Raw genomic sequence first — 65,506 nt, forward strand, 5'->3', positions numbered from 1 at the left:
GGGAGACGTTTGGCGATAGGATGGACTGGAGAAGGCCAATCACGTGGAAGTTCTGGGTGTAGATGAAGCAGGTGAAACAAACTTCCTGGGGTAGAAGACCCACCTGTGAATTTCCACTTGAGGATGCTTTAAGGTGAGTTTTTCAATCTCAGCACTACTGACACTTTGGGTGGGAAAATTCTCGGTGGCTGTCAGTGCATGTAGAACGTTTAGCAGCATTCCTGGCCTCTGCGCAGTAGCAGCGACCAGTCATGACAATTAAAAATGTCTCCAGATGTTGCCAAATGTCCCCTGGTGGGGGGCACAAAATCACTCACCGAGTTGACAACCATTGCTGTAAAGATTTGAAAAAGCAGCTTGATCCTTGCGCAAGGAGTGGTTTCACACAGCAGTAAGAAATTGTCCTATACACATTTTTTGACCATGTGGTCAACCAGAAGGAAGACTTGCTTTTGGTAAACGGACTGCTCTACGCTTCCTTCTAATGCTAAGTGTCTAGCAAGGTCAGAACACTGATACGTTAACCGCGGCTCATTTTGATCACTAGACCATCAGAAATAACAAGGTCTCATTCTCTTCCAAGGCTTTAAATCTCAGTCAAAATTATTAGTAGACAATGAACCTGTTCTTGTGGAAAGGGGATGAAGGAAGTCAGGCCACAAGTTGAGGCTCCAAAGGCCCATTCTAAGGTTGTGAGAGTTGGATGTTAAGAGGATGTGAGCTTGAGTCCCTATTTCTAAATTAGTGTAACTCCTGAATACAACTAGGGGAACTCTAGCCTGAGGTGTATTTGAGCTAGCCCCATGCCAGTCTCTGTCAGGATCCTCAAGTCCATTCCAGCATCTGTACAGTCTTTCCTGGGAGTCCCCTTCCAAATGAACACACTGAAGAAAAAGAGAGGGAGAAGGGAGTGGAAAGGGAGGTGGGCAAGTGGGGAGGGAGAGAGCTTTTCTTGCTTTACTGAAGCCCAGGCAGGCACGCATGCTGGCTGTGTATCTCCCTGGGGGAGCCTACATCCTGGGATTGAGGGAGTGGCCAAGGTGCCTTGTTTCCTCTCAGACTGGACCACACTGGAGCCATCAAGGAGGTGAGGTGCTCAAGGCCCTCCCTCTCACCATCAATAATAGTGCTGGAAAATGGGCTCTGTGATCCTTCATTCTGTCCCTGAAAACTCTTTCCCAAGGATATTAGGGCCCATGAAAGAGGGGAAAATGAGCCCCATGTGGTTCTTTCCAGTGCGAGTAATCTAGAAAGAAATAGAATTTTTAGTGGTTTGTTAAGATTATAACATGGATTGATCTCCCCTCTGTGAGACCCTGAAAGTGGTCCAGCAGCCAAAACTTGGACTTCCCTTCAGTTACTACTTCTTCATTTATAGAGGTTTTCCTTCCTTTTTCCCCTTATTAACTATTTTGTCTTAAGGTCCGTTGCTATTACTTGTGACTTGAAAGAGAAAAAACATTACCTGTGTGGTTTATACAAAGTTTAGGGCTATATTGTGTGTGGGAAGGCAATTAATACATCTCCATCTAGGTGATTCTGTTAGATCAAAGTTTGATCCTAGAGTCACTGAAGGTTTGCAGCCCAGCTTCACCTATGAGCAGTGTGACCTTGGGTCAGTCAGGACTTCTTTCATGTCTTATCTGAACAATGGGGACAAGAGTACCCACTTCTTGGAGTTGTTAAAATTAAATGTGATAACATCCGCAAAGCATTTAGCATGGTGCCTGGCACTGTTATTAATACATATGCAAATGCAAAGCGTCATAGGAACACGATACTCAAACTATTCTAAGGGTCAGCATAATCTTCAGCCCCAAGAGCCGCCAGTGGAATTTCAGATAGGCCATGAGGGTCGCTGGGTACCATTGGCAGACCTAAGGAGAAGGGTTAAAAGTGAAGGCAGGAATGAGAAATGATTGCAAGATGGAGAGAAGAGAGACAAGAAAGAAAAAAACAAAAAAAACAGAGGCACAGACAGGTGGACCTTTTAGAACACTGCTTACTCCCAAAATATTGAGCCAGGCACTGTCCATTCTATGAGGAATAGACTGTCTGTGCTATCAAGAGACACAGACAGTTTCACAATCTTTTGAGAGAGACAGTCGCGTGAATAGAGCAAGGTGGACCATCACAGAGAGGGTAGAGGTGAGTGGAAGCACAGAAGGGCAGCCAACCCCGGTAGCAGTGGGGTTCAGGGTTACAGAGTAACATGTACAAGAGTGGAGACCTTAGGAACATCTGAGAGAAGAGTATAGTGTTTTCCAAGACATGGAGGGAAGAGCATGTGTGCAGGAATTGCAATTCTGTACAGCTGAAGGTGAAGTGTGGGGTCAGGCGTGAAATGTCTCTGTTATCCAGTCACGCTTTAGGTATTTGTTATGGACCATCTGCATGTCAGACACACGGAGGATACTGTAGAGGAAAAAAAGCAAATTCCCTCTTCTCAGAAATATTATTATTATTATTATTGGCCACACCACACGGCTTGGAGGATCTTAGTTCCCCGACCAGGGATTGAACCCAGGGACATGGCAGTGAAAGTGCCCGAAGTCCTAACCACTGGACTGCCAGGGAACTCCCAGAATATTATTTTCTAGAGAGGACAGATGACAAACAAATACAAAACCAAGTAAACACAAATAATCAAGGAAAGTTCTATGAATGAAAGGAAACACTGGTAAAGTGATAGAGGATGGGTGGGTGGGAACCCAATTTAGATAGGGTAGTCAGGAGGACTTCTCCGAGGAGGTGGATTTCAGTTGGGTCTAAAGAATAAGGTGGAGCTGGCAGTGCAGAGAGGGGCAGACAGACAGGCAGAGCAATCAAGATGGTGGGAAGCCCCAGTTCAAATGCTGGAGACTGGGGGCAGCTGGGGGCGGTGGAGAGTGAGGTGGGTAAAGCAGAGACTGGCACTGATATTTGCTCCAGTAACCTTTTGATGGAGAAATCTGAAGGGGGGGGGGGGAGACTGCCTCCGCAGGAGAGGCCACAAGTTTGTAGAGACCAACTGTAGTGTGGATCCACGTATTTTTCTTTCTTTCTTTTTTTTTTTTTAGAGATTGGAGTTTATTTATGTATGTATGTATGTATGTATGTATTTATTTATTTATTATTTTTTTAAAAAACATACTTCTAATCACCTTGTTTCTACTGCTATTGTCTTTTTTTAAAAATTTATTTTATTTATTTTTGGCTGTGTTGGGTCTTCGTTTTCTGTGCGAGGGCTTTCTCTAGTTGTGGCAAGCGGGGGCCACTCTTCATCGCGGTGCGCGGGCCTCTCACTGTCGCGGCCTCTCTTGTTGCGGAGCACAGGCTCCAGACACGCAGGCTCAGTAGTTGTGGCTCACGGGCCGAGTTGCTCCGTGGCATGTGGGATCTTCCCAGACCAGGGCTCGAACCCGTGTCCCCAGCATTGGCAGGCAGATTCTCAACCACTGTGCCACCAGGGAAGCCCCACGTATTTTTCTTTTTTCCTGCATCTTAGCCAGAACTTTGCGCTAATTTCCAAATTCTGCCTAAAACGTAGGATTCAAGTATCACCTCAAATAACTTTTCCTCCTGCAGGCCAAGGTGGAGGTGATTGAACTATTGGTGGGCGATTGTAGTGGGATCAGTATCGAGGCTGTCAAGCAGAAAGAGCTTTATTTGGGGTCTTAAGAATTGCAATTCGGGAGACACAGATTCAGGTAAAACTCAAGAGTGTTCTCAGGAAGAGAAAGAGCCAGGAGCTTATACGGACAAAACCACAAGGTTATTAGAGTTGTCTAGTAAGAATTGTAATTGACTCTGAATGCAGGTAAGAAAATATTTGTCCTGAAAGAATAGGCTGTCACGAGTTATTTTAGGGTAAGGGTCCCAATAAGTAGATAGGCTGTCTGGAGTTATTTTAGGGTAAGGGTCTGATAAGTATCCTGAGCTTCTGGCAGATGTTCTGATGCCTGCTTTAAGACAGAAAGTGGTCAGCTTAGATGTGCATAAATCACACTTCCCCAACGGCCTCCTGACTCCATTTTAGAGAACTCTCTTACTGACTCCATTTTGATTTTCCTTTCAGAAGGTCCAGGGGCTGACAGCCTCAGGGGTCATGGCAAAGAGAATCCAGGTGACCAGGGCGATAACACAACTTTTACCGGTGCCTTGCACACAGAATAGGGAGAAGACCTGAAGTGACTTTGAAGGAGATGAATTCATGGCAGACAGAATGGATTCCACAAACATGGAAGGGTAGCACAAAGGCTAGTGCTTTTAAAAGACCTCTAAGTAGTTTATATGGCTGGTGTTAGCAATAGCTTTCTCACCTGTAAAATGGGGACAATAAGAATACTCTGACCCTCCCTATTCCCTCTGTAAACAAACAAACAAAAGGACAAAGAGTCTCACTCATCATCCAGTTACACGAAGGGCTAAGTCTCAATCCTGCAGTTGCCCCACCAACAGTGCACCCTGAGGGGAATTCAGGATGAAGAAAAACAGTATGAAGCATTTTGTGTTTTGGATACATGGCCCCTAGATAGTTAAGATGCATATCTAAGGAAGAATTTCAATGAGCCTAGATTCTTGGATCTTCCCATATTTGGGAAAGCACTAAAATCATTAACTTGAGATATATTCAATATATATATTTTTAATGATTAGCAGTCATCTTTTACCAAGATGTATGCTTAACTACATTTCCTAGATCAAAAATTCATATGTATACATATACATATATATGTATACATATGTATATATATACTGGCCCCTCCCCTATCTCTTCGTAATAGTTCCACATAGCAGAGAGGTTATCTCCCAGGCTACAGTCCCTAGTAAGGTCCCAAAATAAAACTGAAAGTCACTGCTCTTACATCGTGCGTTTTTTTCCGTCCACACCTACAGCAAGACACTTTACAGGTAGAGAAGAAAAGAGAAAGCTGTTAGGTTCAGTGAAAGCCCTTTTTAAGTCAACAAGTATTGCAGGGTTTCTGCAGGTCACATGTATGTTCCCAGCCAGGTTCCATCTGGAGGGAAACCGTGCCATCCAACGCTGCCCAGTGCAGAACAACATCTAAGGCTGGGCGTTCTAATTTGTAGCCTTGGGCCTGCGGTGGGGGGCGGTGGGGGGGCCTAAGGATGGACTAAAGTGGGAGCCGGAGCCCCCAGGTGCGTTTCCCTGTGGCGTCAGTCTAGAGAAGTCACTCCCAAAAGGACATCTCCAGAAGAGCGGCTGCCCTCAGAATTCGTCCACCGCCACGTTCTTACTTCTAGAAAAAACAACAGGGTCAGAGCTAACACTCCCTTCTCAGATGCTGGGGCAAAGAGAAAAACCTCCAGGATTAACCCCACCGGGGCTACTTGGGCGGTACAAGCCGTTGCGCCAATTCCTGTCGCCGAGATTTGCGGACCCGGTCGCGGAGCATTGTGGGGCTGGTAGTCCAGGCTGGGGCACGGCTTCAGGCCACTGAAGCCATAGAACTACATTTCCCAGGAAGGCCCGCGCTGCAGCGGACGCGGACCTAGTACGTCAGCAACCAAACTTCCGGCAGAGCCGGGGGCGGGACCGTGGTGGAGGCTGGAGCGGGGCGGCGGGATGCAGCGACCCGGGCCCTTCAGCACCCTCTACGGGCGGGTCCTGGCCCCGCTGCCCGGGCGGGCCGGGGGCGCGGCCTCTGGCGGAGGCGGGAACAGCTGGGGCGTTCCGGGTTCCCACGTGCAGTTGCCGGGACGCGCGCAGTTCGGCGCTGGCAGCGCAAGTACAGCTGGCGGGGACGCTAACAGCGTCTGCCCGGCCCCCTCCACGATGTCCAAGGCCGAGGAGGCCAAGAAGCTGGCGGGCCGCGCGGCCGTGGAGAACCACGTGAGGGTGAGCAGCTCAGGACGTGGGGCGCCCGTGCTCGGCCTGATGGGCTCGTGCTCTGGGCACTGCCGGGTGCGCCTAGTTCCTGGCAGGGAGGGGGCTGCGTGAGAGGGGAGGGGGTACGCATTTTACCCGCCTTGAGACCTGCTCCTTCAAGGCCTTTTAGATGTGGAATCGGTTGGGGTCGCGTCCCCTAAAGTTGTGCTATCTAAAGACTTCTTGTCAGGCCAGCTAAGTTTGCAAAGTGGAGCCTGGTGGTGTGCGTCTGATGTTTGGAGTGGGGTTAGTAGGGACTTAGCGTGTGGCTTCCTTTTCAACAAATAAGAGACTGGGACTGCGAGAGGTCTTCACTCGCTTCACTGCCCTGGGAAGTCGGTGGGGAGCCGATTTTAAAAGTGTTTTGAAATTTTACTCCAAGAAAGTGCTTAGCTGGGCGCGCACCCGCTCCTGAGTGTACTCGCTGGAGGGAAGAGGAGACTGAGCCAAAGGAGAAACCCAGGCTTTAAGCCTCCTTTTGACAGGGCTCGGGTGGACGCTTGAAGTCTGGAGGACTCTCTTCTTTAAGGTCGGGATGTGGAGATGTTTAGCTCTTAACTTGGCGAGGTCGTGGCCCTACTTGTTTGCTGTGTTGCGGGTGTGGTCCTCTTGGGTGGAGTCTTTTAACCCGAGGGCATTTGCTGTCAGCAGTTAGTTATCTTAATTGTAATACCGACAGCCAAGTGGAGTATCTCTGCCCTTAGGTGGAGTTTCCTTGACTAATTATTGGCTTTTAATCTTTCTTTTCTGATTCCTGGAAAGTGGTATCAGATTCCCTTTTCTCTAGTGATGATTCTTTATTCTTTCCTTTTGGTAATGCTTTCGTGTACAAAGTTACTTTGCCTAGATAGATGGTTGATGCTCCTACCGCCTGACTAAGTGGGAGGGGCGAGTGTGGTAACCTTTGGCTCTGCGTGTTCTGTAGGAGGAATGACCAAGGATCCTCCAGGACCCAAACCGAGTGACTTCCGTTCCAGGGCCCTTCCACCAGTTACACAGCTGCTCTGTTCTGGTTTAATAGTGTGGTTAGCAATAGGATTTTCTATGGGGATTCACAGAGATAATGTAAAATGTGTAATCTGGCTCTCCTTTTGGGATTCACATGCCTCAGCTGCAAAATTGGGACGGTAAGCTGAAATTTCAAAATGCCTGGATAAAGTGAATCGTAATGGGTAAATGTAATGGATAAATGAGATCTATACAATTAGAAAAGACCCATATATTAGATTTCCTATTAACCTATTTACATTACTGTTTGGTGGCATGCATCTCCCTGACCATTGTTTTATTATTATGTATTTGGTTAAATTACAATTTGCAAGCTCCCACCTTAGGCCAGAGCTGCAAAACACTGGATTCTGGCCACATTATTGCATGAAGTTACCAGGCAATCCTGGGGAGATCTCCATAGGCCTTTTGGGGGCACCTCACCCCCATCTCAGTTACACCCACTTTCCTTTGCAAACTTCTTTTCTGAGATGCCAACACTACTTGAATTTTGTATTTTCTGCTTTGTAACTTCAATTCATTCATTGCAGGTATTTGTTGAGTGCCTACTATGTGTAGGTAGTTGGTGTGGTGGTCAGAAATGTGGCTAAAGGGAGGAGGAGAGGCTGGTCCTGGATACTTTGCAGGCAAGATAACTTAATTCAAAGCCACAGGTTTATTGAACTTAATTCAAAGCCACAAGTTTATTGAGCATAGTCCGGGTACCTAACTGTCAAGGCTTAGCTGCTCTCTCCAGGGGGTATCGTTTTTTCCACCTAAGGCCAAGTTTTCCTTTAGCACTTTGTGTCTTGAAGTTGTTTACTTGTTACACAACTCAGGTTTGGCTGCTCACCCCTCCAAAGACAAGTGTTGGTTGGAAAGAAAAGGTTACTTTATTCTGGAGGCCGGCAACCTGGGGAGAAGGCAGACTCCAAGAATCAACTCCAGGGGAGAAAGGGGAAGTTAATCGCAGTTAATCATTTGGGGAGGGGCGGGGGTTCAGAGTCTTATCTTCCACTGAGTGCAGACTTTCTTCTGATTGGTGGATGGTGAGGTAACTGAGTGATGTTTAGCCCGAAGTCTTGCACCCAGCCTGAATTTACCGTCTTCCACCTGGGTGGGGCCTTAGTTCCTGTAGAAGAACTCAGAGTTGTATTGTTTTGTATATTCCTTGCGGGGGAACCAGGACCTTGCCTGTCGCAGCACCTTTGTTTCTTGACTGCTCCTGCCTTGTCTCTGCAGTCCCTTCCTCCCCTGATTAGCAACTGTTTGAATCTGCCCTTTGGAACTCAGGGGAGGTCAAGGAGGCTGAAAGAAGCCTATTTCATACAAGCAAGAAACAAAGGACACGGAAAGGATTTGTACGGGAGGACCCCATAGGGTCCTGCTCTGTTTCATACTCACTTGTGTAAGTTTATCAAGCTAGGCTGTGTGCGAGGTCCTGTTGGTTCCACCTTTGGAATGTTCTTAGAACTGACCCATCCTGTTGACCTGCCAACTTTCCCGGTTTAGGCTCTCCTCGTGGCTGGCCAGAAGATTGCAGTTGCCCTTATCTTGTCCCCTCTGTCGACCACCCAAGTGGTGCATTATCCTCTTCTGAAGCTTTAATCTACTCTTGTCACTGTGCCCCTCAGGTGGCCTCATCCTAACCTCCATATGACACATCAGGAGCATCTACTGTAAACCAGTACTGAGGCAGGTGGAGGGGATACACAGATAAGAGGCTCTGGTTCTTGTCCTTACGCCCACAGTCTTGTTTCCTTCTCTGCTCCCTTCTCTCCCAGGTACCAGAACATTGGAAAGGACAGACTACTGGCATAGAGTGTGTGTTTTAATATCACAACCCTTGACCAAGAGTGCTTTTTCTTGTCCGCTGCTTTTGCCTATTAAAATCATATATGTCCTTCAGGGTTTGGTTCAAAGGCCATTCTTCCTTTCAGTTTTTCCTTAGCCTTGTAGGGGAAGCAGTTCTCCCCTTTAATTCTGTAGCACTCCATACCTCTTAGGTGCCTTATACGTCTTTATGACCTAGTTATGTGTATGTGTGTCTCCCAGTTCCCTGAAGGGTAAGCTTCTGGAGGGTAGTTAACCTTATTTTCATTCAGTGTTGGTCACAGTGGGGCCTTCCTAGTAAATGCTTGATGAGTTGTGTGGAGTGTGGACACAAACATGGAGGTTGTGGGGTGAATCTCCCTAGTCCATTGGTGACTACTTGCATTTCTGGGTGGGAGGAAAACTTGGAGAGTTCTCAGCTGAAGCCTCTGGGTAGCCACCCGGGACTCAGGTGTGCCTGTTGCAGGCTGGGTCACCATGCAGGGCCATGCTCTCCTGAAGGTCCCTAGCCTCCTTTGTTTGCTTTGGAGCCTGGGCTTAGCTTTTTGGCTGGCTTAGCTTGAAGAAGTTGGTGGGCAGTGGTTCCAGTTGGTCAACAGAAGAGGTTACCCTAGTGGACAAGGTGACCCGAGTTGTGATGTTGCACGTACGGCCTGTTGTCAAGTATTGCCGTCAGGAGAAGCCTGCTCCTCCAGCAGAGCCTGCCGGGCAGCCTTCTGCTGTTGGGGCACCTCTGTTTGGCTTTGGCTGGTACACTGATTCTTGGCCAGTCATTTGATTGCAGGGTAGCAGGACCACAGGGTTGAAGAGCTTTGGGCCTGGCAGGCCTGTGCAATTCCTGGCCTCTTGCAAAAGCCGAGGGAGGAGCCTTGCACAGAGCTTGTGTGACTCACCCAAGTTCATCTGTGTGCCACCTGCCTGCTGGGTGACATGAGTATATGGCAGAGTATGGTAATGAGGAATCTGACAGTTGAATTACTGTATAGCTAGAGCTCTCAGCTTCAGGTTGGGTGGGAAGGTCAGGTTGAGCCTACCTAGTCAAGACATTTCCTCGTTACTTGAAGGTTTGTACATTTTCTGATATTCAGCTATTTTGTGTTGTGATGTAGCATTTACTGGTCTTGAGGACCTTGCTATTGAGGTTTCCCAAGTAGCTAAACGGCTGTTGGATGCATTGCCTTCTTGAGGGCGTCATCACAGGTGAAATCCTGACCTAGCACAAGCTCTGTTTTAAGGCCCCTTGGTGTTATTTGGTGACTTTGAAACCTTGAGCAAAGGCACACACCCCTGTAGGATCAGATACTACCTGCAGATTCCAGCATTTCATTGAAAGTATGTCTAATAATCTCTTGCTCATTTCTAAGTCTTAAATTTTTCCTTAGGGTGTTGAATTCATCTCTAAAGTGGGGCTAAGGGCCTTGAGGTCACAAGGGGTTATTGTGAGATTTGACTTATATTAACATTTATGAATCTTTTTAGTAGCTGCTTAACAGATGATGTTAAGCTTTGGCTTGTAGCTGTTTTGCCCTAAACAGGCAGGAGATTACTCCCAGGAAGTTGCTTAGGAACCAAGCTTCACATTAGTTCCTGTTTGTACTCTGACCTTGTTTTGCTGTTTGTGGTCTAACTGACCTTGGCTGGGCCCCTACTCTGCCCCTGGTCTACTCTGAGGTACCTTCCCCCTTTTCTTAAGATGATAGGCTCAGTAGTATGATGCCTGTTTCTTCTCCGTTGTACTCAAGGAGTGGCTTCCTATATGGCAGATGAAGACTATTTATGTTCCCACCTGAGCCTTCACCCTCTCCCCATTTTCTCTGAAGCAGGCTTGTGCAAAATGAGGACCCCTTGGGATCAGTCGGACAGAGTTGATGTGATTTGCTATTCAAGGTTGCTTCAGACTCTCTTCTGTTGACTTTGGTTGGTGCTCTGGATGGTAGGCTTGATGTGTCTCTGAGGTTCGCTGTGATGCCACCAACTTGATGGGGACTGTGGTCAGTCCCTTCTTTTAGATGTTATACTTTTGTGAAAAGTCGCTGAAGCCAGAAACCTCTGTTTTCTGCTCTTAACGTTCAGCTGGGCTCTGTTTTTCTCCTAGGGTCTTTCCTTTCTGGTCGTGCTCCTGGGGATGGCCAAAAATCGTTCAGTGTTCCTCTGCAGGCCATTTCTGTGAGGCTGACTTAAGTTGCTCTACGTTGTAAAGAAGCCAAATCTCTTGTGTTGATAGGAGGTAGGGAGTGTTAAAAATGAGACAACAGACCCAAAATGGAGTCGCTTATGCCAAGCCCCGCATCACCAAACAATACCTAATTACACTTTTGGCTCTCCCAGAAATGGAATCTTAGTATGGAATCTTAGCTCAGTCAATCAGGAATCACCTGATCAGCACTATTGAGGTCATCTGCCTGGTAGACCCCTGCCGTCCCCTAAAGGGAAGTAACCTTACAATAACCAGCTTGCTTTTTTGCCCAGTATAACTTCCTTGTCCCCGCTTGCTTCTTGCTATAAAAGTCTTAATTTTGTACAGCTTCTCAGAGCTCCCTTCTGCCTGCTAGATTGAGTGCTGCCCAATTCAAATTGATTTTTGCTGAAATAAATGCTTAAAATTTTTAATAGGCTTCAGTTTATCTTTTCACAGGAGGAAATGGTGATGTCATTGTCAGGGATGAAAGGAGGAGGGCTCTGCTGATAAATTGCCACTGGGCACCAGGACAAAGTACAGCTTTGAGGTTCAGTGATTATGTTTCTGTGGGCACAGTACCTTGCACCCAAGTTGGTGAATTGCTGTTCCTAATAATTTTATAGCTCTAGGAAGTGGGCTGGAGAAGGGAGTAAAGCATGGTATTAATAAGTTTTGAATTTCCCTCCTCCTTTTTTTTTGCAGAATAACCAAGTGCTGGGAATTGGGAGTGGTTCTACAATTGTCCACGCGGTGCAGCGAATAGGTACGTTTTCAGGCTGACTCCTGGATGTTTGTGTGGGGTGATGGGGGTGGGGACATAGAGGAGAGGGAGGAAGCAGGGCACAGCTTGGCACCAGCATTGTGGAGCCTGTGGTCAGGTGAGTGTTTCTGCTCTTCTCTGAGTGGGATTCTTGGGGTTTTGGGGTTGGCAAATTTGGGGTTGCCCTGGCTTTGTTTACTCTGCTGAGCTGGGTGAGGAGCTGACTTAGGGTGAGGTCTCTGCAGAATCTTAATTGTCATCAGGGGTGTGTGTGTGTGTGGCCTCATGGATCCTGAGGCAGGCAAACCCTCTAAAGCCGGCGGTTTCTCAAGCAAACAAATCGAGGTCGGCCAGGCCAGCGCAGGCTTGGCCTGTCCGTGACCCTGCAGTTGGTGGCTGGCTCTGCAGATGCTGACTTCATTCTGATGTGGGTGTCTCTGGGCTCAGGAAAGGCTCAAGAATTATCAACCCCGGTGGCTGCTGGACAGGTTTGACCGCCCTGCTCTTGTTTGTGAGAACAGAGCCCAGAGGAGAGGCTTGCCTGAATGTGGATCTCCTCTGGTAGGTGCCAAGGGGCTGTGCTCAGGGCACAAAGCCCAGGAATGCTTTGTCTTTAAGGAATGACTGTGGTGCAGGTGTGATGGCTTCTGAAAGCCTCAGTGTTGCACACCCTTCTGCCTCATCACTGAGTATGTGAAGGATTTTAGGGCACAGGGATTACTGTGGATTTCATAATAGTGGCATCTGAATCTCCCAAGGTGTACACCCAGTGATTAAGGAGACTTGAAATTTTTAATAAGGCAGTTTTTCCCTGTCGACTGAAAAAAAATGCACAACCTCAAAGTTGAGAATTATGTTTTGTGTGTGTGTGTGTGTTTTTTTTTTTTTTTTTTTTGGCCATGCTGTGTTGCTTGTGGGATCTTAGTTCCCCGACCAGGGATCAAACCTGCACCCCCTGCAGTGGAAGCGCGGAGTCCTAAACCATTGGACCGCCAGAGAATTCCCCAAGAATTATGTTTTATTTGGGGGTGTTACTGAGGACTTAAGCCTGGGATACCGCCTCCCAGATAGCTCTGAGGGACTGTTGAGGAGCCAGGATATATAGGAGTTTTTGCCAAAAAACCCCGAGCAGTCGAACATCAAAAGATTACCGTTAATTAAAGAAAAACCAGACATCTCAAGTTAATGAATGTAGTGCTTTCCTATGTATGGGAAGATGCAAGGGTCTGGGCTTAATGAAATTATTCCTTTGATGTGCACCTTAATCTAGAGCCAGTATCCTGTTTTTTCCGTCCTGAATCCTCTCGGGTGCACCGCCTGGGGGCAGCTGCAGTGGCTGAGGGCTTGATGGCTGCGGCATCCTTTGTTCACTGAAATGACAGGAGACGTTCTTTGTCTGCATCCCTTAAGACTTTCCTTTTTGGTTTTTGGTTTTTTTTGGCCGCACCATGCGGCTTGTGGGATCTTAGTTCCCCGACCAGGGGGTTGAACCCATGCCCCGGTAGTGAAAGCGCCGAGTCCTAACCACTGGACCGCCAGGGAATTCCCAAGACTTTTCTTTTTGTTTAAATCAAGTTTTCCCGAAAGGTACAAATCCAAAGTGAATAAATAAACCCTCTTTAACCACCCTCTGGGGTCTATAAATGATTATATTTTTTTACTAACTGTAAAAGTCAAATTCTAGCTTTTCTCTGTAAAAGCCTATATAGGGAAGTAGTTAAGACTGGCACTAGACTCCCTGGGATCAGATCCCAGTTCTGCCATTTGTTAACTGTGTACCAGTTACTTTGCCTCTCTGTGCCTCAGTTTCCTCATCTGTAAAGTGGGGATAGTAATTGTAAGTTATGTTTGGGTTACTGGATTAAAAGAGTTCATGTGTACAAAATTCTTTGAATATTGCCACGCACATACTAGCAAACCCTGACGTTGCTCTTTCTGTGGTTAATACTTACCTCCTTAGGCTATTTTGTCCCTGTCTAGTGACATGTGAAGGCTGTTTACCAACTTTTCAGCAAGGGTGGGGACATAGAATGAAAGGGACATTTCAGTGGGGGGAGGGGTTGGACCTTTTCTGTTGGATTTGAGCAAATGTGAGTACGACAAGGAAAATAAGGTGAGGAGAGAGAAAAACCACCAACGCGGCTTTTGTCTCCACAGCTGAAAGAGTGAAACAAGAGAATCTGAACCTCGTCTGTATTCCCACTTCCTTCCAGGTATGTCCTGCTTTCCATTCTGCATCTTGGCAGTTGCCGCTGAATCTTCTGGGTCCCTGAGGATATAGGGGTGTGGCTCTGGGTTGTGTACCAGGGTTGTTCTGGATGAGAAAGCCAGGAGCAGGAGAGCAGTTGATTGACTGGAGATTGCTCCTCGGAAGCATGGTTTTTTTTTAAATGTAAAGCATTTTTCCCTTTACTTTTTTTTTTTTTGGGGCTTTATTTATTTATTTTTGGCTGAGTTGGGTCTTTGTTGCTCTGCGTGGGCTTTCCGTAGTTGCAGCAAGCGGGGGTTACTCTTCGCTGCAGTACACAGGCTTCTCATTGCGGTGGCTTCTCTTCTTTCGTAGCATGGGCTCCAGGCGTGCGAGCTTCAGTAGTTGTGGCACGTGGACTCAGTAGTTGTGGCTCGCGGGCTCTAGAGCGCAGGCTCAGCAGCTGTGGCACATGGGCCCAGCTGCTCTGCGGCATGTGGGATCTTCCTGGACCAGGGATCGAACCCGTGTCCCCTGCACTGGCAGGCGGATTCTTAACCACTGCGCCACCAGGGAAGCCCGGAAGCATGGTTTTAGACGTGAATATTTTAGTATATCTTGTATTAGGCACTATGGAGTTTGTAGAGATAACCACATGGTCTCCGTCCTCAAGGAATATTATCTCCATTTATAGATGAAAAAACTGAGGTTAAAGGGCATTAAGTGATGCGTTAGAAATGCAAGTGCAGTAGTTTGAGTCCGTGTCTCATGCTGTTTCACCATAAAATAGTAGGGGCTGATGAAGGAAAGCAATGGAGCCAGTTAAATACAGGGAGAGATAAGGGAAGAGTAGACTTCAGGAAAGGAGGGAAGAGAGGTGCCTAGATAGAGCCCCATCCCTCACCTGGCTGTCGTGGGGAGGGTAGGTGTGTCGCCTCTCTTTGGCTTCGTCGCGGGGATCCTGTGAATTGGGATTAAAGGTTGGCATTGCTGGTGATTTGTGCTCCTGTGATGTTGTGGACACGGTTTTGGACAGCTAGGTCTTCAGAAACTCTCAGTCCTGGAGGCAGGATGTGTCAGGTGTGTGCCCCAACCTGTCAGAGTAGGGAGTGGAGGAGGGATTCCAGGTAGGCAGGATGGGAAGTTAGGATAGTGCACGCTGTCAGAGCTGTTTTGAAGTTAAATCTCTTGGAGGCTCTGACAAGCTGCCCGGACACCCAGGGAACTGAAGACAATACCATAATTCCTGCTTCAGGCTAGAAAAGGAGTGGTTTCACCTGGACTTTCTTGCTTTTGAAATCCTCATGTTCTGAGGAGATGCTCTTAAAGTTAGAGGGGCTGTGATGGGTTGCCTTGCCCTTGAAAAAGCTAAGTGTCTGATTTTTCCAAGTGACTTGATCATCTAGTATTTTTATTTCTTGTTTAATAAAATTATTTGATATTGGTGCTTATTTTTTTTTTTGCTTATTTTTAATTAAAGTTATCCATACACATAGATTGAAGAATCAAATAATTCAAGTCATTTTATTAAAAAATAAGACACTCCCTTCACACCCTCCCCCACTCCTGACCACCACCATTTCTTGCTCTTTAGATGGACATACCTTTAAAACTCTTTTAGCTGATTGGGTATCTGCTCCAAAGTCTGGAGACTACATGCTTTTCTTGCCATTTAAATTTTTTTTTTTTCAACTTGAGGTAATAATTCCATGCTGAATGGATGCAGGGAAGATGAGCATTCGGTTATCTCTTCCCTCCTTTCTCTCGCAGGTCAGATACCCTTCTCCTAGTCTTCAGTACAGTTACGTTTTGGTGAGGCCTCACTCAGTGTTTACAGAATTGTGGTGTCCAAGCTACAGCTGAACTGTGCAGTCAGCTATGATTACGCTTCCTTACCTGCTCATTATTTTGTTTTCCTGAAAGTTAAGTAAATGATGCCTTTGTTTTTTCCACTTCCTTGGTTGTCTGCATACTCCTTACTAATTCAACCCCAAACTCTTACCTGGATGGAAAATCTCACCTCGTTCTGGCCCAGTGGATATTCTACTCCCGTCAGCTTCATCTTCTTGGTACTCTGGTTGGTAGCAGCTGCCCTCGGCTGTTATCTTGGGATCTCCCTTTGCGGTCAGGAACTTTCCTTTTCTGTCTCCTCTTTTGGATCATCCTGTTCCTCCTCACTACTCCCCCATACCCTTTGGTTTCGTTTCCTTCAGTTTCGGTGAATCACGTCCTTTAGGTAGCTATCCAAGTGCACGGGATGCAAACTTGTTGGCACTTTGGATGTCTGAAAATGTCTTTAGCCCCTCTGGAAGTCAGTTATTTGGATAAAGAATTATTTTTTTTAAAAAATATTTATTATTTATTTATTTGGTTGCTCCGGGTCTTAGTTGTGGTGGCAGGCGGGCTCCTTAGTTGTGGCTCGCCCGCTCCTTAGTTGTGGCATGCGAACTCTTAGTTGCGGCACACATGTGGGATCTAGTTCCCTGAGCAGGGATTGAACCTGGGCCCCCTGAATTGGGAGCGTGGAGTCTTAACCACTGCGCCACCAGGGAAGTGCCCTGGGTAGAGAATTCTGTGCTAAATCACTTCTTAGTACTCTGTTGTATCTTCTGGCTTTTTTTTTTTTTTTTTGGCTGTACTGCACAGCCTGCGGGATCTTAGTTCCCCGACCAGGGATGGAACCCGTGCCCCCTGCAGTGGAAGCGCAGAGCCCTAACCACTGGACTGCCAGGGAATTCCCTCTTCTGGCTTTCAATTTGCTGTTGAGGAGCTTGTTGCCATTCTGATTCTTGATCCTTTGTATAAAACCTATTTTTCATTCTCTCTGAACTCCTACACCCTTATATTATCTTTTCTTTGTCTCCAGTGTTCTGAAATTTCACCATGCTGTGTCTTGGTGTGGGTTTATTTTTGTCCACTATGCTGGGCGCTTGCTGGGACATGTCATTCTACAAATTCACACTCTTCAATTTGGGGGATTTTTTCCCCCTATTATTCCTTTAATTTTCTTTTCTCTGTTTTCTCTGGTCTTTCCTTTTAGGGTACTTGTTAATGTCCTTGGTGCTTGTGGCCTGTTTTGTCCTTTTGTCTTTTCAGCTTTACCTTTTTCTAACCCTTCTATTGAGCTTTCTTTGCTCTCATGTATTTAATTTCAAATAACTCTTTTTTTTATTGTTCTCTGAAAAGTTTTTTTGTTTTTGTTTTATGGGTGCAGTTTTTTTCAGTTGCTTCTCTTAGCTCCCTGAGGATGTTAATACTTTTGTTTTTGTTTTAGGATTTCTTCTCCTATATCTCTTTTCTCAAAGTTTTTTTCTTTTTTTACAGTTTGTTGGAGGTATAATTTACATAGAAAATTTACTCTTTTTTTAATATCTATAAAAATTTATTTATTTATTTATTTATGTATGGCTGAGTTGGGTTTTTGTTGCTGTGTGCGGGCTTTCTCTAGTTGCTGTGAGCAGGAGCTACTCTTCATTGTGGTGCGCAGGCTTCTCATTGCGGTGACTTCTCTTGTTGCGGAGCGCGGGCTCTAGGCGCACAGGCTTCAGTAGTTGTGGCACGTGGGCTTCAGTAGTTGTGGCTCGTGGGCTCTAGAGCGCAGGCTCAGTAGTTGTGGCACACGGGCTTAGTTGCTCCGTGGCATGTGGGATCTTCCCGGACCAGGGCTCGAACCTGTGTCCCCTGCATTGGCAGGCGGATTCTTAACCACTGCGCCACTAGGGAAGCCCCCAAATTTACTCTTTTTAGCATATAGTTCTGAGTTTTGACATAGTCATGTAACAACCAACACAGTCAAATATTGTTAGAATGCTTTGTTCTTTTTTTTTTTTAATTCCAGCTCATTTTGAAGACTAGTGGACTAAGAAGCTGACCGGAAACCAGCTCTCAGGGTGAGGGTGGTCCTTGCTCTCTGCCAAGAGCTTGTCTGCCAGGAGCCCTCCTGGCAGACAGATCATTGGGGAACTCCTAGTGTCAGATCATTTTTTTTTTTCCTCTGGCTGGTCAGGTTTCCCAGAGAAGACTGCCCAGTGCCCTTTTAGGAGGGGTATGCATGGCTGCCTGGGAGCCAAGTAAGAGAAGAGGGCTAGAAGATGTCTGTCATTATTTGGGACATAAGCCCTGTTTTCACTGTAGTGCCTGTGGTAGATGGGGAAGAAGTGCCTGCTACATTTTGCAGTATTTCTTTGACTCTGGGCCTGATGGTGTGACTTGTTTTGCCAACGGGATGTGACCAAATGGCAGGCCATCAGTGGCTTGAACAGTGAGTGCTTTTGCTTTGTGGCTTGGCCCTTTTGCTGCTGAGACCATTCTGCTGCCATGTGAACAGGCCTTGACTACTCTTCTGGAGGATGAGAGGCTCTTTTAAGCCTCTGAGTCTTGGGGTAGCTGCTACACAGCAAAAGCTTGCTGATGGAGTACCCCCATCTTCAGCTGTGCCTGGCAGTTCAGTCCTGAGACCTGCTGTTTGACCTTCAGAGAATAAACATGCTGCTTTGGGAGTAGTGGAGAAAGATGAGGAGCTATAACAGGTTCTCAAATAGGCTTTCAACCAGTCTTCCCTTTTTCACTCCCACCGTTGTGTCTGTTTTCTGAAGTTCACAGGGCCGCTGAGTCCTTGAACCTTTTGGGAGGTTCTGTGCCGTTTATTTGGTCGCTTCTTAGCTTTTTCCAGTACTGGTTTAGGATACTGGCTTAGGATTTCTCTTTCTCATTTCTGCCATTTACCATTGCCCATCAGTGATCTAGCTTTTAGAAGTTGGTTGCTGTTTTTTCCTCTTTTTGGTTTTTCCTCTTTTTGCCATTGAGAAAAATTCCTTTATTGTATTATAGATGTAGAGAGGTTTAGGGAAGGAGCTGAGCTAAATACAGGTGTTCAATTGCTATCTTTAATTGGAAGTTTGATCTGTGTTTTTAAGGTAGCATCCTCCCAGCCCACCTATATGTTGTGGTGGTTAGTAATAACAGTGTACCCAGACTGGAAAATGCTGGCCAATTCCAGCTGATCAGGTAGAGGAGTCATTCACAGTTCACAGGACTTTAAAAAATTCACTTGTTCAGAGTTACTGTTTTGTCCCTGCCTCCGCCCCCCCCCCCACCCCCGTCAAACCCAAACTTATTTTGTGTTAAGTTTAGCCAGCTGCAATCTTCCTGAAATGATTGAAAGGAAATCAAAATATTTCATGTTCTGCCTTTTAAACAAGTAAACCCTTAGGTGTTTAAAGGATTTTTATAAATTTTCCCTTTAAAGTTAAAAGCTTTTGGGGGAGAAAATTTAAAAAAAGGATTTAAAAGCCAGATCTGGTCTAGGCAAAAAAACAATGTTTGTCCATGCTGGCTTTCAGTCTACCTCTGTTAGTTGATGGAAGGGGAAATGCAGCGTTTTCAGGTATTATTGTGAAATTGATGAAAAACAGGACTGCTAGCCTGCCACATGCCACTGTCCTTGATCACATGAGGCATTTGGGGCACCAGCTGTGGGATTGCAATGAGAAGGCGTTGCTTCCTGTCTTTTTTTCAAAAGTACAAGCTAATCATTAGCTTTCCTGCTCCCTGCACTTTTTTTTTTTTTTTTTCCCTGCACTTTTAAGAGCTGAAAGAGACAGCTGTTGCTCTACACCCTCAGGAGCCCCTTAGCTTGTGAGCCTGGAGTGTCTGGTGTCTAGCAGGTACTGATCTCAGTTGAGCACCTGTGTCTGCATTACTACTGGCTGAGCCAGTGATGGGTCCATATCTCCACAGTAGGGCTGTAGTGTTGAAGTCAGTGGATTCGTTTCCCAGGGCTGCCATAACAAGGAACCACAAATTGAGCGCTTAAAAAACAGAAATTTATTGCCTCTCATTTCTGGAGGCTAGATGTTGATTGCTTTAGAGGCTATGAAGGAGAATCTGTTTTGTCTTTCTCCTAGCTTCTGGTGGTTTGCTGGCAATCTTTGGCATTGCTTGGCTTGTAGGCACATATCCTTGCTCTCTGCCTTCATGTTCGCGTGGCGTTCTCCCAGTGTGCCTCTGTCTGTGTGTACAAATTGCCCTTCTAAGGACACCAGTCCTATTGGATTAGGGCTCACCCTCATGACATTCTGACTTGATTACCTCTGTAAAGGTCCAATCTCAAAATAAGGTCACAGTCAGAGTTACTAGGAGTTAGGACTCCCACATACCTTTTTTTTTAGGGGAGCACAGTATAACCCGTAACACTCAGGGAGGGTGACGCTCCTGCCACCTGTGATGGTGACTCCTCTCCGTGTGCAGGACCATTCGCAGGGGTCTTGTGGGGAGTCCGGTCAAAGATGGGGAGAAGGGAGGGTTGGAGGACCTGCTGATGGAAGCAGGACTTAAGGGTCCCACCCCAGTGGGCTCTTTGAGGTCATTGTACAGGGTCCTCCACGTCGTGAAGGGGGATACAGACGATCTAAAGGGAGAACAGATCCTGTCCTTACGTTACTGCTTATTGTCTGGGAGGACACGGGGCTTGTGGAGGAGGTTGGGGCGACCTCCCAGCCACATAACATAGACAGACGTATCTGCTGGGCTCCTTTCGTGTGCGGACTCTGGACAGGTATTGAGACAGGCAGCTGGTGGTGGTGGTGAAGAGGCAGATTTCAGTCAGCATGGTGATCACCGAGGGGTTACCTTTTCAAAGGGGCGCGAGGCTCCTTGTGCACAGCGGGTGTTACTCAGCGTTGCTCGTGCCCAGTGTGGTGCCTGGCTCTTAGCAGGCACTCTGCCTGGTGGATGAATAAATGCTACATTTATGTGTGCCATTTTTCACAAATATATGGTAGAGAAGAAGTAGAGGTAACGTGCCTTTTGGAGGAAGGAGAGCCCACTCCTCGCACAGGGGATTGGGGGCCTCCTGGAAAGCCGGGCGTGAGGAGCTGGAGTTTGGGAGGAGGCAGGGCATTTCAGGTAGAAGAGGGAATGCCAAAGAACTCCTTTTAAAATTGTCATTGTTAAAAACGTTATTAATAGCATAGTATCATTATGTAAGATGACTTCAATTCCATTTATAAGCAGAGGCTTATAAATTGTCATTGTTAAACATGCTGCTTTGGGAGTAATGTCATTGTTAAAAACGTTATTGTTAAAAACGTTGTTATTGTTAAAATTGTCATTGTTAAAAACGTTATTAATAGCATAGTATTATTATGTAAGATGACTTCAATTCCATTTATAAGCAGAGGCCGTCCTCTCCTTTCCTTTTTCTTCTACGTTCCCTTTGTTTGCCTTATCTTCTGATTTCCTTCCTAGTCCCTAGACAGGGCAGGAGAGCAGGAGACTGTATTTCTGGTCCTCGCCCTGTCCCTAACTTAGCACTGGGACCTCTCTGGGCATCCAGTTCTTTCTTAAAACAGGAGTTTGCACTAGGTAACTTGACTGAACTCAAAATAATTATTCACTCAACTATTGGCTTAACTGACCCTAACTGCTATAGGGTGAAAAGTGTATGTGAAATGTGCTCTCTGATTACAATCTAGATGGACAAACAGGACATCCTCATGAAAGAGTAACGCTGGCAAGTGGTGCAGGCAGTCTTTAAACTTAAATGTTAAATTAAAATGATATATTTATACAGGATTTTTCCCTATAGGCATCATGATAGAACAGTTTCCTGACACCCAGTTTTCATGTAATACGTTTGAATGCAGTTTAGTATTGTTTGTAAAGTAGTACATAAAATTAACAGGAACCGTAGTATATAACACAGTTTTATTTGCATGATAGAATATCACACTGAACTTTATGCAGTTCATATTATTCCAACACCATCTGTATTAGATATCTTTGCTGGAACAAATTACCCCCAAACTTAGCAGTTTAAAACGAACATTTATTAGCTCCTAGTTTCCAAGGGTCAGGAATCTGGAGCGTTACCTGGGTGGCTCTGGCCTTGGGTCTCCGGGGAGGTTGCAGTTAAGCTCTTGGCCAGGGCTATAGGCCTCTCAGCTGTGCTTGGAGGATCTGCTTCCAACTCCATCTTGTGGGTATTGTGGGCCTTAATTCTTCACAGCCTGTGGGGTAGGGGCCTGCCCCCAGGGCTGTCTCCATGTCTTCAGGACTTGGCAGCTGGTTTCCCCCAGTGTGTGTGATAAGAGAGCGAGGGTGAGGGGGAAGGGGGGAGGGAGGGAAGGATCTTGTGGAAGCTCGCCCCCCCCTGCTTTATAAACTAATCTCAGAAGTGTCTTGTTATCGCCTCTGCTCTGTGCCACTGGTAACACAGAACAGCCTTGGGACGTTGTGGGCAGGGATTCCCCAAAGGCATGAATACCAAGAGGCGTGGGGGACTTTGAGGGTTCATCTTCCAGACGTTCCAAATGTTTTTATAGCCTTAGGGTCTGGAATTAGTATGGTTTCTCCAATGTTACGTTTGGAGAAACCTAGGAACTGAGAAATAATCCAGAAATACCATTTTTATTGTTGTTTTCTCCCTTCATTATATATTTCTCTTTAATAGGAGCAAAATCATGGGTTTTTTTCTTTTGAACTTTTTTCAGTCAGCATTTTATTTTAGCTTTTTATTGTGGAAAATTTCAAACTTCAAAAAGGATAAAGAATAATGTAGTGAACTTCCACCTACCCATCACCCAGTTTCCACAATTATCAATTCATGGCCAATTTTGTTTCATCTGTATCTCATTCTCCTTCACCTTTGTTATTTTGAAACAAATCCCAGGCAGAGTATGATTTCATTGTATGTATTTTATTATGTCTCTCTGAAAAGTAGGGAGACTTTTAAACATCTCAACAATACTAAAAAAAATTAAACAATAACCTTTAATAGGATCAAATAAAAATCCAGGATTCAAATTTCCCCTATTGTCTTATCCTTTAAACATATTTTTTACAGTTTGTTTGAATCAGGATCCAAATAGGTCCCATATATTGCAAACCCCAGGGTCTTTGTATTTTATTGTTAGAGTCTTAGGATTTTGGATTTGAAGATTGACATTGGTCATTATCCATCTGCATTTTTTATAGATGAGAAAACTTGCCAGGGGTCATGTGGCTGGTTCATTTAAGATTAGAACCAAGACCTTCGGATCCTACATCTCAGGTGCTTTTGACTTTAAGCAGAAAATATTTTCAAGACATGGCTTTTGAAAAAAAGTTTTCCATCCTTTAGTTCCTCTGCGTATTGTAAACAGTGGCATGAACACAGATCCTTATCACTTGAACTTGAGTGGTCAGACTGAAAGGTTCATGGTACATTTATTCCAGCATCAAGTTCTGCTCTGGGCCCTGTGGTGGTGGTAACCCTCCCCTTCAGTCAGCCTGTGTGAAAGGCATGTCCGTAGAGTCGGTGGTGCTGACTTTTCCCACAAACATCCTAAATCTTTCCCAGTCTGGTGCTCTCAGGTGCTCTCACCCAGCCATTCCGGAGGTCCTGCCTTTACGTATTCTTCTGAGTGTATGTATTCTTTTGCTTATTTTTATTCAACAGTGTAGCCTGGAAATCACTATGTATCAATTTGTAGTGATCTTCCTCAGTCTTTTTTCATACTGTTAGATTTTTTTTAGAGACGTTTCTAATATTTTGTAGATTTGGCTCTCAGTTTAGGAAATTTTAAAAAATGTTTGTTCCCCCTTATCCACGGGGAATATGTTCCAAGACCCCCAGTGGATGCCTGAAACCACAGATAGCACTGAACCCTGTATACACTGTGTTTTTTCCTGTACAGCCATACCTATGATAAAGTTTAGTTGAAAATTAGGCACAGTGAGAGATTTAACAACAACTAATAATAACATAGGACAATTATAACAATACACCGTAATAAAAGTTACATGAAGATGGTTTTTCTTTCTCTCAAAATATCCTACTGTACAAATTTAATGCCTTTTCCATCTTAACTAGGCACTTATGCACTGTAGTCTTGTAACTTTTGCAGTTTGAGATGTGACAGCAAAATTAGCACAAATTTCTTTTTCCTTCTTTAACTTCATGGATGGAAAATTCATTCTTACCATAGATCTTAGCAGCCTCAGCATATAACTTTTTTTTCTTAATTCACTAAACTGAGAACTTTCACTTTTTCACTTAAAGAAAGCACTTTATATCTTGTCTTTGACATATCTGAATTGCCAGCATCGCTATTGCGCTTTGGGACCATTACCTTGGAGATATGGCAGGTTTGGTTCCATTCCACCGTAATAAAGTGAGTATGATATAAAGCGAGTCACATGAATTTTTTGGTTTCCCAGTGCATATAGAGGTTATGTTTATACTGCATCGTAGTCTAGTAAATGTGCAATAGTATTATGTCTAAAAAAGCAATGTACATACCTTAATTAAAAAATACTTTATTGCTAGGGACTTCCCTGGTGGCGCAGTGGTTAGGAATCCGCCTGCCAATGCAGGGGACAAAAGTGCGAGCCCTGGTCCGGGAGGATCCCACATGCCGTGGAGCAGCTGGGCCCGTGCGCCACAACTACTGAGCCTGCGTGCCACAACTACTGAAGCCTGCGCGCCTAGAGCCTGTGCTTCGCAACAAGAGGAGCCACCGCAATGAGAAGCCCGCGCACCACAACGAAGAGTAGCCCCCGTTCTCTGCAACTAGAGAAAGCCCACACGCAGCAACGGAGACCCAACGCAGCCATAAATAAATAAATAAATGAATAAATAAATAAATAAATAGACTTTATTGCTAAAAAATGCCAAAACAATTACAGTAGTAACATCAAAGATCATTGATCACAGATCACAGTAACAAATATAATAACAATAATGAAAAAGTTTGAAGTATTGCGAGAATCACCAAAATGTGGCACAGAGACACAAAGTGGGCAAATGCTATTGGAGAAATTGTACCCCTAGACTCCTTGGAGTCAAGGTTGCCACAGCCTTCAACTTGTAACAAATGCAGTACCTGCAAAGCGCAGTAAAGTGAAGCACAATAAAACGAGGTATGCCTGTATTAGGTAAAGTAAGGGTTACTTGATACACAAGCACTGTGGTACTGTGACGGTCAATCTGATAACTGAGATGGCTTTTAAATGACAAATAGGCAGGGTACGCTGGACAAAGGGATGAGGGCTGGACGGAGTAGATGACGAGAATTTCATCATGCTACTCAGAATGGCGTGCAGTTTAAAAGTTGTGAATTGTTTGTTTCTGGAATGTTCCATTTAATGTTTTTGGATCAAGGTTGCCCCTGGGTAACTGAAACCGCGGAAAGTGAAACCTTGAATGGCCCGTTGGCGGGGAGGGTGGTGGAGGGAGAGGGAACTACTGGTACTGTATTACCAGAGGCTTTAGGAGGCCATGATGCTACCTTTATTGATTTATTTACTTACTTACTTATTTATTTTTGGCTGCGTTGGGTCTTCGTTGCTGCGTGTGGGCTTTCTCTAGTTGTGGCGAGCGGGGGCTACTCTTCGTTGCGGTGCGCGGGCTTATTGCAGTGGCTTCTCTTGTTGAGGAGCACGGGCTCTAGGCAGGAGGGCTTCAGTAGTTGTGGCACGCAGGCTCAGTAGTTGTGGCTCGCGGGCTCTAGAGCGCAGGCTCAGTAGTTGTGGCGCACGGGCTTAGTTGCTCCGCGGCATGTGGGATCTTCCCGGACCAGGGATCTAACCCTTGTCCCCTGCATTGGCAGGTGGATTCTTAACCACTGCACTACCAGGGAAGTCCCCCATGACATTATCTTAAGTAACAGGTCACTGAGGAGGAACTCTTAGCCTAGCACTGGAGCAGTGTTCACTATGTGCTGTTTACCTTCTTCCAGCTTCTGGAATGAATTAACTTTTGCTGTTCATGAGGCTAGATCTCCTACCTCGTGGTGGACCAGGTTGGATTTGAGAGGGGGCCTTGGTGGGACTCAGTGTCTGACACTTGAATCCAAGAGGATTCTGAGGGTCCTCGCCGTCACTAAGAGTTAATGATTATGGGTGCTTTTCCCTGTCCTCCACAGGCCCGTCAGCTCATCCTGCAGTATGGCTTAACTCTCAGTGACCTGGACCGACACCCGGAGGTAAGTAGAGAGAGGCTGCTGGGTTTTTTGGTCTCCTTTCTTTTTTTTTTCAATAGCTGTCACTTGTTCGTGGGCTCTGGATATCTTGTTGAGTCTAGGAGAAAAGTCAGTTAGTCCATACTAGCTTTTCTCCTAGGACTTTGAATATTAATCCTGGCTGAGGTCAGAAGAGAAGAGCTTGTTAATTTCTAGGACATTCCCTGTGGTTTAACCGAGAGGGCTCAGGGACCCAGGGCTTCCTGCAGCCCTCACACAGACGTATACGAGCAGGGCGGCCCTCAGAACTTATCACTAAGTGGAGATAAGAAGCATCATCTGAGGCAGCCATGGGTCTTTGAAGACAGATTAAAATGAAGTTTTATGGTGAAGATGATTAAACACACAGGCAATCTAGAGGAGACTGAAGTTGATGAGAGTGAGGCGCACGCTCACAGCTGGCATTTACTGAGCCCGGACTGTGTGCCAGTTACTATGCTAAGTGCTGGGCCTGTATTAAACCACAGTCATCCCTGGGTATCTGCGGGGGAACGGCTCCAGGACCCACTGCGAATACCAGAATCCGCAGATGCTCGACTCCCGTAGTTGGCCCTCTGTATCTGCGGTTCAGCATCTGTGGATTCAACCAACCGTGGGTCATGTAGTACTGTAGTACGTATTTAGTGGAAAAAAATCTGTATAAGTGGACCTGTGTAGTTCCAACCCATGTTGTTCAAGGGTCAACTGTATTTAAGCTCCAGTAGTCTTGAGGGTGGGTACCATTATTATCTCATTTTACAGATATGAGAAAGGCACAGAGAGGGCAAGGCATTTGCGTAAGGCCATGCTGTTTGCAAGTGGCAGAGCCTGAAGGTGAATCCAGGTGCTTCTGGCTCTAGAGGATGCTGCTTAGAAGGGTTTTGTGGGAAGAGGTAAAGTTTGAGCAGAGCTGTGAAGGCTTGGTGGCAAGGGCAGGAGAGAGCATTCCAGAGAGGGGTAGATGGGAACCATGGGAGCGGTTCTGGGCTGGCATGTGTGCGGTGCTGAGACTGGCTGGGGTGTCTAGGCCCGAGTGAGCGGAATGGGTTTGTGCACAGCAGGGGGAGGGGGAGAGGGAGAAGGAGAGGGCAAGGCTGGATTGGAAGAGTGAGGTGGGATTACGGCAGCTTGAAAGCAGACTTGGTGGTGGTCTACTAATCCACTGTGTCATGGGACATGTGGGCCACAGATGGGTTAGTAAGTACCACGGGAAGGGCTTGTTCGGAGATATCTGTGGGTAGAGCCAGGGCACAGGCTGGATCAGCTGTTCAACGCTGTGGGGAGAGTGGTTTGGGCTGAAGGTGGGCATGAAACCCAGACAGAAAAGGTTGCCGCCTTCCAGGCCCCAGAGAGCTGCCGTGGTGCAGAGTGGGGAGGAGCATCGCAGGCTGTAACTCCGTCCTTGTGAAAGGGTGGCAGCAAGGACGCCCCGTTGAAGCTTTGTAGGCCCTGTGCCAAGCAGCTTCTAACTGCGGCTTGAACTGAGTTTGCACCCTGAGGTCTTATACTACTGTTTTAAAAACCGTACTTGAGGCTCCCACATTGTCTCTGCAGAGTGCCAGGAGTGACAAGAAGTGCATCTCTTTCTTGATTTCAAATTTTGAAACATGAATGAACCTATTCCCTCCTTGACTGCTTTTGGGCCTGGCAGTGGAGCTTCCTGTAAAGGGAGTGGGCAGGCGCAGACAGGTGCTTTGGTGGGTCATAGTGGGGGTACCTCAGAAAATTTCCAGTTCCGTATTGCATCAGGTGTGTGTCAGCATGCCAGTATTTTTGCCACATTAGTACGGAGACTTCTGAATCAGTGTTTCTCAGCCTTTTTTCCATTAATGCCCACCCCCAATGAAATTTTAATCTCACAGATATACTGTATACCTCCTTCTGTACTTGGAGCTGAAGTTACTCACGTTGAGATTGCATGCTCTCAATAATTCCAGCTCATCCACAGAGAAGCCCATCAATGAGTAAAGGGAGTGTAAAGTGGTGGATAAGAGTTGGCCCCAGGTGTGGTTCCCCTATTTGTTTCCTGGTGACCTTAGTGGAATAGCTTAACCTCTCAGAGCCTCAGTTTCCTGACTGGCTAAATAGGAAAAACTGTGCCTGGCTAATAGGGCTGCTGGGACCTGATGAGCTATTGCATGTTCAAGCTTAGTGGTTTTTATATCTTTCCTTACCCTCAACACAGATTGACCTTGCCATCGATGGTGCTGATGAAGTAGATGCTGATCTCAATCTCATCAAGGGTGGTGGGTGAGTGTTGTGGGGACTTTTTTGCAGAGTATCTGCCAGTTAATCCTTAGCAAAGCAAAGTGGAATACAGAATAAACACATTGCCGCTGTGATGTATGTGAGTTTGTCTTTCTACTCGGATGTGGATAGCATAAGGCTGTAGAACCAGCCTGGCATTTCTGGTTGTTAGTAGCAATCTGGTGACAGGAACCTGGGCCTCTTCAATGAAATTATTCATCTTAATGGGTTCTCTTTGCTGCCTTCTACTGATTCCAGCTTTAAAAACTGTACAGGCTAAAGCAAACATATTATCAGGACTAGATTACTGGGTCTGTGGGCTCTGAGCAGTTAGTGATGTATGTATTCATTCATTTGGAAAACATTTATTGGGTGTTTCTTAGGTGTTTATTTTGGGGGGTTAGGAAGTGGTGAGTTGAAGGAGGTGAAGTCCTGGTCTCCTGGTTCTTATAATCAAGCAGACTGTGGAGTGACACAAAATTTGCTTGAAATCTCACTGTGCTCTCTCCACTTTATAACCCTGGCTGTCAAATTGCAGATAGGGCAGGTTGTTCAAAGCTTGTCCTTACTTCTCCAGTTGCAGAAGCTCCGCCTCATGCCATGCTCAGATGGCATCTCCCCAGGCACAGTGCTTCCTGGCAGATGCATCTTAGATGGGATTATGCCCGCTGCCCGACTGGGAACCATTTCTCCCAGACACAGGCTGTGTTTCCCTAGTCCATTTACTGGAAACAGCATGTCTTAGCTTGGGCTGCCATAACAAAAACCTTAGACTTAGGGACTTAAATGGAAAAATGTATTTCTCACAGTTCTGGAAGCCCTGGGCTTGCAGATGGCGGCCTTCTCAGTGCAGCCTCCTGTGGCAGAGGGAGAGAGAGTAAGAGAGCTTTCTGGTGTCTTCTTAAAAGGATATCCATCCTATCAGACCAGGGTCACACTTTAATGATCTCATTGAACCATAATTACTTCCTTAGAAACCCTATCTTCCAAGTATAGTCACATTGGGGGTTAGGGCTTCAACAGTTGAATTTTTTGGGAGGGGCAGGGAGACAAAAGTCAGTCCGTTGCACAGGATGATGGAGTTGAGGGGGGGGGTGTTCCTTTAAGAATTAAAAATTAAATTTCTCTTTAAGTGCCAGAATTGAGTGGATTTTGGTTTCCCGTATCTGACCTTAGTTCCCAAATTCAGTTTTTGTCTTACTTACCCCTGTGTTCATTTGCTGCTTCTTCCCCATCCCCCAGAGGCTGCCTGACCCAGGAGAAAATTGTGGCTGGCAATGCCAGTCGCTTCATCGTGATTGCCGATTTCAGGTACGGCGTTCGGTGTTCTGAACTGTCCGCTGAGGAGGCAGATCGGACCCCAGGCTTCATTTTACAGAGGAGGAAACAGGTGGAGGGAGGGGCTCTCCTAACAGTCTATGACGTAGCCAGTGTCGGGGAGGATTATGCTCTGCTCTCGTGCTGAAGTTAGGTGCTGCTGTTTCATGTGTCCACTGGAAGAAGGCGGAAACAGCTCGGCACCCTTGTTAACAGAGCACGTCCTTATTTGTCACTCGTTCGCTCCTAGCAAGGAGCCTCAGAAGAAGCAGGTCAAGCCCTGCCCCTGGGCAGTGACCCAGCACCCCTGCAGCCTCTGGGGTCACACGTGACTTGTGTTGTGGACAGTCTTTGACCAGGCTCTCAGATTCTCCTTCAGGGAGTCTGATAGAAGGCGCTTGTGCGAGCATGTTAATTAAAAAAAAAAAAATTACAGCTGTAAATGATTATGTTCTTCACACCTGTATATGACAAGCCAGTCACATCCATCCAGGTTTTAACATTTTTGTGATATTTACTTAGAAAAGCTACTGCTTTTCTTAAACGGTAAAACACAGCCAATGCATCTGAAGCCCCGTGCACTCGGCCCTGCTCGCTCCCCTTGTCCTCTTACCTCATTCTTATCCCCATGCCTGAAGTTGCTGTGTCTGTACCACTGAGCTTATTTACACTTGTTGTACTTTCTGACTGTTTCTTTCCAGGAAGGATTCAAAGAACCTCGGGGATCAGTGGCACAAGGGAATCCCCATCGAGGTCATCCCGATGGCCTATGTCCCCGTGAGCCGAGCTGTGACCCAGAAGTTTGGGGGTGTGATTGAACTTCGAATGGCTGTCAGCAAGGCAGTAAGTGGCCAGCGAGGTTTCTGGAAGGCATTCCAGGCTCTCAGGGCTGTGTCCTCCTTCCTGCTTCCATTAGGTCTGCGCCTAGACTGGGCAGGTGGCTTCTGTTTGTTTATTTTTAATCAGCCTATTGGTTTACTTTTAGAGCGCTGGCTTTATCAGTTTCCACATTCAAACTCATGTAGATAAGACTATACTTAATGCAATGCATATTCTCTGTACAGATGGGCGTATTTTCTGTCCCTCTGGACCTATGCTCCTTAGGTTATCTCTGGTCTTTGTACCTGAGGCCTGGATCTCTGACTAACAGCTGCTAAAAATGGGTTTTGGGAGGCCCACCTGGGGCAGAAAGTTATTCAGGTTTCATGGTGTAATTTTATTTTTCCTCCTCTTTTCTCATTCTGTGGTTAAATGAAGTAGAGTTTCTTGGGGGACGTGAAATCCTCCCCAGGAATATACTCCAGAAACTTAGTCCGAATGTTTCTCTTCAGCTTCTAAAGTGGGTTGCACAGAACTTTTTTTTTTCTTACACTTAAATAAACAAAAAAGCAACAGCAATACTCCAAAAAATAACTGTAGTTGCAGACAAAACTATATATAAAAAGTTTGGAACGTACAGAAGAGAAAGCAAATTATCTGTAACTCTACCCCGATGAACTTTTATTTTGCCGTGTTTTCTGCCTGGTGTTTATGTGACTTTTACAAAATCATAATCCTAATCATACCGGTTGTGCAGAGCTCTGACTCTGGCTCCCTGTGTAGCTGAAAAGCCAAGGGGAGATTGTTGGGGTGCCCTCTCATGGCTGGGGTTCCTCCACACTAGAGCCCAGCATCTTGCCTTCGTGGCGTTCTGAACTGGGCTCCCACCCCTTCTCCAGTTTGCAGAGGAGTCCTCATTTCCTTGCCTTTGACTGTAGTGTTCTGTCAACATTTATGCTCCTCAACGCTTTCTAGTGCCCAAAGCTGTTGTGGAATTCTGGATTACTTAAGTAAAACTACCCCCAGCCTGTTTGACCCCAGGACCCATCTCTGCTCCCTGTCTTTTGGATGGGTCTGCCCCACCTGGGGGAGCGTTGTCTTATGTTGCATTACTGATGGTTCTTAACGTGAGGCTGTGGGAATGTTGAGCCATGTTGGTAGTCTGTTCTGTTGCTGTAGTTTTTCACTCTAATAATAGCTAAGAATCAGTGAGCCCTCGCTGTGGCTAATGCTTGCCCATGTGGCTTACCCACAAGCTGCCTGATGAGGTATGTTTCATTATCCCTTCTTTGCCGTTGAGGAATCTGAGGCTCACAGAGGTTAATGGCTCCTGTGAGATCTATGCCTGGATGGCTTCAAGACTCCAGTTCTGACTCCCAGGTTCCTGCCTCCTAGAAAGCACGAGGCAGGGGTACTGGTTGGAGCGGGTTAATTAAGATACTTGTCTTTGGTTGTCACCTCCGCTCTCCTGCTCCTCTCTGCCTGCCTGTATCTACATGGCCTCTGTAAGTGTGGGGAATTATCTTCTAGGGTCCCGTGGTGACGGATAATGGGAATTTTATCCTGGACTGGAAGTTTGACCGGGTCCACAAATGGAGTGAAGTGAACACAACGATCAAAATGATCCCAGGTAATGGGAGTGGCGTTCACTGAGCACAGACGCCCACGCCCTTCGCAGCTGTCCCTTGCCTCTGGCCGTGGATGGATGTGGGCTTTGCAAGACTTGGTCGGAAAGAATTTCCTTCATGCTGTGTTTGGAATTCCTAACTTCACGCCTTTGCCTTTTCCTTCCGAGAAGAGTTATTGCTCACCTAGCAGCTTCGTTGGTTGGCATTTCACAACCCATTCAGTTGGGGTAGGCCTGGAGCTGATGGGGTGTCAGATGGGGCCTGCCTTGAAATAAGCCCACCCTCTCTGCAAAGAGCCTTTCCTTTCAGGAGCTTGACTGCAGCCTCTTTGATTTTGGCATGTTCTCTGGGGGAGAATGACTCAGGTCACCCACACATTAGATTCCTGCCACAGGCAGGGTGCTGTGACACGTGTTACAGGGAGTTCTCCTGTCAATAGAACATGGGCTCTGCCTCAGGGAGAGTTGATGTGAACCTGGGGAAAGCTGTGTGGGGCTGCCTAGAAGCTGTGCCTACAAATAAGATGGAATGTGGAATACCAAGAGTCTAGAGTTGCTTCTTCTGCGAAGCGTGGGGAGGTTCATGGAGGAGAGGTGACTTTGGACCTGTGCCTTAGTGTAGAGTGATCCAGACACTGTGCTAAGTGTTGAAAAATGTCTCGTTTGATCCCCCAATTTAATGAGGTAGTCCTAGGGGAAGACACGGATCGAGGAAGGGTGCGTGATTTGCTCAAGGGCTGCAGCCCCAAGGTGGGCGCCTGGGTTGTCTGCCTCTAGACCCTGAACTCTTAGTCCTTCCTTCGTCGAGAGCCAGGTCAGGAGGGGGTTGTGTGACATGGACCTTTGGAGCAGGGGGGTGTCTGCAGTCCACCTTGTGCCAGGGACCTGGGCCCTGGGTGAAGGCTGGGTGGGCAGTGTCGGGGTGAGTTATGAGTCCAGGCCAGAGGTGGTACTGAGGGCTCATGCGAGGGGATTAAAAAGAGGAGGCAGATGTGAGAGATACAAGTCTTATGATATCGAGCGACTAAGAGTCCAACTGGGAATATTCCATGACATGAAGTATTCTTGGGCCAGAGCAAGCTAATGGGGCAGACGAAGTCAGTTTAGTAGATTGTAGTGGCTAGGAGTGGATTCTGGAGCAGACATCCTGGGTAAGGATCCAAACCCAGGCTTGCTCTATCAACATGACCTTTGTGCAGTCAGTTAAATCTCTGCGCCTCAGTTTCTTCCTCTGTAAAAGAGGCTGCTCTTAGTACCTACCTCATAGGATTGTTGGGAGGAGTAAATGAGTTAAAATGGTGCTCAGCACACATGGGAATATTGGTTGAACGAGTACATCCCTAGGAAGGAAGTATACTGTCTTCATCTTTAATTAAGTTGCTAGATTACATTCTGACTTACCCATGCTATTTGGGAATGAAATACATATAAATATATAAAATGAAAAATATATAGACATGTAATAAAGAGCTAATTCTCCAACCTTACTGTAGTCTACTATTTTAGTCTTCTATTGACAATCTTTTTCCAGATTTACTATGTAAAGAAGATGGGTTGAATTATGCTTATTTCCTTACTTAGTGTTAACTTTTTAGTGGAAGAACTAAAGAGCCAAGAAGGCAGGAGGAAGAGAAGCCATAGAGGTCACTGTTAGTAACATGGGAGAATTAGCCCCGAATGGTAATACAGACAAACCCAGGGACGGCACAGGAAACCGCTCACCATTGCTGGCGCTGTTCCTCTGTAGGTGGATTTCTTGCAGTGCCCACTAGGTAGCTCTCTTGCACCCGTTCAGACCTTTCTTGGTGTATTGAGACATTGAGATCTCCTTGGTGAGCAGATTTCTCCCATGCTTTGCTCTCCACCTTAGTAAGTAGACGCTACATCCTAGAGAAGTTCAGAGTTTCATTAGGAACTTAAAATGAAGAAAACGAAAAAAGAGAGGCTAGATGTTAAATTATTTAGCGCAGTGCCACCAGGGTCATCGGTGCGGTTGGTTCTCTTTCTCATTCTCTTTTCTCTTCCTCTTTGGTCTCTTAAGATACTTGCTGCTGGACCATGATCAAGGGAGGAAAAGAGGGCAAGTTTCCCTGTCTATCCTGTCACCCTGCCCTTGTCCCATGTACGTTCATTTATGTGAGGACACTTAAAGGACAGTTAAACTGGTCCATGGCTGGTCACACCCTTGGGTGTTCCATTGTTTGCACCCAGAGCAGAGGTTCTTTCCCCCATGTTCGCATTGAGCCACCTCTGCCCTTTCCACTAATTGGGAGGGTGGGGGTAGGAACGGGTCAGTCGCTCCTGGCATCTCGGTAATCTGAAGAGAGGTTGCTGTAAGATCTGACCTTAGACTGCTGCCATGCATCTCTGCTCTTTCTTTGAAGTCTTTTCTGGAGCCAGTTTGGCTTTCTCTTGGATCAGGTGGAAGCTGTCACCTTGTATTACAGAATTTTGGAAAAGGATGGGTCTTGAGTGGCCACTTGGCATGTCTTTGGGAGGCCCCAGTCGTGGCGGCCCAGTGTGGTGCTGGGGACCTCTGTGTTTCAGCAGCTCCTTTCTCTACCTGATGGCTTTTTATTGCCGGTAGATGATTTTATTTGTTTATGTATTGGGGGCTGTCTTTGAAAATTTTAATTTTATTTATCCTTTTGAATTTACGTAGTTCAAAATTACAAGAGTAAACAGTGAAAAGTCTCTATCTTCTATCCCTTTGCCCTTCCCCCTGTCTGGAGGCAGCCAGCGCTGCCAAAGTTGTGTGTCCTTCTTGAGTTGATCTTCCATAAACGCAAATCAGCCCCCGCCCCATCTCCTTTTACATAAGTGACAGCACACTAGACACGTGGTTTGCTTCCTATTTTTTCCCATCTTGAAGATTATTATGTAATGGTTCACAAAAGAGCTTCCTCATTTTTTTAAAAAAATAATTGCCTGGCATTCCATTTTGTGGCTATCACATAATTTATTTAACCAGGTCCCCACTAGCAGATATTTGTTTCCTTTTTTTTTTTTTTTAGAAGGGAATTACCAGATCAAAGAATAAGTGTATCTGATTTTGCTATTGGTGCAGAATTGCCCTCCATGGATGGCATCAGTTTACCCTTCTGCCAACAGTGTATGCAGGTGCTGCTTCCCCTACACACTGGGTCCATCAAACTTTTTTTTTTAATTTTAATTTTATTTATTTACTTTTGGTTGCGCTGTGCGGCATGCGGGATCTTAGTTCCCTGACCGGGGATCGAACCTGTGCCCTCAGCAGTGAGAGCTCGGAGTCCTAACCATTGGACCTCAGGGAATTCCCAAACTTTTTTTTTCGATAGTTGAACAGTATAGTAAGTCCCCTGCATATGGACGAGTTCTGTTCCAAGAGCGCATTTGTAAGTCCAATTTGTTCATAAGTCCAACAAAGTTAGCCTAGGTACCCAACTAACACAATCGGCTATATAGTACTGTACTGTAATAGGTTTATAATACTTTTCACACAAATAATACATGAAAAGCAAACAAAAAATCAAGAAAACATCTTACAGTACGGTACCTTGAAAAGTACAGTAGTACCAGCTACATCACTGCTGCTTTTACACTTGCTTCCAGACGTCCTGGGCTTGAAACAAAGATAGTATACTACTGTACTCTATGCAGTACTGTACAGTAAAGTACACAAAAGCACAACCACTTGTAGAGGATGCACGGATGTGACAATGTACGCCAGACACGTGAACTAACTTATGTGATTGGACATGCGAACGCACGTTCACATCTTTGAAGGTTCGCGTGTAGGGGAATTGCTGTATCATCTCATTGTAGCATGTGTATATACGTATATATTTTCAGCGAAGGTTGCTTACAGTTGTAGTTAATTCTCACTACTGAATAGTATACCATCCTATTTACGTGTGTGAAAAAAAGTTTGTATATCCATTCTACTGTTATGGGCATTTGGGTGATTCTAGTTTTTAGCTACTAGTAAAAGTGCTGCTGTGAACGTTCTCATACATGTCTTGAGGACCATATGTATACCTAATATACACCTTATATACCAGAGTAGAATTGCTGGATCATCAGGTATGAATATGTTCAGCTGTAGAAGATGTACCAACAAACCTTTTCCAACGTGGTTTTGCCAATTTAATCCTGCTGTTAGCGTGTGGGAGTGTCTTTGCATTCTAGTCAAATTTCGTTATACTCATTCTGGTGATTGTGTTGTGGTGTCTTGTTTTAATTTGCATTCTCTTTTGACTAGTTTGAGCACCATTTTCTATGTTTATGGGCCATTTTGGATAACCTCTTTTGTGAAGTACCTCTAAGTCTTTTTTTTTTTTAAGTAAATAAATTAATTAATTAATTTTCTATTTATGTTTGGCTGCGTTGGGTCTTCGTTGCTACACACGGGCTTTCTCTAAGTTGCGGCGAGCGGGGGCTGCTCTTCATTGCGGTGCGTGGGCTTCTCTTGTTGCGGAGCACGGGCTGTTAGGCGCTCGGGCTTAGTTTTGCTCCGTGGCACGTGGGATCTTCCCGGACCAGGGCTCGAACCCATGTCCCCTGCATTGGCAGGCGGATTCTTAACCACTGCGCCACCAGAGGAGTCCGTCTTTAAGTCTTCTGCCCATTTTTCTACTAGGTTGTCTGTCGTCTTATTGATTTGGGGAGTTCATATATCTTGATGTGGTATATGCATTGCAAGTATGTTCCAGCCCTTTGTGGGGAAAACTTCTACGGCTGGTAGTGGGATTGAGGATGACTGGGAGTGGGAGCACTTAGAGTGGTCATGGAGGGCCCCTCTGAGAAGATGACCGGTCCAGACTAAGGCAGCAGTGTGAGCAGAGGCCCTAAGGCCAGAAAAAGCTTTGCGCATTTGAGTATAGAGGGAAAGCCAAGATTGCAGGGGAGAAGGGATTGCAAGAAGAAATAAAAATAATCAGAATCTCTTTTCATTGTCATGAGAGAGGGAAGGCTTTAGACTTGTCATTTCTTTGTCCAGTGCTGTTCATGGTAGTTGCTCCTACTGACCCTGCCCTGTGATCCTGGTTTTCTTCTTGCCTTGGGAACCTGAAACTTAATGCTCCCTCCCGTCCTTCGTCCTGCAGGCGTGGTGGACACGGGCCTGTTCATCAATATGGCGGAGAGAGTCTACTTCGGGATGCAGGACGGCTCGGTGAACATGAGGGAGAAGCCTTTCTAAACCGGCCCTGCAGGAGCGGAATGTGTTCCCCTTGTGTCCCCAGCCCGCCGCCGAGGCGGACATGCCTCTCCAGGAGCCTTTGCCTTAATGTATCTGTGCCAGGTGGACACTTGGCAGGGTGGGGGGTTGAGGGTTAAATCTGGTCTTCTGAAGTATTGTTATTAAATGTCTTTTTAAAAAGAGAAATATAAACATATATATTTTTACTATTAAAAATACTCAGTTGTTTTTTTATAAAGTAGAACTTGATTTCCTGTTTTATATGAAACATTTACCAAAAAAAAGGAGGACTGTCTTTTAAACTTTTAACTTGAGCCTGCTTGCTGGTTATGGTGAAGCCTCTGAATATTGGGTTTGCTCAGAAATGTAAATCAAACTTTTTTTTAAACTGGTGAAATGAAGGGCCCAGCCAGCAGTGATTCCCTGATGCCTTACTGGAAACACTGGAGTTTGTTTACTTTTCTACCACACTGTTTTATTTTTAGTTTTTGTTGTGTACAGACGCACAATGTGTAGTTACGTTTTGTAAGATGTGAATGACAAAAGTCCGGTGAGTGTAGGGGTGTGGTGTGTGTGACTCAGAGTGTGTAGACCACCAGGGGGAAAATATGGGGGCTCTTTTGCTGAGAACAGGGGGTTCATTCAGACTCCTCTTGTTGGAAGCCGTTGTCTAGAAGTACTTGCCAGTACTGCCAGAGCACTGCTGTGAAACACCTTTAAATGATTGTCTTTTCGTCGTTAATATTTTTTTTGTTCCTTTATTGTTATTTGCACGGTTTGGCATCAGAAGTTGTTACCTCTTTATATTGTTTGAAGGTTGAAATAAAACAGTATGGTGCCATTTTGACTGTTTGTCTTTACTGTAGAATTTTTGTCAGTTTTGCAGTAAAATAGGAATCAGTTTTGCTCACCCATTTTACATTGGATCTTTGATAAGGGGTAGAATTCACTCAAGAAATCTTGAGCCAAAGAGTAGACAAATATTACCTTTATTTCTGAGAGAGCTTGATGTCAGTTTTATTCCAGAGACCTCTGTCAAATAAGACATTAGTTTTCTTTGTTAATAGAGGATAACACAGCTGAACAAAAGTCACAAATTATCCCCAAGTTTCACACCAGTCACACTTTTGATCTTGGAAGCTGACAAGCAGTAAAATGGGTAACCTGACTTTTCTCTGTGTTCTCCCAGTCTGTCCTCTTCACAGTGTGCCTAACGAGCAGGGAACCGTCCAGAAAGCCTCAGATGGGAACAGAAAGGCTGTGATCAGCTCAGTGATGGTTCTAGATGGGACTCAGGAATCCATCCTGTTGCAGAGGTGTTTGTGCTGAGAGCCCTGATACCCCCCCGCCACGTGCTGACTTTGCACGATCCTCAGACAGTCATTTCACTCGCCTTGGCCTCTGTTCTGAAGCTTGGATTATAGCTGCCGAACTTAGTGGCATTGGAATTCCTGCTAAATCAAGTTGCAGAATAAAAGTCAATCAGTCAGGACTGAGCATTGACGAGGCTTTCTTTGCTGAATTCCTTCTCTTCTTTGCTCTTAAGGTGCTCTTTAAAAATAGTTGCCTTGGGCTTCCCTGGTGGCGCAGTGGTTGAGAATCTGCCTGCTAATGCAGGGGGCACGGGTTCGAGCCCTGGGCTGGGAGGATCCCACATGCCGCGGAGCAGCTGGGCCCGTGAGCCACAACTACTGAGCCTGCGCGACTGGAGCCTGTGCTCCGCAACAAAAGAGGCGGCGATAGTGAGAGGCCCGCGCACCGCGATGAAGAGTGGCCCCCGCTTGCCACAACTAGAGAAGGCCCTCGCACAGAAACGAAGACCCAACACAGCCATAAATAAATAAATAAAAATTAAAAAAAAAAAAAGTTGCCTCACACATTGTTAGGAAACCTATTGTTAGGAGTGCTTTATTTTTCTCCAAGACTATTTTGGTCTGGATGATAGGTAATTTTTGCACAAAATGGGCAATAGGTCTTAGCTGAGAAAACTTGATAGAACTGATTTTTGGAATGATCCTTTAAAGCTCTTGGATTAAATTCGGGGATAAAGATAAAGTTAAACTGGGCTTCTGAAAAATGCCTGTACGCTCCACAGCACATGTAAATCCTCAGAGGGTTTCATGCGCCTTCACACCTGTGACCCCACTGCAGTTCCCTTAAGTGTGAATGTGAGGTTTTTCTTCTCTTGAAGAAGAAAAAAACACCTGCTGTGCTTCAGGTACACATACAGCAGTTTGTTCTAGAGGTCAATTTGGATTAAAGTTTCTTCAATAAAATTGTTAGTAAATGTGATCTTGTTGGATGGACACAATTTGCAGGCTTATGATCAGTCGGAGGGGCACAGGGCAAGCTGCGAGTCCAGTGTTTGGGAAAGGTTTTTATTTATTTATTTATTTATTTATTTATTTAATTTTATTTTTGACTGTGTTGGGTCTTCGTTTCTGTGCAAGGACTTTCTCTAGTTGCGGCAAGCGGGGGCCACTCTTCATCGCGGTGCGCGGGCCTCACACTATTGCGGCCTCTCTTGTTGCGGAGCACGGGCTCCAGATGCACAGGCTCAGTAGCTGTGGCTCACGGGCCCAGTTGCTCCGCGGCATGTGGGATCTTCCCGGACCAGGGCTCGAACCCGTGTCCCCTGCATTAGCAGGCAGACTCTCAACCACTGTGCCACCAGGGAAGACCCTGAGAAAGGTTTATAACCAAGTTAAGCTGCCACCTTTCTGGGAGACATCAAAGGGGAAAAATAATCACTTGGATTTGAATCAGATCGATTCTACTTTGGTTTCAGCTAGAGCTCATCAAGCTTTGATACTCTTCAATCATCAAGTGTTTTTCAATCAACAAGTGCCCATCACGTGCCAGTTCTTAGTGGGGAATAGTTGGGGGCCGGAGGGGGGAGGGTGGGGACAGAGACGAGACACCTCCTGTGCTCCAGATGCTTCCAGCCTTTTGGGCGAGACAGATTGACAGAGGAATTGTCAGCACAGTAAGGAGGAGAGGCCGTGAGGTAGGAAAAGTTACCAGGTGACCAGCCCTACCTGTCCTCACTGTGTGCAGGGGCTGGCCTGGGCCTTTGGCCTGTTGTCTCACAGCAACTTTGTGGTGTCTGTTCATTTGCGGAGTGGGAAGCAGGCTCAGTTTAAGTAACTTGTTCAAGTCATACACTGGAAAGCAGGCCAGACTTTTCTGGCTCATAATTCCAGGTGGTTGTAGGACTCTGAAGAGTTGGTGTTTTTAATTGTTGTATCCATCATTTGTAACTTGAATCACAAGTAATTCGTAATTTGTTAAAGTACTGAAGTTAGTGAATGGTTTATTGTGTATGTCTGTATGTGTATAGACTCATGGGTAATCCTATAATATTAATAAATTTCTGTTCCCTAATGAGCTTTCTTTTAATGGGAGAAAGGAGCAGGACATTGTACAACCTAGGGTTGGCTGTGGGAAGGCCGTTGTAGGAGTTGGTCCTTAATGCCACCACTGATTTTCTCCCCTCCCATGCTTGTTTCCTTTCTCCCCTTTCCAAGATACACGCACAGTGGCAACCATAGGCACTGCTAGCCTGGGAAGGATGTTTATGGCTAAGGGTTGTTAGTTCCCTGTAGCCAAAGACTCTTCAGAACACATAGTTGGACAAAATTGGTTTTATTGACCCATTGAGTGAAGGAAGTCACGTGCCATGGGGAGTCTTTGTCCAAGGGTGTTAGGACTTAGAGGATTTAGGCTTATGCCTGGGGCTTTGGGGTAGGGTTTTGTTCTGGATTGGATGTCATCAAGAAGCAGGAGAATTCTGTGATCGGGCATCTTAATTTTCACTGTGAAGGTAAGAAGAATGGAGTGAGGCTAGAGCTGGGATTGGTAAGGAAGCAGCAGTCACTCAAATAGCCAGGGGAGGGGGATGTCTGGTCCTGTTTGTGGTTTGGATGATATTCATGTTTTGTCTCTTATATGGAGACATAAAATGATTATGGAGTCTTCTCATGTTTGTCCTCACAGTCTCAGAGTGGCTTTGTCTGATGGTGTTCTGTGAAATTGTTTATGATGCACAGGAGAACACAACAGCCTTGCTGTGGGGTGCCAGGCCAGCTCTTAGCAACGCCAAGACTGGGCTAGAGAGCCAGGCCAGTTCCCAGCTGTCAGGGGCTGCACTTCTCTTTCTCAGGATCTTCTGACCCCAGGGTCTGGAGACCTGAGTGTTCTATGAGCTGCTCTTCCCTTCCCTTTGGTTAACAGGTACTGAGCACTTTCTGTGTCCTGGGCACTGGGATGGAAGAGTCAGGCCACAGATACCCTATGATGTGACTCTAGCCTTCAAAGACTTCATTGGTGCCATGAAGTTTGCTCACTTCCTGTCCCACCTAGCAGCTGATGCAGCCAGATTTAGGATTGCATCAGCCTTCACTCTCCACTAACCCAGTAATCAGTTGATGTTTTTGACACAGGTTCAGTGCCTTTGCTTTTTTAGTAACCAGGTTGTATTGCAGGACAGCAACACACTCCAATACAGCCTCGCATTCAAATGTGCCCAAGTTGACCTCTGCAAATAAACATCTTTCACGATGCTTTGAGAGGGATGGAAATGTGATGGTTAATGAGGGCAGTGTGGTAAGGTGGAATCCAGAGGGGAAGGGAAGGGTCTTCTCTGGAAAGGCCACCCCAGTGTTCTGTGGACGATGCATTATGCAGACTGATTCAGTGTTGCAACTCCGTCACTGAGAACATCTCCGCTCAGCAGCAAGGTGGGAGAGGAAGCAGCTTCTCTGGGAACGGAAGCCCTGGCTGCCTGCATCTCTCAGCTTCAGCCCATGGGCAATAAGACCCCCAAATGTCTCCCTGATGACAGAAATACATTGGAGGGAGTTCCCAGGTTCAAGGGTATTCCAAGCTGAGTTGCAAATAGGAGAGTTGCACACATCCTCATTTTATTTCAGAAGCTGTTCTTCGTGGAGTGTTAGGCCAGTCTCCAGTCTCTGATGAGTTCAGTTCAGATGAAAACTCTCATCTGAGTTTAGCTCTACTTGGCCCATGTTCCTGGGCCAGTGGTGCTGCCTCCTGTTTCTTTGTGAACTTGTAAGAAGCATTCACAAGGCGAGAGCCCGCAGGGAGCTGGCACCCAGGGCAGTACAGGTATGGTCAAGAACAGCACTGCCCAGTGGAAATGTGAGCCACATATGCTATTTTAAATGTTCTAGTAGCCACACTAAAAAGGTAAAAAACAAACAAAAAACCAAAAAAACAGGACAAATTAATTTTAATAAAATATTTAACCCAGCGAATCCAAAATATTACTATTTTAACACATAGTTGCTATTTTACATTCTTTTTTTTTTACTAAGTCTTCAAAATATCATGTATATTTTACTTCAGTACATCTCATTTTGGACTAGGCATATTTCAAGTGCTCAACAGTGGCTATAGGATTGGGGAACAAGGTTCTACAATTCAAGTGGAACTCTGGTGTTGTCCTTGTTCTGGCTTTTTAAAGCCTCCTTTGATTTCCTGGAGCAAGCCTGGGTTCTCCTGTGGCCCTAGATTTTTTTTTAAAGCCCACAGAGCATTGAGTCAAATAGAGGGCTCCCCAGGGGATCCACTCAGTTGCCCCTATTTTTTTTTTTTTTGCATCTCTTTATCTATCTATCTATCTATCTTTGTATCTGGGTTGTGCTGGGTCTTAGTTGCGGCATGTTGACTGTCGGTTGTGGCATGCAAGTGGGATCTAGTTCCCCGATCAGGGATCGAACCCGGGCCTCCTGTATTGGGAGCGTGGAGTCCTACCCCACTGGACCACCAGGGAATTCCCATCAAGCAGATGACTCTTTTGACCTTATAAGTGGCCTTAACTCCAGGAAAGAGAATACCATTCCTTCAGCTTCTGAGTTCAATGATTATTTTAGTTGAGGTATACTATTTTTTCTGAGAGAGGTAAGTATGATTAAGACAGTAACCTTGGTTTGGAATTCCATTCTTCCACTTACTAACTTTTGGATAAGTTACTTCACTCATAAGCCTTGATTTCCTCAGTGTAAAATGGCTATAAAAATGTTACCTTTTAGGGTAATTTTGAGGATTAAATGAATTAATTCATGCCAAGTGCTTAGAGCAGTTATTGGCACATAAAGCACTTGAATGTTTTATTCTCATTAGACTGCTGTGGACGTATATTTTGTAGATTCCTTGGGCCTCACAATGAAGGGCATTGGGATGTGCAAAATAGCTTGCTGGAAATATTTAGGGGGCGCATTGGATGGGGAAACCATGAACTGAGTCATAGGTACATGGGGGGTTCACTGCTCTCTGCATTTGAATGTGTGATATTTTCCATAATCAAATTTTTCTTAAAATGGCTTGCCAACTTTTGTTCTGGAAGTTGCTGAAAGAAAACATTGTTACAGTAATTTTAGATGCCCCTATGAAGTGCCATATAGGATTATCGAGGTGTGTGAGCATATGTGTGTGTTCTGCTTGGGAAAGTCAGGGAAAGCCTCATAGGGTAGGTGGTCATTTAGTTGTATCTTTAAACAATTTTTTTTCAGCTCTATTGAGATATAATTCACATACCATACAATTCACCCACTTAAAATGTACAGTTCAGTTTGTAGTATATTCACAGAGTTGTGTAGCTGTCGCTACAATTCTAGAACATTTCCATCAACCCAAAGAGAAACCCCTTGTCCATTAGCAGTCACTCCCTATTTCCCCTCAATGCCTCCCACCCACACCCCCCCAGTCCCAGGCAACCATGAATTCACTTCTCTTTTTAAAAAAATTAAGTAATTAATTAATTTTTGGCTGCATTGGGTCTTCGTTGCTGCGCGCGGGCTTTCTCTAGTTGCGGCGAGCGGGGGCTACTCTTCGTTGTGGTGCGCGGGCTTCTCATTGCGATGGCTTCTCCCGTTGCAGAGCACAGGCTCTAGGAGCATGGGCTTCAGTAGTTGTGGCACACGGGCTCAGTAGTTGTGGCTCGTGGGTTCTAGAGCGCAGGCTCAGTATTTGTGGCGCACGGGCTTAGTTGCTCCGCAGCATGTGGAATCTTCCCGGACCAGGGATCAAACCCACGTCCCCTGCATTGGCAGGCAGATTCTTAACCACTGCACCACCAGGGAAGTCCCATGAATTCACTTCTTGTCTCTATAGATTTGCTTCTTCTGTAATTTCATATAAATGGAGTCATACAATATATGATCTCGTTGTGTCTTATTTAGCATAACGTTTTCAGTTCTTGTTCATTCTTATAGCATGTATCGATACTTCATTCTTTTTTATTGCTGAATACTATTGTATGAATATGCCACATTTTATTTATTCATCAGTTGATAGACACTTGGGTTGTTTCCACTTTTTATGAGTAATGCTGCTATGAACATTGATGTACAAGTTTTTGTGTGAATATGTTTTTTGTTATCTCCTTGTCTGTTTGTACTTCCTTCTTTCGATTTAAATAAATTTTAAAGCCTACTGTTCTAATTCCTCTGTTTTTTGTTTTCTTTTTTACTGTTTATATTTTAGTGACTTTTTAAAGTGGTTGTTCTAGCTGCTGAATCTTGAAGGAAGAGTAAAAGACCACCAGGTAGGCAGTGGTGGGTGGGGGAAGAGTGATGTGGAAAGAAGCATTCCATGGAGGGGGAACAGAATGTGCAAAGGCAAGGGTTAGTGAGGACCTGGTGGGTACGATAACCTTGAGGAGCTGTGTATGGGCGACAAAGGATGATGGCTTTGGGGAGGAGCTGAGAGAAGGGAAGGCAGGAACCACTTACTGAAGGGCCACGTTCACCATAGCAATGGATTATGGTCTTAATCCTGACAGTGGGGGATTTAGGCAGCGGAGACGTATGATCCGTCATTGCTGGCGGCAGGGAGGAGGGTGGGATGAACAAGGCAGAGTCTGGGCCGGAGAAATCAGTGATGAGTCTATAGAAAATGTTCAGAAGGGCTTCCCAGTTTATTTGAAGACTTTGTTTTGTTTTTTTTTTTTAAAAGACTAGTAGAATGTTTTCTTTACAGTTTCAGGACACAGCAAGTCTGGGTTGTGCAAGATGCCAGGAAATGGTCTATCATGTGGGTACTTCTTCTGAGCGTCACTAGTTACCCTGGGGGCAGGAACTTTGGCACTTCCTAAATCCATTTACCTTCAAAGTGTTTCCGTTAAAATGATCCATTGTTTAGGAACCCCCCCAAACACGATGAGATATAAAGTGGAAGTAAGAAATAGGATTCTTGGGAAGGAGACACAATCATCAATGTCTGTAGAGGGAGATCAATATATAAAAGGCAGATATGCAGAGGCAGATAAAAGGCAGGTGCTGAGTTTAACAGATTTTTTATTTTTTTTTTCCCTTCTCCAGCATCTGAACCCCCTATATATATCTGGGGAATTCCGCACCGTGGGAACTTGATGTGAGGCATGTCTTTCCCTTTCTACCACAGCTGAAATGTCCATTCTTCCTGCTCCCTGGCTCCTAGGGCATGGACTTAGGCTTGATCAATGGGCTGCTCCTGCCCAAGGCTTGAACCTTAAGGCAGTGTCCCAGCTATCTATTGCATAGTAAACCGCCTCAAAGTGTAGTAGCTTAAAACCACCACCACCATTCATTTGCTCATGGTCCTGCAAATTGAGCAGAGCTTGCTGGGGATGGCTCATTGCTGTTGTATGTGGCTTCAGCTGGGGAAACTTGGCAGAGGCTGGAATGTCTGGGAGATGCCTGGGCCTCTCACTCTCCATGGGCCATCTTGGGCTTCCTAACAGCATGGTGGCTGGATTCCAAGAAGGAGTGTTTTTGTGGAAGCTGGAAGGCTTTCTCAGACATTGCACGATGTCTCTCTCACTTAATTGCTCAAAGCAAGTCAAAATGCCAGCCCAGATTCACAGAGGTGGAGAAATAGACACGATGTTCTTCTGCTGGTGGCATCCAGAATTCAGTGGTGGGTGGCAGCAAGGCCAGGAATGACATTCAGGGTAGCAAAAACAGTATAGCATCTTATTCAGACCATTTTAGGGTTAGATCTTGGCCATATTTCCAATGTGTCAGGTACCCTTTGTTCTATTTTCTAAACCTAATTTTCCAGTCTTCCCATCCGTTTTGGAGCTGCGTTATACTCTTTAAATTAATCCCATTTCTGCCTAGTTTAGCCAGAACCAACTTCTGTTGTTTACATCTAAGAAGTCTGCCTGATACCCCGATCAATAAGAGAATCAGTAAGGACTGTACAGTAAAATAGATAATTTACCAAAGAGGAAAAGCACATGGCTAATAAACACCCAAAAAAGTTCTATCTCACTGGGGCTTCCCTGGTGGCGCAGTGGTTAAGAATCCGCCTGCCAATGCAGGGGACATGGGTTTGAGCCCTAGTCCCGGAAGATCCCACATGCCACAGAGCAACTAAGCCCGTGCACCACAACTGCTGAGCCCGCGTGCCACACCTACCGAAGCCCATGCACCTAGAGCCTGTGCTCCGCAACAAAAGAAGCCACCGCAGTGAGAGGCCCGCGCACCACAATGAAGAGTAGCCCCTGCTCGCCGCAACTAGGGAAAGCCTACACACAGCAACGAAGACTCAATGCAGCCAAAAATAAATAAAATAAAATAAATTAAAACAAAAAAGTTCTACCTCACTAACAACAGAAACAAAACACATCTAAGATAAAACAATAGCCACCAGATGCCTTTTTTTTTTTTTTGCTTATAAAATTAGCAAATAAGGTAATCAATGTTGCAGAGGGCAAGGTGAGACAAGCTCTCTTTAGACCTCTGGTAAGATTGAAAACTGGTCTAATCTTTCCTTCTGGGGATTTTGGGGCAATATTTACCAAGAATCTTCAAATGAATCAATCCTTTTTAGTCGCATCCAGGAATCTAGTCTGATCAAATACTTATAAATGTAAATAGAAATTTATGTACAAAGATGTTCATACCAATGTTATAATCTAGCAAACATTAGAAATTTGAATGACACAAATCAGTTAAGGTGTGATGTCATGAGATATTATGCAGCCATTAAGAAAGTTTTGTAAAGAATGAAAGATACCAGAAAAACTTTATAGAATAATATTGGGGGATAAATTAACCAAAAATTATAGATGTGAGTGACATATGTCAGTCATGACCTAGTCAGGAAAGTAAACCACTCTAGGCGTTTCAAACAAAGGGAACTCATTATGGGAAATGCTTCACAGGAGATGGAAGGGCAGAGAATCAATCCTTATGTTAAAGCAACTCAGAGATGAGTGACAGTCACAGGCCACTGCACTCCCAGGGCTGGAGGAGGTGGTGTTACCAGAACCCAGAAACTGGGCACTTGGTAGAAGCTAGGACCACAGAGGAGATGTAGCCAGTGCTGGAAAATTCCTCCCCAAAGCAGAGAGGGACTAAGGCCTTGGTTTAACCCTAACTCCCACTCTCTAAACTTTCGCCAGCGCCTCCCATCAGCCAACCAGCCAAAGTCAGTCGGCAATGGAGCCAAGGGCAGGAAATGCATCTGACGGTAGATAGAGCATGATCTCCACTAGATGAGAGTTGTGCGTATTAAATGATGTTAAAATTAATAGTTATTTTGCTGATGGAATAATATATGACTTTTACTTTCCTGGTTTTTTGTATTTTCTAAAGAACCCAAACAATATTACTAAAAAAAATGGTGAGTATAGTCAGGGGAGATGCCAAATAGTCTTACAAAGATAATATGTACCTAAGGATGGGTGTGATGCAGTCAAACAACAGCGTTTTAGATACTGGGTCTCTCTCATTAAGCTCCAGGCTTTAGTGAGTGGTCCTCCTAGCGCTGGATGTTCTCTCTTCATGGCAGCCAGCAGGGGGCACGCCAGCCCCGCACACAGGCTGGCCGGCAGGCTGGGGTTTCCGGCGGCCCTTGCTGAGTGGGACCCTAGGGGAGAGGTTGCTCTGTTGACTAGCCTGGCCCCAAGAGATTTGTCTCTGTCAGGCCTCCATCTCAGAGCTGCCCCTCCCTTCCATTTTACACAAGCTATTGCCAAGATTCATGAGAAAGCCAAGCCAAGCACCCCTGGAACTTGAGGGGCTTTCATTGTCCCTTTGGGGTGTTTGGCACATGTGCCCATTGAATCTTGAGCCCCGCTGTACTGATTATGCTGGGCCTAAAGGGACTTTCCTGGAGGTGCCAGTGGTCACTGGTTAGACTCTCAGCCCTAGATGTCATATAACAGTACATGCTGTACGAATCCATCTTGGCGTTTCCTTGAGTATGGACCTGAAACTGCTGTGTGCAAGGCTCCATATTTTGCAGTTTCTGCTGTTTCTTCAAACTATCTCACCTAAAGCGACTGATTCTGGTAGACCAGCTTGGGCTGCTTAAGCAGCGAAATGCCAAAAGTAGTTCGAGCTGCATTACTGAGTGGCCAGAGGACTTTTTTTTTGCGGTCAACATGAGTACCTTGACAGTCAAGGTACCTCTGTTCACCTAACCTTTATCTTTGCCTGTTCCCCGGGGTACACAGAGCTTTCGCATGGCTGGAAGTGCAGGCTGGGCTGGGCTGGAATTCCTGCCTTCCCGAAGCAACTCCATGACCTCTTCAGGCAGATGATCTTCCCTGGACACCTATATACAGGTCCCCAGGGGTCACAGGAGATTGCTCTAGGGAGTAGGGACCTTACCTGGGAGAGAAGGGGTCAAATTCTGAATAGTGGACATTGTAAAAATGTAACAGGTCTCTGATACTGAAGGCACCTGCAGCCCCATCAGGAGCCGCCCTGGGCTGCCACTAGGGCCCCCACAGTGAGTGCTGCCAACCTGCTTCCCGTACAGAAACTCTGGGGTAAGAGCTGGGCCCTGGAGTCCCACCCAGGCTGTGTGTGTGTGTGTGTGTGTGTGTGTGTGTGTGTGTGTTGTTGGAAAATCCAAGGGAGGTCCAGTGAGGTGGTAGCATAATTTCATATAATTCTGGATAGTGTGTCTTTTCCAGGCATCCTCCTCTCTCTTACTCCCCAACGGAGAGAGTGTGCTTTCATTTGGGTGGTTTCCTTTCCCTTAATAAGTATAGAATGCTTTACAACCTTACGCTTTTCTGTTTTGGGAAATGAGTTAAAACTTCTCTAAGGAGAAGATTGCTTTGGTGAAATGTAATTAAAGAGATGGCGTAAGCAAAATACAGTTAGTAGGTGTTAAGAGGGTGACATGCAATTTTTTTTTTTAGTTTTATTGTTTTTTTAAATTGAAGTATTAGTTGATTTGCAGTGTGTTAGTTTCAGGTGTACAGCAAAGTGATTCAGATATATATATATATATTCTTTTTGAAATTCTTTTCCCTTACTGGTAGATGCAACTTTAATTGGGAAAAATAAGCATAGTTTCATCAAAGTAAACTATTTTAGGCATGAAAAGTTGAGTCTCTGATTAAGCATGAATCCAGGCTGATAATGCTTGTAAATGTTGATCTGGGAAGTTCTTGGGGTGCTTTGCAGTGCTGAGAGCTGGGTCCTCTGGGCTGCTGGCTTAGATCAGCTCCTTTCACTCAAGTACAATTTTTTTGGGTTTTATTTAATGCACTCTTATTTTTTATTGAGATATAATTCACATACAATAAAATTCACCTCAATGCATTCATCTTCCTAAAATTGATTGCTGTTACATAAGATGTATGCATAAGTATTTTTACATTTATGTTTAAAAGTTTTGAGGAGAAAAGAGGAATCTTTCTCTAAGTAACCTTGTAGATTTTTGTTTTTAATTATGGCAAGTACTCATTAATTATAATTTTTTCTTTTTGTTCCTTTATTTTAGGCAATTGTCTAAACCTAAAGTATTTTCAGTTCTCAATCCAGAATGACTGAACTTATTTTTATAGTTCACGTGTCACTTGACAATAAAGGATAATTTCAGATTCTGAGAAGTATTTGCTGTAACTGGTAGAATTTAACCTTTCAAATCACTGAGTCCAAACTTGTTAGGAAGCAATAAGCTCTCATGTTTGTCTGATTAAATAACAGTGATTTATTTACCCTGGTTGCTGGGGCAGGATTTTCACAGCTGGGGAATGATCTGCCCAGGGCCTGGCACAGAGCTGGTGCTCAGGAGGTATTGGTTCTATCTGAATCTGAAAACAGAACGATTTATTTCTGACTTCCACTGTGCAATCTTGGCAATATTTTCCTGTTCCTAAATATTACTTATTGGAAAATGATATTCTAATAACAAAAATTTCGAAGGAAGAAAATTCACAAATTTGAACTTAATATAACAGTTTTAGCATTTTGTCCACATTTTCTTTCCAGCCTTTGTTCGTAGGCACATGTATTTTTACATAAAGCTAATTGTAAGGCATATAGAGTTCCACACTTTACAGGTCCCTCGTTAATTGAGTTTTCCATGTTGCTGCACAGACTTCAGAAGCCTCCTCTCAAATGACTGTAAGTTAGTTCACTGAGTTGGCTTTCCATAATTTCCTTGGCCACTTCTCCTATTGTTGGGCATGTAAGAGTTTTCTAATGTTTGGTTTTTAGACTTCTTGAAGTTTTTGAGTTAAAGGGAATGAGATTTTAGTGGCTTCTGATACGTGTTACTAAATTATTTTCAAAAGGTCATACCAATTTACAAGGCCAATTAAGTGTCTCACAAGTGTCATTTTTCACCCATAGGAGAATTATGTTACAGTCTATTTATACACATCTGTATCTCTCCTGTACAGCCAGCAGAAAAACTGGCTTGAGGGTGAAGTAAGACCTAGACATACATAAATACCTGTATGTTCACTGTGAATGTCTAAGCTTCACACGCTAAATTCTACAGATATTATCTCACTGAGAAATACAGAGATAACCCACTTAGCTCCAGGCCTCAAGTCTGGCATTAGGTCTTTTTTGAGAGCCCGATTCTGTAAGTTTTTGGTCACAAACCCTTATCAGCAAAAAGTGGAGACTTTGACTTTCTGTTTCTGACTATGATCACAGGTGTCTCTCCAGAAAGAAGGAGTTGAGGGAAATTGTTCCCACCCATGTGATTATTCAGGACTAACTAAGTGCCCGGCATGGAGGCAGGAAGGAGAGCACGCCTGTGAGCCCACCGCACGTGGAGAAAACAGTTTTGTTTCATGTTGCCGGTGGGATAGGAAGTGGTACCATGTTGCTTTTTATGAAACGAATTCTGTGCCTGTCCCTAGGAGCTGTTGTTCAGAAGACTGGGTACAATAAGCTTGCCAGGAGTTTTCCTAAACATTGTTTGTGTGACCGTTATTCAACACTGTGTAGGACATAAGGTGTTTTTATCCTCAATTTTATACTGAGACTTATTTTATCTGGACTAAGTGACTCAGTCAGCATAACAGGAGCAGAACCAGAGCCAAGTACAAAAGTCTGTATTCAAATCCAATGTGGTTTTACTAGGTTTTATTGCCATCTTAGGCCACTTATTTATTTATTTATTTATGGCTGCGTTGGGTCTTCGTTGGTGCACGTGGGCTTTCTCTAATTGAGGTGAGTGGGCACTACTCTTCGTTGCGGGGCACAGGCTTCTCATTGTGGTGGCTTCTCTTGTTGCGGAGCACAGGCTCTAGGTGCACAGGCTTCAGTAGTTGCAGCACACAGGCTCAGTACCTGTGGCACGTGGTGGACTCTAGAGCACAGGCTCAGTAGTTGTGGCGCGCATGGGCTTAGCTGCTCTGCAGCACGTGGGATCTTCCCGGACCAGGGATCAAACCCGCCTCGCCTGCATTGGCAGGTGGATTTTTAACCACGGCGCCATCAGGGAAGCCCCAGGCCACTTATTAAAAACATGCCATTTGAGGGTAGAAATCTCTCAATCTGCATCCCCAGCACAGATGAAGGGGAAATTAGATCAGTTGCCTTGGCAATTTTGTCCAATGTTGACTCATTGGATAGGGGACCCAAACCAGGATACTCAGGGATTTCTAGATTTAATTTGTTTCCTTCTGACGGCATTGTTTATATCATCTGGGTGGTCTCCTACTTTCGCTCTTGCACTCTGTAGGCATATTCTCAACACCCACGTGGGTGAGAGCCTGCTTTAGCTGATAAGCTCCTAAAGGTCTCTGGAGGCCTGGTACAAGGCCCACACATCAGGGGGGTCATAGGTTAACCTGCATGGTGGGCCCAATCCATCGCTGGTGGAGCTGTTATCTTACTTTCTCTTTGGCTAGTTACCTTCCTTAGAGCAGTGCCTCATTATACGCCTTTTCATCTGCTGAAACTTTAAAAATCCTTGCTAAAAAGAATACTGCAAAGCCTCTTTTTCATATTATTTATTTCTATATTATACTTAGCAAGTCATGTTCAAAGAAAGGACCTTAAAAATTCTTCATATTGTCATGAAGGAATCATAGCACCTTAGATGTGGAAGGCAACTTCACAGACACCCAGTTCAACCTGCTCATCCTACAGACTGGAAAACTGGGCCCCACTGGCTTGCTCTAAATTGTTAGCAAAGTGGTGCTAAGGAGGGTCTCCAGCACATCTTTGGATTCCAGTCCACTGTTTTAAAGACTGTGTAACGAGCACCTGATGTTTGCTCTTCTATGAAAGGAGAGCAGACAAAAAGAAAAATACCCTAGTTCTGGAATCAGAGGCATACAATATTCATGATCATGGGAACCCCTTACAACTGTGAAGCCCTCTGTAGTTTATAAAGCTCTTGCACACTCAGAAGTATGAATTCATACTCAGAAGTATGAATACATAAAATCAAATTTATTTGCTATTTTCTGAGATAGTTTCTTAATTGGCCAACATTTTGCCCCTTTACAGTACTACAGTAATTTTGGGGGAGATTCTGAAGTGACTTCTGAATTATCAACGAAATAAAATTACTAGAGAGAGGAAACCAGATCTACTGGTTTTATTTCACCTCAGTCATGATCTTTTAAAATCTATTTACCTTAACTAGAATAACCCATGCCTTAAGTAAGGCAGCTAACAGGGAATTTTCCGAGGTTGCTTAAAAAATGTTGGCGATTTTGTTAGTCCTCCATTGGATGCTTCTTCTTTCACCTTTTGTGAAAGAAGTAGGGTTTGTGGATTTTGATAACTACACACAACAGATTTTATATCATCAAATTTTGATAGAACAAGGAGGTCTAATGACATGATTTAAACTAAAAGTCACAGAATCCTTTGAATTTGAATGACAGTGTCTTGAGAAGAAGACGGGGAGGGGGGCGCTAGAAAGTGGCTGCTGTATCGTTAGTGGAGCCCTGAGGCTGGGATTGATTGCTTACGTTCCGAAATGAAACAGCAGTGAAGCATCTAGTGTGAGCTTGAAAGTTGTAAAGCAACGCGTGCGTGTAGGTTGATAAAAAGAACAAGAGTAGTTACTTTGACCTAGGCTCTGCACTAGGTGCTTTCATGTTGTCACTGTTCTTACGGTAACCTTCAAAGAGGTGCTCTGTTATTATCTTAAAATGACGGACGAGGAAACTGATGTTTTGAGAGTGTCACTAACTTGCTCAGGGCCAGTCACCCAAGTTATGGTAGAGCTGGATTCAAAGTCATGTCCGCCTGTTCTGAAGTCCATAATCTTTTCGTGGAACTTTTATTACCATGCTGAAAAAACTATGATTAAAATATTTTTCTGCTTTTCTTGGCAATTTATTCCAAGATTGAATGATTTCCTTTTTCTGGACATGTGCTGGCTCTTCACTTCTCTTCCTCTAACTATGGCTGGGCTGGACCTTCTCTTGTTTCCCATTCCCCCTGCTTAATCAGCACACAGTGGTCGGGGGAGTCCCTGTATCAGCCAGGCTATTAAACAGTCTCTTTCTCTGACTTTTCCTTACTTCCCCCTTGGTGTTATGGGGGAAAGCTCTGTAGTAACTGAAACTGGGAGTCTTAGGAGAAAAGGTTCCACTGTGGGGTACACGTCAGCAACACTTGGTTCCTCCATTGTGGCTTAAGCAACCTGTGAGCTGGACCCTCATGCCGGCCCCCTTGTGAAAAAAAGCCTGTTTTCATTTCTTCTCTTGCCAAGCCCAGCTGGATAGCACAGGTGCAGGGCTGGGCTCTTAAAATAGAAGCCTTTGTTCCATGTGACGTGGCCACATGGAAACCCCCTTGCCCCTTCACCTGCTGTTCAGATTAATGAAATGATGAAGATCTGTTTTCCATCGTGCCATTTTCCTGACTTCTGTGTGGGACCTTTCATTTGTCAGTTGACGTTTCTAATTTCTTCACTTGTAAAATAGAGGTAACCTCGAGGATCCTTCCTAGCTTTGATATTCTGTGTCTGTGTTTCTAATGAGAGCTCAGATCTTGGAATTCACCATCTCTATTTTGTTTCATTCTCCCAGCAATATTATTCTAGCAGGAGTAGCTGGGCCTACAAATGAGTCTTGTTGTTTAGAGTACTCACCCCACTATCTTGACTTCCCACTTGTTCTGCATCAGCAACCCTCTCTAAACAAGTGTCAAGCACCATTTAAAACCTTGAATAAATCCCCATGTATACGTATCGGATCACAGAAAACAACAGGTGATTTAATTTAACATCAGGGAGGGTTATTTCCATGACAGCTGTTTTTCCTTTCTGGCATAAGAATTAAAGATTCCTTTCAAAAGTTCTAAATCTTAAGAGATTAGACATTTTTTAAAAATATAAATTTATTTACTTATTTATTTTGGCTGCATTGGGTCTTTGTTGCTGCGCATGGATTTTCTCTAGTTGCGGTGAGCTGGGGCTACTCTTTGTTGCGGTGCGCAGGCTTCTCATTGCAGTGGCTTCTCTTGTTGCAGAGCACAGTCTCTAGGCACGCTGGCTTCAGTAGTTGTGGCACGCGGGCTCAGTAGTTGTGGTGCGTGGGCTCAGTAGTTGTGGTGCATGGGCTTAGTTGCTCCGTGGCATGTGGGATTTTCTGGACCAGGGCTCCAACCCGTGTCCTCTGCATTGGCAGGCGGATTCTTAACCACTGTGCCACCAGGGAAGTCCCAAGAGATTAGACTTTAAGAAATTGATATTTATAAAACTCCTCTGGCTTTCTTTCCTGAGGGTCAAACTAATCTTTGAGTCCTATTCTCCATTTTTTGTAATTTAGGAATAGTAATGCCTCCTTCATGGGGTTGTTGTGGGAAATAAATGGGAAAAAGGATGTGGCTCTGCTTAGCAAGTGTCTGACACATATTAGGCACACAGAAAATGTTTGTTCACTTAGGGTCAAATAATAAGTTACATTTTTTCTGCTCATGTGTGCTACCTATTGATTGGCCTAGCTACTGATTTGGCCCCATGATCTCAAGAAGCTAGCAATATTTTAATGAGAAAAAATAAACATATGAAACAATTAGAGAACAACTTAAATCAGGACATGACCAGTTGTTGCTCTGGGGATAAGATGCTCCAAGCAGAGAAGGCAGATTCTCACATTGATGGTCTCTGAGTCAACTTTTCAAGGAGAGTGGTGTGCCAGCATAGCTGACCATTCTAAGAAAGAGTCAAGGCCACAGGTTGTGGGTTCCAACAATGGGGAAAAGGCTAAGTAAAATTATGCACTATCAATAAGAGAGAATCATGTGTATCTTTCAAAATGATCAATATAATATCTAAGTCAAAAATAGAAGTGCTGGGAAAAACAGCAAGTGAAAGAAGTTGAACACAAAATTGTGGTAATGCTGTGAATTACCCCTGTCACTATGAATGAAATACATAAATAAATATTAGAAAATAATATGATGTGAGGAATGAAAATAATAGATGTATTAGGGTTATGGACTTATGGATAAATTTCAAAAACATTCTCTTCAGTAGTCTTTCACTTTTAATAATCGACATAGACCAAATATTTTGAATAACTTCATAGTGAATAATGGCCTGGATTGAATATTGTACCAGTGCATGGGTGAAGGCTCCATCCTTCTCTGGGGTAGGACTTCCTCTCTGATATTCAATGTGATCTCTGTCTTGAATGACTTGATTTTTTTTTTTAAAGAGAAAAAAGTATAAATCCAGTAGTTTGTGGAGTCCTCTTCCATTTACATTTCTTCCATTACATTTACAATTCTTCCTAAATTCCCTACAACCTGATATTGAATCCAAAAGAAGGGAGAGGCCCTGAGAGCTCTGATTTTGAGCTTCATGGATTTGTCCTGCTACTTCTCTAGAAAATGTCTGCTTCCTCCATGAATCAGTCGGCCCCAATAGAGGCTCATATCTCTTCAAGAAAAAAACAATATACCAACAGTCAACTTGGCAAATGGATAATTTATGTTTTATTTTGGCAGATGGACCCCCCTTATTTTCAAAAGAATTCCTCATAAATATCCCTTAAAAATATATTGACCTTTCAGGAACACATTGATTTCATGCAGTGACTTGCCCTATAGATCAAATCATGAGTACTTAGGGCTGGTTCTGCTAGAGCTTGACCAACCCTAACCCTAACCCTGACACTCTTTTTTTTAGGGTTCTTGTTAAGGGGAAGAATCTGAGGAGATGCAACACAACTGGGACCCTCAGTAGTCTTCCAGCTTTCAATTCGATTTAAGTCACATTGATTCGACTCTACGCAAGCCCATCCAATGCAAACTAGTCCAATCTAACCAGCCCAGAAAACATGTGGGTGTTTTGGGCCAGTGACTCTGAGGATCAGTCATTCCCCCCGAATCAGAAGTTAACAAAGCAGCCTGGCCCAGGTTGCCCTCTCATCTTTCCTGCCACCACCGGGATTCCTTTCCACTCACCCTATGTGCCAACTTCTCAAGGCCTCCTTGCCTGAGTCTGCTAGAGGAAGGAGAAATGGGCAGAGAGCCTCAAGACTGGCTTCTAGTCTTGGCTCAACTTCAACTGCTAAGTCATTGGAAGTTAACTAGTTATCTACTTAGTCAAATACAAAGTGCTGAATAAGTCAGTCAATCTCTCGAGGGCTTAGTCTCCATATTTATTACAATAAAGAGGGTAGACTGACTTTTCTGGCTGCTTCTCTTCAGTCCTAGTGGTCTGTGAATTCACCTCCAGCTCTTTTATCCAAACTTCTTGATTAATTCAAACCAAATCCAAATCACTGTGATACTTTTAGCTGGCTCTTCTTGGGGTGATAGTACTCAATTTGGCACTATTCTAGTTTTCCCATGTCTATGCCCATTTTGGGGGGGGGCAAGGATTATGTTCTGTTTTTTACACAGACTTCTTGAGGATAGAACTTGTGACTTCCATGTCCTTATATCTCCTCACAGTGACCTGAACTTCTAGGGCCATTGTAAAAATGACATTCTTCTCGGCGAGTCTATCCTTTCTTTTAGAGTCTTTCTCCTGTCTATAAAACATTCTTCACTCAAGAGTAAAAAGTTATCAAAATTTAAATAAATCCTTGAATTTTTATAGCTCCAATATTTCTTTTTAGAGTAAATGTTGGAAGTAACTTTATACACACAAATTTTTTTTTAAAGGTTTATTCTTAAAACTAAATGAGGTTGTTTGATAAATCCATCTGGTGAGAAACACAAACAATCGTTTCCAGTTGTGAAAGAGCAGTGATATTAAGTTATTTTAGTGCAAATAAGCAGTTCTTTCCTGTCAACTCAAAGACTTCTTACCTCTGGTCAAACCATTCTGCCCAAAAGTGTACTTCCTTTCCACTCAAAGAGAAAGTGCCCATCGTGTGTGCACAGAGGTGGAGAGAATGGCATGGTGCTGGGTAGGGTGTGGTGTTGGTGGATTTGGATTAGATTATCTGGGATTGTGAGAAATGACATTTCATTTCTGGGTGGCTGGCTCCAGAAGGTGCAATCTCCTATCCTTACATGAAATCGGAACTTACATTCATTGGAACTGAAGGCAGCATAGAGCATATATGCTATATAAGGATAGCAAAGCAATAGGAAGACCAGTCCCTGAAGTTCACTTTTGGAAAGTGGATTCCAAGTCCAGCGGGACTCTTTAGGAGGACCTGGATGGTCAGATCCAATTATGTTGTTCCAGGCAGGTGGTTGTGTTGAGCAAAAGGAGGAACAGGCTTGAAATCAGAGGGCAGGTATCTGAGAGACGGCTTTTCCACTTGGGCAAGTCTCTCAATCTTTCCGGTTCTGTTTCTTCATCTGTAAACTGGGGTAATAGTGTCACACCCTGTGAGTTGGTCTATCCAAATAACAAGCAAACACAACCACGCACACAGAAAAACAACCCCTATAATAGTTCTCCCAACACATATCAACCGTAAACAATTCATTATTCATTCACCCATTTATTTATTCAACAAATGCTTTTGCAACCAAGGCACTGTGCCTTGTGCTAAGCACTGCAACAAGTATACAACTGCATAAAAATGAAGGTGCAAAAATTCTAGTTCAAGTCCTTAATAAATGGTAGATGAATCATAAACCAAAGCATGGAAATAAAGAATGACTTTCAGTTGGTTCTCCAGCTACTATTGTGATCCTCAAATATTGTTTTGGTGCACAGTTTTTGAGCAAAACAGTGCCATTTTCTTTATAATGGACAGAAGGCCCTCCTTTTTAGGAGCTTATATTTTGATGGGAAATAGAGGCAGAGATCCTTGGGTCTTACACAAATCAAATACATAAGTGATGGATCGTATGTACTGAGCACAGTGATGTGGGGAATCAAGAGAGTAGACTCTGGATAAAATCAGCAGAGTTTCTCATTATTCACAGATGATCTTTTAGGAAAGGTGGGATACCTGGGGGATATCTGGAGGTCAGCTGAAAATAGAACCAAGTTTTCATTGATTTTCAGACATACCTGCAGATAAATAACTAATGATTATGAGGTTAACAAGTTTGATACTGTTCCACTGAACAAACCATTCATGCCTCATTATTTTGGAGTGTGTTGTAAATCTGACAACACGGGTGAGAAGTTTATTTGCAACTGTCATATCAGATAGGCCTAGAGAAAACACAACTTGTTTGATTTTACTTATGAACTCTGACTACAGAATGCAGTAACTGGAAAAAGTGCTTTCCTTTTTCTTACATAAAAATTAGGGGTTACTATATTTCTGAGCAAAATGCATATTAGAAAACCATGTTGAGGTTGAGAGTGGAGAGAGCCAGTGGCTGGGGTGAGAAACGCTCTGGACAGAAGTGTGTGTCTGTGGGTCTGCGTGTGTGTTGGTTGGGGGCGAGGAGGGCTGCATTGTTTCATTTTTCACATCTGTCTGTTTAGCTTCTCCTGTTTCAAGAACTTTGGATTTTTACAGTCAATTTAGGAGACACTGTGTCTTCAAGCGTTTATAATCCTAAAAGAGTAGGGAGGGGGAAGGGAGGAGAAGACAAGCTCACATCAGGGCAGGAAGGCTCAGACCCATCCAGCCCTTCGGTTTGGGGCTCTCTTCGCAGTTGCTGCAATCCGAGGAAATCTTTCCATCTCAGGGTGGCTGCTCTGGTCAATAAAGTCATAGGAGACTCTTTGCTAGATCATCATTGCTAGATTATTTAATTGCTAGATTATCATCTAGCATTGGAACCCAGGTACAATGCATGGCAGACCAGCTGATCATCACCTCAATGCACGGCCTCTCTCAGAAACCCGCAGCCTGGGCTGGGCCCTCAGGGGGAAGACCTGATGAGAACTCTCTTCAGAGCCTACCCAGTTTCTCTCTGTTTCTCTGTCTTTTTGTCTCTCTCATTGTTCCTATCTCTGTTATCTTTTGTCTTTCTTCCAGCTCTCTTTATTTTCCTTTTCCCTCAAATCCTTTACAAAGTGTGCTTTAATTCAACACGCTTTGGAATAAAATCATACACATTAGTTTGCTAAATAAAACACTGCACACAAACACATGAAATATTTTCTGTTTGTTAAAACCAAAGAAGAGAATTTAAACAGCTCTCCGGAATGTAGAAGTCTGGGGCAGATTGTCTGTTTGGATTGGTGATCCTCAGTCCAGAATTTCCTCATGTCTGGATTGTGGGCGAAAAAAGAAAATGTATGTGGGAAACCCATATGTGGATCTTTGAGTCTGTGGAGAGTACAGAGAAGTGAATGGGAGTAGGAGGAGGTCCTCATTTTATTCAGGTCCAGGGAACAGATTTAAGCTTCTGTTGGGTGACTGAGGATCTTAAAGGGCTCAAGGTGAGTGTTTGTAGGTCATGCTGCAGCCCCATGAGCTCAGGGACAGTTGTGTGCTCCTCTTCACGGTACATCGTCCCTCGCCTACCTCCCAGCCCCCAGGACACAGACCCTAGTGCTCATAAATGTCTATAGAATGAAAGAATCCAGGAATAGGTGTCGGGTCAGAAGTTGTAAGAGAATGGGTTGAATATATTCTGATTCCGCAAGTTATTTATCTATTTATTTTCTTATTCCTCTCTATCCGTGATGTTAGTTTTTTCCTTGTTATGTGTCTCTTTTCAACAGGGAAGGGCAAAAAACCCAGTTTCGGTTATTAGAGGACTTCAGTAAATGAGTCATCACCTGTCTGCCCATGAACCAAGTGGGTGGGAAGCCAGGTCTTCCATCCAAGGAGAGTTTGTGATGCCTTAGACTCCAGAGTATCCTTTCCACAAGGATATAAACACACTCTCAGTTCACTATCCTTCTGGTAAGGAAGACAGCTGAATGGTTGGACCACTTGAAACCACGTGGTGATATCTGGAGAGCACATTTCTTTCTCTTTTTTTTTTCAGCATGAAATATTGTTCTTTTGGGAAATGCACGTTCCACCTTAATTCTGCAACATTTTTATGTTCCATTACGGTGTCAGGAATGATGCGCTGGGGGAGGAAATACCCAGAACTGAACTTGATCCTTAGGCCTGTGGGTGAGATATTGTAGCAACAAATAGTTCCTTCACTCCATGCCTCAGTTTCTCTATTTTTCAGATTGAGAGATTTTTCTTGCTTTACATGTCAAATAGGTAGAGAGGAACTGCGACGTTTTATTGCAAATTGGAAGAAAGGAAGATTTCAAACCAAACTAAAAAGGTTTCTTTGTGGAATCACTGCAGGGGGAATATCCACTGAACGCAGCCATGGAATCCGAGAACCTATTAATAATTAAGAATCAGAAAAGATCATGGATTGACCATATACTCTGTGACATGCCCTAAGTGGATTATATACAGTATTTCATTTAATGTTCATAGTAACACTGAGACAGAGGTTTTACTTCTATTGCTTTAGTATAGACAAAGAACCTAAGACCAAGAGGAGACAACTAAGTTTTGAAGTGATGATCCCCATGTCAGAGCTCCTTAGCCTATGGCTTCCCAGTCACAGGGCTGGAGCCCTGGAGTGATTTGTGAGGATACCCTTGGTGTCAGGTAAATCCCAGGTTGGCTAATGTTTGGGCAGGAGGATGAAGGTATGTATGTATCTTCCCTGACCTCCAACGTGTATTATGGGCCCATCCTGTGTGGTTCCACAGGGTTCTCTAGACATCCCACCCTCCAACCCACTGCTCTGTGTGGGATTTCTGCTAACTCGTTTCTGCACTAGGCTGGGAGCTCCTTGAGGTTGAGAGCTCTATCTTGTTCACTATGTTTCTGCAGAACATAGCACTACACAGAGCCCGGTAGTGAAGATATTAATCATAAGGTTTGTGGAATGAATGAAGGTGGGCATCCATACATGCCATCACACAAACGGGTAATTCCTATAGTAGTTAGGGTTGCTTGGGGTAGAAGGGCAAACAACTAACCCTGTGCCTAGGGTAAGGGCCAACAGATGGCTGAATGGATGTGTGGATGGCTACACGCATGGATGGAAGGGGGAGATAGTACAGTAGAAGAGAATGCTTCTGTCCTGGGCACTAGGAAATTTATGAAATATGTTCTGAAATGTTGCTGTGACTCATCCTATCCTTCCCAGCCTCCTATCCCTGAGATGCCCAAACTATTCAGCATGAATTTTTTCTTGCTGCTCTCAAACACTTCCAGGACCTCTGTGGGCCTCATGAGGAACCTGCTTGCCCACAACTTCTTTCTCACATGCTGTGTATATAGATTCTATTACTGTATCAGACCACTTAGGGGATGCCGACCATTCTGGGCTGAGGTTTTCAAGTAGGAGAATTCTAGGACTGGAGATGGGGCAGTGGGGTTTGATAGAATGGTATTAAACAAGGTTAGGGTCCATGTTACTTCCATTCCAGTGCTGGACACAGACTTAGCCAGGTGCTATGGGGGCCCCAGGTGCAGGGGGCCGTGGAAACTACTGTAAGGGCGTGGAGTGCACCACCCAGCCTGTTGAAGGAGGATGGGAGTGAAACCAGCAGATGTGCTCAAGGTTCTGTTTTCAGTTCCCCAAAAGATCTTCTTGACCAAAGCGGTGTGACCGTTGCTATGACAGTTGCTATCTTGGTCCTTGGGGCTCTCCTTTGTAAGATGTCATTACTTTTTTTGGTCTTCTCAGGCCAGTCACCATGAAACTCAGTAAGAACCAGTCTGGGTTTGGGGGGGTCTTGGCATGGTTTTGGGGCCTCAGCGCTGTGATGGTGAAAAACATTGGGGTGCTAAGAGGGACGTTTGGTTAATGAGTTGTTTTTCCAAACTAGACCAGCATACCTAGTTGTCTTAGGCTTGGCTGACTCTCCATTTTTGCTGAGGGTCGTGAATTCCTCCTCCTGAGAAGTCTGTAATTAGCTCATTGTTACCTTTAGTAAAAACAAAACAGGTAGAAAGAACACTGGCTTCAAATCTCAATTCTGTCCCTAAGTGACCAGGCTATGCCATGCTTTTTAGTCTCCTCATCTGTTAATGAGAGATTTGATTTCTGAGCTCCTCTCACTCTAGGATTCAATGACTCTTTGCCCCTGAAAGTGGCAAGTGTGAATAGTGGTTATTAAGGGATTGTGTTTTAGAGTTTGGGCTCTTGATCAGGCTGCCTGAGTCTGAAAACTGATTTTGGTATTTACTGATTGTGTGACTTGGACACAGCGTTTACTCTAAGTCTTAGTTTCCTTATAATACAAACTACCCATGGGTTGTTGGAGGATTCAGTGACGTGATCTCTGTCAGTGCTGAGACATTGCTATCCATTACTCTATCATAGAGTACAAACCTGGTACAACTCAGCATGTGTTGAGCCACCGACAGTATTACAGAAGGTCTTCTCTGTGTATTCTTTGTTTCCTACCTTGACCGTCAACATTTTGTTACAGTGTCATAGATTGGAGGCAGCTCCTCATTTGCTCTGTGAGCCCCTGATGAAATAAAAACTTGTATACTTTCTTGAAAAGGACTCATAGAGAGAGAAGATCCTTATTCACCATCCAATCCAACACTTTTGTTAGTATTAGAGGAGTTGATTGAGGCCTAACTGGTGCGATTACAAACCAATAACATTGAAAACCTACAGAGAACGTGCCACGTGCAAAACTATGAGAAAGACATGGTGGTTTGGGCTTGGTAACCGTAGCTTAAGTCATGGTTCTACCTCACATGAGCTCTGTAATACTAAGCACTTGACATAACATTCTTAGTCTCAGTTTCCTCATCCATGAGGCAAGGTTAATAAGTCATCAGTGCCCATGGACACCCCCTTCTCTTCTGTTACTGGGTTAGCTGTCTGTGTTCCTAGATAAGGGCAACACCTCCACCTGTGCTCCCCCTTTCCCACCTCACCTTCTCAAGGACATGCTCCAGTAGTTTTCCCTTCTCTCTCCTACAGCACCAGATCTTCTTTCTCTACTAGATGATTCTCATAAACATTTGTCAGGAGGGAAGAAATTTTCCTCTACCCTTATAGATTCTTCTGGCTGGTCTGAGATTTAAATTGACCTGAGACAGATTAACAGGAGAAAAACACAGTTTAATAACCTGCCTAAGTGGGAGAGACCCAGAAAAACTGAGCAACTCGCCAAAATGGCTGAAACCGTCACCTTAATTACCATCTTCAGCTAAAGACGAAAGAGAATGTTGGGGGTAGCGGCTTGGGGTTTGAAAGGGGAGGAAGGCAATTCACATGGTGATGGAAAAGTAAATGTTGGGTGAATAAATATTTGCTGGGCCAGGCAGAGATAATGGGACATGGAGTGCACTCTGATCTCTGAGAGTTTCCCCACCACACGCAGCCCATATTCTTTGTAGACATGTCTGGTGATAGCTCTACTCTGGGAACAGGCCCTCAATCTAAATTTTTTTAGGCAGTTAGGGGGAAGGTCAACATTTCTTCCTGAGTCTTTTGAGCCTTAATTGTTTTCAGCTCAAAATAATCCACATGCCAAAGATACGTTTTGGGGTGGCAAGTTTTGCTCCCCGACACATTCAAAAATGCTGTCATTCCTCTTCTCTTTCCAGATACTGCCTCACTCCTCTCCTTCCCTTTTCCAACTCTTTCCTTGAAAGAATTGTTCATACCCACTGTCTCCAATTTCTTTCCTCCAATTTTCTTTTGAATCCATTCAGATCAGCCTTTTGCCTGCCATTCTATAGAAACTGCTCTTATCTATTCACCAATGACCCCCTATGTCACTCAATCCAATGGTCCATTTTCATTCCAATTGACAACTGATCAATTTTCCCTCTTTGGAACATCTCTTCTCTTGGATTCCAGGACAACACTACTCTCCTGAGTTTCCTTCTTCTCTGACCAATCCTTTTCAGTCTTCTTTTCTGGTTCCTCCTCATCTCACTAATCACTTAATGTTGGAGTGGCTCCCAGTTCAGTGCTTGGATTTCTCTATCCATGCTCACTAGCTAGGTACCCTCTCACATTCTTTTTGCAATCTGATGGCTTTTAACACCATCTGCATGGTGCTGACACTACATTTATGTCTCTAGTACTGACCTATCTCTTCTGAATTCCCGGTTCTTATATTCAGCTGTCTACCTGCCATGTTTGCTTGGTTGTCTAATAGCCATCTCAGATTTAACATGTCCAAAATAGAGCTCCTAAATCATCAATAATCAAGGCAATGTCTATTGGTATCAGGATAGACAAATAGGCCATGGAATGGGAAAGAAAGCATAGAAATAGACCCTATGTTACGGGGTCAATTTTTTTCAACAAATATGCCAAAGTAATCCAACAAAGGAAAGGAAAGTCTTTAAAAATAAATGGTGCTGGAACAACTGGATATTATAGGAAAAAAAATGTATGTTGACTCCTATGCCTCATACTATATGCAAAATTAATTCCAGATGGGTCAAAATTGAGCTCCTGTCTTTTCTCCCAGACCTGCACATTCTGTAAGCTTTCTTATTTCATTAGAGCAACTCTATCCTTCTAATTCCTTAGGCAAAAAACCCTGGATGCACCCTTGTTTCCTCTGTCTTCCCCCACATCCACACTGTCAGCATGTCCTATTAGTCCCACTTTCAAAGCAGCACCATCTCTTGCTTGGGTTATTCTAGTAGACTCCTAACTAGGGCTCCTACTGCCACATCTGCCCTCATCCACCTCTGACAGTTTGTTCTCATCAGAGCACCCAGGGACATCCTGTTAAGTATAAGCCAGGTGAAATTATTCTTCTGCTCAAAATCCACCCACATTCATCTCACTTGGAGTAAAAAAATTCTTCCTGTGACCCCTGAGAGCCTGCAGGACCTGCCCTTCCCCCCTGTAACTCTGTGCAGTGAACACTCTGGGTACACATCTACTTCAGGACTTTTCAATCATTGCTGTTCCTGCTGCCTAGAATGATCTTACACTTCC

The 65,506-nt window shown here is 44.6% G+C and overlaps 1 protein-coding gene across 1 annotated transcript; it reads left to right on the plus strand.

The window, feature by feature from the left end:
* The first annotated feature begins 5,549 nt into the window (after positions 1 to 5,549).
* Positions 5,550 to 37,783, plus strand: RPIA (ribose 5-phosphate isomerase A). Its single transcript, XM_068564027.1, has 9 exons — positions 5,550 to 5,842; positions 11,574 to 11,634; positions 13,789 to 13,844; positions 25,726 to 25,785; positions 27,986 to 28,050; positions 29,290 to 29,358; positions 30,066 to 30,207; positions 31,714 to 31,813; positions 36,895 to 37,783. Exons 1-9 carry the CDS (start codon positions 5,570 to 5,572, stop codon positions 36,987 to 36,989), a joined length of 921 nt encoding a protein of 306 aa, XP_068420128.1. The 5' UTR covers positions 5,550 to 5,569; the 3' UTR covers positions 36,990 to 37,783.
* The last annotated feature ends 27,723 nt before the right edge of the window (positions 37,784 to 65,506 follow it).

This window comes from Eschrichtius robustus, chromosome 15 (genome assembly GCF_028021215.1).
Source record: "Eschrichtius robustus isolate mEscRob2 chromosome 15, mEscRob2.pri, whole genome shotgun sequence".
Classification (NCBI taxonomy): Eukaryota; Metazoa; Chordata; class Mammalia; order Artiodactyla; family Eschrichtiidae; genus Eschrichtius; species Eschrichtius robustus.

What these genes read in the sequence shown, in the direction of transcription:
- RPIA (XM_068564027.1), top strand. Translation starts at nt 5,570, where the DNA reads ATGCAGCGACCCGGGCCCTTCAGCACCCTCTACGGGCGGGTCCTGGCC. An exon ending in GTATTCCCACTTCCTTCCAG is followed by an intron (nt 13,845 to 25,725) that starts GTATGTCCTGCT and finishes TGTCCTCCACAG; the next exon opens with GCCCGTCAGCTCATCCTGCA. An exon ending in AATCTCATCAAGGGTGGTGG is followed by an intron (nt 28,051 to 29,289) that starts GTGAGTGTTGTG and finishes CCCATCCCCCAG; the next exon opens with AGGCTGCCTGACCCAGGAGA.